This window comes from Abramis brama (assembly GCF_963993115.1).
Source record: "Abramis brama genome assembly, chromosome: 24".
In the NCBI taxonomy this organism is placed as follows: Eukaryota; Metazoa; Chordata; class Actinopteri; order Cypriniformes; family Leuciscidae; genus Abramis; species Abramis brama.
This window is the reverse complement of record NC_139986.1, coordinates 16,322,871-16,394,959: the sequence shown is the minus strand read 5'-3', so window position 1 is coordinate 16,394,959 and position 72,089 is coordinate 16,322,871. Positions and strand designations below refer to the sequence as shown.

General features: G+C 37.2%; 2 protein-coding genes across 5 annotated transcripts in view; both read left to right on the top strand.

Annotated features, from left to right (window-relative positions):
- Positions 1–11,335, top strand: part of cpa6 (carboxypeptidase A6) — a 21,920-nt gene extending 10,585 nt beyond the window's left edge. The window contains exons 3-11 of the mRNA XM_084102420.1: positions 936–1,060; positions 3,690–3,804; positions 5,237–5,338; positions 5,441–5,545; positions 7,200–7,310; positions 7,495–7,585; positions 8,704–8,906; positions 9,831–9,915; positions 10,092–11,335. Of these exons, the coding sequence (XP_083958546.1) occupies positions 936–1,060; positions 3,690–3,804; positions 5,237–5,338; positions 5,441–5,545; positions 7,200–7,310; positions 7,495–7,585; positions 8,704–8,906; positions 9,831–9,915; positions 10,092–10,282 (1,128 nt within the window). The 3' untranslated portion in view covers positions 10,283–11,335. The remainder of the gene's footprint in view (positions 1–935; positions 1,061–3,689; positions 3,805–5,236; positions 5,339–5,440; positions 5,546–7,199; positions 7,311–7,494; positions 7,586–8,703; positions 8,907–9,830; positions 9,916–10,091) is intronic.
- A 3,509-nt stretch (positions 11,336–14,844) lies between these two features.
- arfgef1 (ADP-ribosylation factor guanine nucleotide-exchange factor 1 (brefeldin A-inhibited)) lies at positions 14,845–71,729 on the top strand. Of its 4 annotated transcripts, none has more exons than XM_084102941.1 (40): positions 14,845–15,153; positions 34,913–34,943; positions 39,261–39,417; positions 39,503–39,649; positions 41,965–42,144; positions 42,261–42,314; positions 45,181–45,448; positions 46,362–46,478; positions 46,756–46,946; positions 47,470–47,603; positions 48,850–49,084; positions 49,448–49,547; positions 49,633–49,772; positions 50,188–50,296; positions 52,770–52,971; positions 54,633–54,744; positions 55,262–55,467; positions 55,574–55,658; positions 55,875–56,040; positions 57,075–57,226; positions 57,334–57,462; positions 57,886–58,044; positions 58,149–58,293; positions 59,100–59,187; positions 59,283–59,323; positions 59,584–59,753; positions 59,981–60,132; positions 61,902–62,074; positions 62,188–62,348; positions 62,796–62,926; positions 63,277–63,406; positions 63,596–63,731; positions 63,884–64,022; positions 64,976–65,045; positions 65,183–65,282; positions 65,630–65,769; positions 66,677–66,845; positions 67,091–67,229; positions 68,939–69,056; positions 70,470–71,729. In XM_084102941.1, the coding sequence occupies exons 1-40, from the start codon at positions 15,030–15,032 to the stop codon at positions 70,632–70,634; spliced, it is 5,565 nt and encodes a 1,854-aa protein (XP_083959067.1). In that variant the 5' UTR covers positions 14,845–15,029; the 3' UTR covers positions 70,635–71,729. The 4 variants fall into 4 exon arrangements, with proteins under 4 accessions (XP_083959067.1, XP_083959066.1, XP_083959065.1 ...); XM_084102940.1 differs by having other exon boundaries at positions 65,183–65,303; positions 65,633–65,769; XM_084102939.1 differs by having other exon boundaries at positions 65,183–65,303.
- Positions 71,730–72,089: the final 360 nt, after the last annotated feature.

Sequence of the window (72,089 nt, the reverse complement as noted above, 5' to 3'; positions counted from 1 at the left end):
AAATTGAGACGTCTCCAGCTTCTCAGGTGCAAAATCTCAGTATAATGTCAAATGTGTCTCCTAAAGTTTCACAAGCAATCTCAATAATGTCTCTGTGTTCACATTTGCCGAAACACCAAATTTGCAATCAAAACCCATGAGATAGGAAGTCATTTCTCAAACATTTCTCAAATTCTTACCAGATCAAATTCTCTGAGCTGTTATTTGCATTCATTTTACATCAATATTGTTATTTTAGCAGAAACACTGAAGACAGTTACTTAAACTTTAACTTGCCCTCCACCAAAACTCTTTCAGATTTAATTCGCATTTTCACATACTCAATGTTCGATGGTTCATGACCAGTTATGAAGCACATGAAAGCCAATGTTATTTGATATCAGTGCCATCCGATCTGGTCTGCCAAAAGTGAATATAAACAATTGGGATTGTCATTTGACAAAGACAGTGATGTTTGAGAAAGAAATTTCCACGGAAGAAAGAAGGTCATACAGGTTTGGAACAACATGAGGGTGAGTAAATGATAAAAGATTTTTCACTTAAGCAGCTAGGTGTCACGCATCAGTGTGTATGTTTGAACATGTTTATGTTTTGATTTGTTCCTGTTTGCCTTTGTTCTTTTCCCGCCACTCCTTTGTTTCTATGGTTACCGTCATTATCAGTTCAGTTCTATTTAGTTATCGTCGTTATCTGTCTCACCTGTGTTCTGTTAATCTGTGTAATCTGTGTTTGTATTTAAGTTCTGTCTGTTCTGTCAGTCCTTGTCCGATCTCTGTCTTATTTAGTGTGCGTGTTGCTATCTGTTCTGCCGTCCTGTGTTTAATTACTAATAAACCTTCGTTGTGGAATTATATCCTTGTTTCGGTCTGCCTTCCTGCAAGCCACCGTGACACTAGGCACATTCCTGCTTGATTGATCTCAGTGATGTTCTGCAGGTGGACCTTTGGCAGCCCAACAGCGCATCTCTGATTCGAGAGAACAGCCCAGTAGACGTTCATGTGGGACGGAACAAGACGCAATGGCTGAGAAGACATCTTCACCAAGCGCACATCTACTATGAGTGAGTTTCCTCCTTCTCCGTTAGATCATTAGTGAATTTCTCTCATATTCTCCTGTGGGACAAGTATCGGTTTCTGGGGGACATGCGTTAGAGTTATCTACTCGAATCCTTCTGACTTTGATTTCCATGTGCTGACGGACCCAGAAACCAAGGCATGATTCAAAGTACTCTTTCAACCACTCGCCCCATCAATCATCCGGATCAACAGTAACGATGAAGCTTATCTCATGCGCCACAGCCAGCAACACTTTCATTGCCATCCCTTTTCCCCAAGGAGGCCTTTTCTTTCATATCCTCTCTCCTTCTCATGGCTGATGTATTTGAGCATATTTACGGGCAGAAGTGATACCTCTGAGGATTCTGGGTGATGGGATAGGTTGCATCTAGGACTTTGTTTACTCTAGTTAAAAAAAATCTGCTTTGGTTTGACAGGTAATAAAGATAAATTGTTGCATTCCTATTCTAGCCAAAAAAAGATGGAGTTTAATTATTTTTTTCATGTTATGATGTTTTATTAAAAATGTTCAAGAGGAGCACGTTTAAATGATCTATCCAATCAGTACGATTGGAGGCCTATATATATATAGTCAACTCGCCTCCGTTCTTCAACAGTCTTTTCTGCATCCCTCCACCACCCCAACTCCTCACTCTCAGGTAGTTCCTATCCCAGCCAGGTATACAGGGGAGTACTCTAGTTTCGGGCCACATTCCGAGCTCCGAGCCCTCCCCGGGATAGCACGCCATCAAATTTGTGCTCTGTTTGTGACAAGATGATCAATGTTGGTGATATATAGAGTCTACCTTTAAACCTTAATTAGGAGGGAAATACTGTAACAATTTACTTAAAGATTTTATACAGTATATAATGCATTATAAAAGCATATATTAATTATGCCTTGTAATGTACCTGTCACAAGTATGTTAGTTTCATTGGCTGCGTCCGAAATTGCATACTTCCCTACTATATAGTAGGCAAAAAAGTCTACTACTTCCAGCAAGATTCTGAAGTATGCATGCGATGGACACTTTACTATCCCATGAGGCCACGGGAGAGGACTGGTGAATGGCAGTGAAGCGGCGTAACTGACACTGGTAGGTCACATGATAATGACGTTGTGGCAGATGTAGTACGTCCGGATCACATTCATACTACACAGTACACACATTCATAGAATGTACTTTTTTAGCAGTCATCAAGTAATTACTTAAAAATAAGTACTAACTAGAGCAGGGATGTCCAAAGTCGGTCCTGAAGGGCCACTGTCCTGCAAAGTTTAGCTCCAGCTTGCCTAAACATACATACCTGGAAGTTTAGTATGCCTAGCGAGACATTGATTAGCTGGTTCAGGTGTGTTTAATTGAGGTTGGAGCTAAACTTTGCAGGACAATGGCCCTCCAGGAGCAGGATTGGACACCCCTGTACTAGAGAGTATGCGATTTCGGATGCAGCCATTGTGTTTTGGTTTGGTTCTCTTCTTTTCCTGTTTGCCATGTGTTCCCAATCCTAGTTTGTTTCCATGGTTACTGATTATGTTAAGCACCTGTCTCTAATTCTGTTGATAAGCTATCCTGTGTAAATAAAGGTGAGCTCACGTTATGTCGTAATTACCGCAATTACATGATTTCAATATTTAAAAAGCGTTCATATCATCGTAGAGCTCGTAAATACATATTGTAAGATGGGAATTGTATGAGAGCTCCTACTCCTACTCCTACCACGTGACTGCTGCAGTTTCATTTAGGCGTTGATAGTGGTGCCATAGAAACGCTTATTTCCCAGTCCAAGGACGCGAACAGCTCCGAATATAACGTCACGTGTTGTCGTCATTACAACATGGCGTGAATGCAGCATAAGGCCCTAATTTTTTCCTGCCATGTGTTTTCTGCTGTTTGGCTTATTAATAAAGATAACTCCATTTAGATCCTTCTCGAGTTTGCCTGATCTATCATGACAGCATCTTATAATGCATTGTCTCATGAATAATTGTAACCACAGTTATAATACATTATAATTCTTATGTTAAACCTTTAGAAAGTGTAATGTATTAAAACACATGACAACCAATTTCATATGTAACAAGGAAAATTATAAACTACAAATTTCATGTTACCAAAAAATCTTGAATTATTCTCATGTTAGAGGCGTAAACATTTTAATTTTCATTAGTGTTAAAATCTTACATAAGTAATGGCCGTCAGCTGGTCATTATTGTAAAATAACAGCCAACAGGATGATCATGGCCTTGATGCGAAGAACTTTACATGACTACATTCCAAATAAACTACAGTAACTAAGTGCAAAACAATAAGAACAATGTATTAAAAAAATACATATTTTTATAATTTTCAAACAAATAAATAAAAAAAAACAAAAAAAAACTGCATAGCAAAAATCATTGAGAAAATCTAAATTCATCTAATGTTCTTTTTGTGACTGTCTGATTAATGTGCATATTATATCTTTTTAAACTGTGTTCATTGCTTCCTTAACTCTGGCGTTAGATGCAGAAATGATTGTGTGTAGTGTGTACATAAGTATCTGAGTAACCCTGAAAACTGCCATTAAACGGTTTGATACACAGCGATGTGCTTTCATCATCCCCTCCCTGACACCCCACTGTCTCCACAGGGTGCTCATTTCCAATCTCCAAACCCAAATTGAGAAACAGACCGGATACCGTTCCTCCAGAAAGCGCAGATCGGAATTGCAGTATGACTATGAAGTGTACCATCCTTTGGAAGAGGTGAGTGTGTGGAAGTTAATACACATGGTAATTTTTATGTAGTGAGATAAAGAAGACAGAGATTCTTTTCCCTGTCTGCCACTCCATCTTTCTCTCAAAAGAAGGTTGGTTTACACAGGCTAAGTGCATTTGCATTTGGTTGTGGCCCAAGAAAAACAGATGTCAGGAGGTTTTCTTCAGTGCCGCCCTTTACTCTCAGGTCTTCTCCTTCAGACCGAGTGGCAACTTTAACTGTACATTGTAAACTGTGATTTATTCTCATGACATGATGATGAATAGGACACCCTTCAGAGCAGACGAGGGCTGGATTACATTCACTTTTAAGGATATAACTCCTCTAGTGCTCTTGTAAAGGAAACATTTATAAAGAATTCATCAATGGACATTTGAGGTATTGAGTATAAATGACAAAAAAGTCAAGACACAACAAACCTTTTAATTCAAAAGAAAACACTGTAAAAAGAGCTCCTATTCAGACTTTACCACATTAATTTAATATTTAATTTAATATAATCTAATAATTTAAATGAATTCATTCACAAACGAACAAACTCATTCATTCATTCACAAACTAACTCATTCTTTCATAAACTCATTCATTAACTCATTCATTCACAAACAAACAAACTCATTCTTTCATTAATTAATTCATTCATGAACACATTCATTCATTCATTCATTCATTCATAAACAAATTCCTTCATTCATTCACATATGAACAAACTTGTTTATTCATTCATTAGCAAATGAATGATCTAATTAATTTATTCACAAACAAACTTAATCATTCATTCATTCATTCATTCATGTACGAAAGAACTCGTTCATTCATTCATTCATGAACAAACTCATTCATTCACTCACTCACTAATTTATTCATTCATTCACGTATGAAAGAACTCGTTCAGTCATACATTCATGAACAATCTCATTCACTCACTCACTCATTCATTCATTCATTCACTCACTCACTCATTCATTCATTCATTCATTCATTCACGTATGAACACACTTGTTTATTCATCCATTCATTCATTCATTCATTCATTCATTCATTCATTCATTCATTCATTCATTTATAAATGAACAAATTCATTCAATAAAGATTCTTTTGTGTTCTACAGGGGGGAAAACAGGTTTGGGGAACCATGAGTACACATTTTTCAATATGCTTTAAACATCAAATATAATACAACATATATTATTGCCTTAGCAATTAAAATAAGTGTCAACACCTTGATGAGCCACAAATTAGTTTGACTAATTAGTTTGAAATGATTGCAGACTAATAGAAATAGGCCAGACCTGCTAAATTAAATGTGTATAAAAATTCACAGAAACCCTAATGTTTGATTTGGACTTTCTGCTGCAAAATTTTACATGAATACAAGCTGCATGTTAATCTGGAGGATCTGTTCACCCTTTTCGACAGATCCAGAGTTGGATGTTTGAGATTAACCGGACCAACCCGCACCTGGTGGACCTGTTCTCTATTGGTCAGTCCTATGAGGGACGACCCCTCTATGTGCTCCAGGTAAAAGGTGAAGGGGAAGATGGCTAAATTTATGGCCATTCTGTTAAAAACACGCACACATTCTGACTTGCTAGACGGTGTTCTCTGCCTCTCTTCTGTCAGTTAGGAAAGAGAACACGTCCCTTTAAGAAGGCAGTGTGGATAGACTGTGGAGTGCATGCAAGAGAATGGATTGGTCCAGCTTTCTGCCAATGGTTTGTTAAAGAGGTATGTGTTTTCTGTTTGCCACTGTTCTCTTCATGCTGAGATTTCAATCACTGCCCAGCAAAAACAACAAAATGGTTATGCAAAGTATAGAATTAACAATTGTATTATTTGCATGAAGCATTAATTCATTTAAAGAATTAATATTTCAGGTTTAAATTCTGCTTTGAATTCCAAATTTCAATGGGGTCTCAGACTTTCGGTCAAGAATCAGATTATTCTGATTAAAAACGACACTCTTATAACATTCCTCTAACGTTCAAGATTTTTATTGTTCTGTTTATTTGTGAGCTGGTGTATTCTGGGACTGTTTCATTCAGTGGGTCTCTAATTCCTCCCAAATTAATCTGTATAATACATCAGAGCCTCCTCTGAGCTCATCTCATAAACTAATATCAAAGAGTGCCTCTGTGCCACACAAATAAACAGCTCTCAGATCAGTTAACACTGAGTGAGACAAATAGAATTAGATAGAGATCAAAAAAGAGAGAGTTGCTATACCTTCAGTACACCACTATGAGGCAGAACTACTGTATGACAGAGACCTTAAACTGACTGACCCTGAAGTGAACGTTATTAAACTTCTATAGTTCTCTTCAACCCTCCAGCATTTGTGATTTTTCTCTTTCTGCTGTAGGATTACACTTTACACACAGTAACACTGCAATGCATCACTGCTAAATTAAACCAGTGTAACATCATTCATATTTTAAAAGACCAAAGGGAGCTTTTAATTATGGAGTAAGTGAATCATCATTGTCAGTATAGTTTACACAGACACAGCAGCTACTGTATGTTCAAAACTGCATACTAACATACTAATTCTACCATTTCTTTTTACCATAATTTTCAATAGCCATTGCTCCAGTCTTCAGTGTCACATGATACTTCAGAAATCATTCTAATATGCTGATTTGGTGCTCAAGAAACATTTATTTTTTAGTATCAATATAGTAAATAGTTGTGCTGCATAACATTTTTGTGGAACCGTGATACATTTTTATTAAGGATTTTTTGATGAATAAAAAAAGTTCAAAAGAACAGCATTTATACTGTTACCTTTGATCAATATAATGCATGCTTGCTGAATAAAAGTGTTCATTTCGTAAAAAAAAATACTAACTCAAGCTTCTGAACGATAGTGTACATTTGATAAAATGCAGTATAAAGCAAACTTTTATACTGTATTTATTTACTGTACTATTATATAATATAAAATAGTATACTTAATTAAAATACTGTACCCAAGATGCAATGCGCTCCGTGTGACCTTCCATTTTCAGCGTGATGAATTAAACAGAAGAAGCATCATGACTTGATTGGACTACCAAAAGTTAAGACAATAATTTATGCAAAAAAAAAAAGCAAAATATTAATTATGGAACACTGAAAACAGTATGTATATACACACATACATACATGCATACATATACATATACAGTATATATATATATATATATATATATATATATATATATATATATATACACACAATATATTTAATGGAAGAATGGCCTATTTTAATGGGGTATGATTAGAGGAACTGCACACAAACTGCTGTGTTTTTGCTGTATTGAAGTTTATCTGTGGGGAAAACGAGACACACATTTCCTGCATCTATTGAAGTCTGTCACAATTCCATTCACTGTGAACGCAGGCACTGAACTCCTATCAACACGACTCCAGCATGAGACGACTGATGAATCAGCTCAATTTCTACATTATGCCTGTCTTCAACGTAGATGGTTACCATTACAGCTGGAAGACGGTAACTATCTGTTTGACATATGCCTAGATCTCAACATCTCTTCTGTGATGTATGCTGAGTTATTACTGAAAAGAACTGTTGGCAGCTCTGTGCTGTTAAACGTGCAGCATGTCTTGCCTTTCTATAAAGTGCCAGATATTATGGAGGAAAATATCTGTGGTTTCTCTCTGTCTCTCTCTCTTAGGATCGCTTTTGGCGGAAAACACGCTCAAAGATTCCAAAGTATCATTGTCGGGGAGTGGATGCCAACCGAAATTGGAAAGTCAAATGGTGTGGTGAGTTATTTTACCTAATTTTCAAGAATCAAAAGCTCCAAATTAAAGAGCCCTGGTGTTCATATAGAAAACAAATAGGCATTCCAGAGTATGTAGACAGACACCATGAAGAGGCCTGACACACAGATTAAAAATTTATCAACAGAATGACATATTTACATCAAACACTATCTTGTACTTGAAATTCCCTATGCAATACATAAGGAAATTAAGATGTTAGAGTATATGTTTGTGAGCATGGTTGCATGCAACTTTCTTAATCATGCTTTTTGACGTCTCCTAACGCTACAGATATGAGCTGAATGTGTTTATTAATATGGTAATACTAAGAATCTGGCCTAAGACATTCATCGACTGATGACTAGTTCAGTTGTAAAAGATGAAAAGATCAATATACTGTAGCTGGTTACTAAAATGTGTTGCGTTTGGACGCTGTATCCACCAGGCTTACCTATCTCAACTTCAGCTAAACTTATTTTTTAACACCATTTATTGATTTTTATTTAATTGGTATGTTTTTCACAGTTTTTTTTTTGTGTCTTTGGCAAAAAAATCCTTTAAATTTAGTGAATTTTTTGGTTCTATTTGTTAATTTTACTCTAATATGGCATCAAATTGTATCTAATGGGATAGAAAATAACATTTTAGTTGAAGAGAAAGTATTAAACCAAAAATTCGAACATTTGCTAGCACATCCTTGGTCTTCCAGATAAATCAGCACTAAACCAATACTAACTAGCATTTACCAGGTTTCCAAGTGGTATAAGTTTGGCAGGGTTGTTTTTTGTTGTTTTAGGGCAGATCTGAAAATGTACCTTGTGGTTCCGCTCATTCTCAAAATTTAAGTTGTTTTTACAGTGTAGTTCTAATATATTTCTGAAGGACAAAAGAAATGATGGTCACCCAAAAATATTCACTCTTGATTCACTGTTAGATAAATATAATACCTGACACCAAAATAGAGAATACATAAGTGTAGAATGATCATGAGCCAGCAAACTCCCAAGGGAGGGGACCTACGACTGCAACCTTGGGCCAGAAAAGGCAAAAATTAAATGATTACAAATAAAGTTACAATTTCTTGTACCTGTATACAGTATCTTTGCTGTCTCTGATAGATCAGGGTGCATCCCTGCACCCCTGCGATGACACATACTGCGGCCCCTTCCCTGAGTCAGAGCCTGAGGTCAAAGCTGTTGCCAAGTTTCTACGCAAACACAGGAAACAGGTCAAGGCCTACATCTCGATTCACGCCTATGCTCAGATGCTCCTCTATCCGTATTCCTACAAATATGCCACTATACCAAACTTCAACTGTGTGGTGAGTGATTTCTGTCTTCAGATAGTTCATCTCGAATTTGTCCATTTGGGTGCGGGACCATTCAGTAATTAAAATTTCAGAGCAACTCAAAAAACATTAGATACAGCAAAATAGCGTGAAAAGGCAACTTTTTGTTGGGACGTCCTCACAGGCTGCATGCATAAACAATAAGACAACTAATGCATGAGTATATTGACATAAGTGCAACTGCGAGCAAATAACTCCTACTGTATGAAGTTTTTTTTTTTTCTGAATCAAATCAAATATATATATATGTGTCCAATGATGAAGAAGAAGGTACAAATAATGACAGTCTTTATTAAACATAAGCCAACCTCTTGAAACATTGTGCCATGAACAAGCAATACCGGAAAGAAGAATGAGAGAAGGTGAGGAACTAAAATACACATGGTGATGAACTAAATGATGAACATCTGTGATTATTAAATTAATATCCATGGTAACTGATTATGGGGGGAAAGAAAACAAAGGAACACAGGCAGGTGATTAAACAGACTGATAAAAAACGAAACCAAAACTAAGCATAACTGTGACAGTTTTGGCCTAAAATTATGAAAGGCCACCAGAGGGTTAAGCCATGTCGGCCTCTACACTATATAATATCTCCACACTTCTCTATATAAGATTCTGTAGTAATCACAGCAAACATTAATTTGCACCCTGGAGTTGTTAAAGCGATTTAGCCTTTAACAAGATAGAACTCAATATCTTCTACCAGAGGGCAAAACATTAAACTCCTCATTAGAATGGCTGAGATATTATTTTTCGGCTTTGCCTCAGTGCAGTTTCCTCATAAATCGACTGGATGGCTGTTAGCCCACACAATATTTTGACTACACTTACCACCAAGCATCATTAATGATCGACTGGATGAATACTTGAACCTCTGCTCTTCCCCCTCAGGAATCAGCAGCCCAGAATGCAGTGAGCGCTCTGCACTCAGCTTATGGAGTGAGATACAGATACGGCCCTGCCTCCACCACGCTTTGTAAGTCAGGCATTGGGTCTTTTCTTCAATCAATGACATATAGCTACTGCATATATGAGTCATCAGCTCTCTGTAAGCCCTCTCGGTTAGACGCCAATCTGTTTTCTGACTCATGACTATTTCTATATCAACAATGGTCAAACGTCCAGATGTGATGTAATGTGTTTCTCTTTCAGATGTGAGTTCTGGAAGCTCAATAGACTGGGCCTATAAGAACGGGATCTCATATGCCTTTGCCTTTGAGTTGCGTGATACGGGCTACTACGGCTTCTTATTGCCGGAAGCCCTGATTAATCCCACCTGTACAGAGACAATGAGGGCAATAAAGACCATCGCCTCAGGACTTCTGAAGAAATGCACCAAATGAAACTTTGTACTTGACTTTCACTCTTTGTCTCATATCTTCTCTCCATCGATTTCACAGTTTAGCCCATAAGCCACAGCAATATCTACTAGCTATGTACAAAAGTGCCTGCATTTTACAAAACATTTTATAAACTACTTTTATAAGCTCTACAAAATGGAAGCTTGTTTCCGCCAATGGAATTAAAACAAGGTAATTGCGACTTTTGTCACAATTGTGAGTTTATATCTCGCAATTCAGAGTTTATTTCTCACAAATCCAAGTTTATAACTAACAATTCTGACTTTCAGTCAAGTCAAGTGACTTTCAGAAGTCAGAATTGTGCAATTTGGAGAAAAAAATTCAGAATTGTGAGATAAAAAGTCGCAATAACCTTTTTTTAATGCTGAAAACAAGCTTTCATACTATATTAAACAAAATGGTATAAATGTAAACAGTAAAGTAACGCAAGCACTTGAATTGTGAACTAAATAATTCCCTTGAAAGTGGGTTTTACCTAAGAGGCAAATATACAGTGAGCACTTGCTATACAGACAAGCTTCAAAATAACAGTAATGCCCAAAGAATGTAAATAATGCATACTGAACCTTACAATGGGCTTATTTTAGTGTAGATGCCGTGTGCAGCAGCGGCAGGCGTATATCACTGCAACTAAAAGACAGCTTTGATTTTGTTTTGAAATGAAACGGTAAAGGTCACATGGGAATTCAACCTCTCAAATGAGCCAGGCAAGAATACATTAAATTTGCTGTTTTTTTGGGGGGGGGGGGTTTTGCTTGTTTTTTGTTTGTTTTTTAAGAAAAACTTATCAAAGTAACCTTTACCTTGTATAATTAACTGTACTTGCAGAGGCAATGTTTACATTTGTATTATTAAGTACTATTAAGTTTTGGAGTTTTATTGTAAGCTAGTATTTATTTCAAATAAATATCCTTTGTTATATAAAGTGTCTTGCAAGTTGGCATTTGAGATTTGTTTTAATTGTACACAGGTTTTTGTATCGTATTGTTTATTTTACCAACAGGTAGATTATTAAAAGTGGTTTTATCATGATGTAATTTTGTAAAAACATTCCTGCTAAGTCCAACACAATCACCAACAGGCTGCAACCAACCTCCAAGAATGGATTATATTATTTGATATAAGGACTAAATTCCAAGTAATGATAAATTACTTTACCAATGTAAAAAATAACAGTGGGGTCGGCTCTTACCCCACTGGCCCAGTCTATAATCCATCCTTGAGTACATGGAATTTATAAGCAATATCACATGAGAAATATCAGATATTCAGTACCACAGTATGATTGGAACTGTGATACATAGGACTTTTATGCAGCTGTATAACTATGAACAAACAGTTGATATAGAGCAAATATATCAGATTCTTCTCCTGGAGGCCCACTGTCCTGCAGAGTGTATACAAGCTTCAAAACACCAGTATGGAAGTTTCTAGTAATCCTGAAGACCTTGATTAGCAGCAGATTTGTTTAATTAGAGTTGGAGCTAAACTTTGCTAGTGGCCCTCCAGGAACTGAGTTTGACATCCCTGAAATAGAGTAACTTATCTTTCTGACAAACATTGTCCAGTCATTTAGTAGATATTTCTACTCCACCAAATAAAGTAGTTCCAAATAATCTATAAATCTTTGCTTGTTGGCAAGCAAAATGTCTCAGGCTACGAATGTAACCATTTTTCCCTGAGAAGGGAACGAGACGCTGTGTTGATGACTTCACTTTGGGGAACGCCTCTGTGTGGCTGCTGTCTGAAGCATGTGTGCAACTAGTCCAATCTTGAGATGGTGAACCATGGAAGCTATAAAGGGAAGCCGGCACAAGGCAGTGTTAGCTTTTGAAAGGCTGAGGAACGTCACTAAGAGGCATGCAGGGAGTATGGCAAAGGGACGCAGCATCTCGTTCCCTTCTCAGGGAACAATGGTTACATTCTTAACCTGAGACGTTCTCTTTCAAGGGAACTCACATTGCATCGATGATGATACTTTGGGGAACGAAAGACCTACTGCGCCATACTGGAAAATGCCTGTCCAGGTGTGAAACTGTACGGCACATCTCAGGTTGATAGAAATTGAGCTCCAGGTGTGAAAGGCATGGTCTTAACTGTAAAGCCTTATAAATGTGCAGGAGGGCCTGCAGCCAGCATTACACACCTCTTGGAGTGAGGTCCCTACCAATAAGGCCTTGAAGGTCACCAAGGTCACCAGAGTGAGCTCTAATCAGCAGAGGTGAAGACAACCCATGCACCTCGTAAGCTGTAAAGATTGCCTCAACAATCCACCTACTGATCGCATGCTTGGAAGCTGAGGACCCCTTCTTGTGTGACCCCAAGCATACCAGTAGCTGCTCAGACTTCCTCCACTGGGAAGATCTGAGTACATACACCTTCAAAGCCCTCACAGGGTAAAGTAAGTGAAGCCTCTTTTGGTCCACCTACACATGTGGAGGAGGAAGGAAGGCCTGGAAAACTGTGGACCGAGCTACATTAGTTGGCACTTTAGGCACATACCCAGGAACTCCTGAAGGAACAATCGCACTGAAACAATTGGGCACTTAGTTCTAAATATTCCACCAATATTCAGCGCTGCGCTTGTTGTCTTTTGTCTTCCGGTTTGTATTTCCACAGCAATCTTACGTATTTATGAATGAACTGCCCGTTTTAAAATCTGCCCGGTCTACTGACATCTGCTTTAAACATTACAATGCTCGTGATAACTTTAGTTAACTCTACAATAAGTAAATCCATTTCATCAGCTAATTACTCTTCGACAATGATGCCATAGAAATATACAGAGCGATAGCTAAACCGGAAGTTCAAAGACAATATTCTAAAGATGGCTGCGCACTTGTTTCTCTGGTGCATAAGCTCTATACCCTTCAAATACCACATTCGGAGGATGCAACCTTCGCATTGGGACACAGCTTCTGACCCATCTATTTCTGGTCTTGGCTTCTCTACTAATGAGCTGATGAGTTGAATCAGGTGTGTTTGATTAGGTGTAGTATTGGTGTGCCTGCAGGTACAGGGTTGGGAAACATTTGGCCAATCAGACGACCTCTGGAACTGAATGTTTCATGTAACCCTCTAATGATGGCAATGGACTTGATCATTCAAATGAACCACAGAGCCAGAAGCAATGTAATCGGTTTATTATTTATTATAAAATGTATAAAACATCATTTTTACCCCTATATATTGGACCAAATGACCTCTTAAATAAGTATACTTATTCATTTTATGATCTAAATTTTGATATACAGTTGTAGGGAATAGACATGTATAGACATATAGCCTGGCCTTGACGCATCCTCCACATTTGATGTCAGCTTCTACAGTGCAAAAGCATTTACAGTCATCTTGTGAACAACCAGAGAATTACTCATCCTGGAGAGCCAAAAACAAACAGTGGCTTTGCTTGATGAAGAGCAGTGTTTCTCGTTACAGAGGGGGTTGACTCAGTAATCTCCCTTAAAACCAGTGTGGAGAGAAAAAAAAAGGATAAATAAAAAGCATGTAAGATATATTTATAGATATATATTGTTGTTGTTTTTTTACTGTTGAAGTATATGAAGGTCAGTTATTTTTTCATGTCCAAATTCAAACTTAATGAAGTAACACAGTTTTGAGGTTAATTGATGTATTTTGTGTCTCTAGAAAATAGCGATTTGACATTGTGTTATTTTGAATATCATTTGTGTGTGTGTGAGTGTTTGTTTTTTAATCCAGCATTTGTGGACACATTAATGTATTTATAGTGGAGGTAAAAAATATTGTTGTTGTTTTTTTTTAAGTGAAAAGACACAAATTATAACCTTGGGGTAAGATGTACCCGACAGAAGGACCTAAGTGGCATGTTGTCAATAGTGTTATATTTTGTAATTATAGCCTATTGTAATGTTATCATCATCGCAATGAAGTTTAGATCATTTAAAACTTAATGGACTGCAGTAGACTGCAATAAAAAAACACTGTAATGTAATCAATTACATTTTATTAATATGTGCAAAAACTTTAATTAGTTTTAGTATTATTCAATGTAAATGAAATAATGACTTTTTATTAGCTGAATCATGTGTGCAACAAACTCATCTGGGACACATGGAATTACAATAAAACTCACTTATCGATTAGGTTAAATTCTACAGAAATAAATGGTATAAATAGTAGTCTAAAAGTAGTCTTTTTAAAGTTTTTTTAAGTGGGTTTTGATTTATAAGTAGATACCTCAAACGTGAATGCTGAAGCTGTGTCAAAACATAAATTGCTAACAAGTTGCTTCATAACTAATAGACATCATAACCACAGGTATTTATGACTAGCCTATATCTTTGACCACAAGCACCACGAGGAAGTGAGTTTACTTGTATGACGTGTCGGACAACCAGTTCTAAACTGATTTTTACTTTTTTATTTAGTAATTTATTATTATTTATTTTTTATATTTTATTTTAAAAAGCTGTTTTAATCAATGTTAGTTATACTTTCTTTTTTTTACTCTCTCTCACTCTGCCTCACTGCGGCCGTTTCTACGTGCGTGACGTCATTTCCTTCCAACATGGCGCAGGCAGCAGGTCGCTGATGGAAAACTGAGGGATTTACCCCACCTTCTGGCTTTATTTATGTTTCTCTATTGAGGGCACCATCCGCCGGAGAAAAACTCAATCATACGGGAATCTAAAAATCGCGGATACAGCCTCCGTTGGGACAGGTCCTCCTCCACCCGTCGCAGCGCGTCATGTATGAAGGCAAAAAGACGAAAAACATGTTTTTAACCAGAGCTTTGGAAAAGATCTTGGCCGACAAGGAGGTGAAAAAGGCTCATCACTCGCAGCTGCGCAAAGCCTGTGAGGTGGCACTAGGTCAGTATGATTTCGATGCCTTCATTGCAGTGTTTTAGATGTTTTAGAAATGCATGTGTGGCTAAGTGGCTTTAATCCTGCCGGTAAAGAAACGGAGCAGCTTCGGAAGAGCTGCATGAATCCAGCAGCATTGCGGAAGTTATTCTCATTCTACCTGAAAAACGCCTCGATTCAAACCTGAATCTGTTCTTTTAGTATGAAATGTCGATGTTTATGCTCTCATTGCTTGAATAAATCATATTTAGTACATGCACGAATGAGGAAACAGGTGAAGGAAAGCAGGAACTGACAGGGCGAGTTATTCCTCTTTGACAGGAGGTTCAGAAAAGCCCCTTCATCATTCGGGCGGTGCACAGAATAACTATAATTATTAAATTACAGGATACTTCCATGTGCTTTAAAAGCATTCAACATGAGCCCTTCAAATTAATTTAAGTGCCATTGACGATGTTTTAATATTATTAAATATAAAGACCCACCTGTCATATTACAATAACATTCTAGGCTTTCGTACAGTCTAAGGTTCTTGTTCGACACTGCAAAATTCAAACTAAGATGTCATATCGTTTAAATTCGCGGAAATCTGTTTGCACTATCCTACATTCCCCCAATCACAACAATGACTGGGCAAGATGGAGAGAAACGCAGGTGGAGATTCTTGTTTGCATTTGTGTTGTCGCAAAATGACTTAATTTGCCTGTAAATAAGACAAGGATATATGCTTATGGAGGTTAAACTATATAAAAATGTGTAGAAACGATGCGCAATCATTGTGCCTTGCAGTCACAGCCTCCGCCGAATTGTTCATTTGAAACGGCTCTTTTGAATGAATCATCTGAACCGATTGGAAAGCGTTTGGAAATCACTCGGCTACAATCCAGCGCATTTGATTCAACCCTAATGCTTTATTCGACAGTCCATTGATAAGCGGCTGTATTTTGTGACTAAGTATCTATTTCGCAATACAAAAATAACTGGTTAAACTGGCGCGGTCGCTTTGTGAACACTTTTGTTTTGAGTGATGACTCAAACGAGTTGACGAATCGGTTCATTTGAACGAACTTTCTGAAATAACCGATTCGCTGAAATGAATCAGTCTAGTTAGCGATGGGCGTAACGGAAGTGCTGTGTGCGGGATAGGGGCTGTGCCAGTCTGCAAGGGTTTGTTTGGGATAAGGTGAATGTCTCTGCCTCTGTCATGCATTTCTCATTATCAGTGGTCAATAATGCATACACGGTGGAAGTTGAATTACAGTGCATTATTAAAGAGGGTAGAAAGCAATGGCTTCCAGGCTCCTGGAATCACATGCACTATGCATTGTGCATGCAGTGTTATCAGACGCTTCTTTTTTTACTCTGAAGTGTTAGTCTGGAAAACATTAGGCACAGTGATTTTAATTGGACTGGGATACTTTGATTTCTTTGAAACATCTTTCATATTCAGAGAAATTTAGGGTGTGATTCAATTCACGTACAAGGAGATATGAAGATCTAAAGGACAGCCACAGTCAAATGTAATGGTAGAAAGTTGAATCTATTTCATGCTGCTTGACAAACATAGGGAAAACTTTGAACCATTTCTCTCTGTGTTGGTTAGTGAATAATTTAGATCATATCTAGTGAACTGTGTTTTTACACCACTGACAAAGTTCCCAGCGCATGCTGTATCCTTGCAAATCTGGTCGCTGGCTACTTAAAAGATGAGACAGGCTTACACTGATTATGTATGACTGATACATGTATACAACATTGTAAGATGGGCATGTGAATAATAAATGTGGTAAATGGTTAAAAGAATATTAGCCTATTAGTTGTGTTTGTACCCCTTATGAAAAAGCATTAATCGTAATAGTGAGTCATTTTACAATATAGAGCTTTTCTGCTAAACGGCACAGGATTTGTGGTCCGTTTTGCATATCTAGGATTGCATTTGGCCTTTTTCTTTGATATCAGAGAGAGTTATGACAGCATCTGTCAGTGAACTTTGAGATATCCTGCCGAACCACATTTAATTTTTCACACGCCCCAGTTGAACCTGTGCACTCTGGTTTCATCTACAATTTTTAGCATTCCCTCACTTCCTAATGCTATGTGAACATAAATTGAGGAAGAAAGTTATATCTGTTTGATATTTCTGTAAAAGAAGTCTAGAGATAAGCGTTGCCGAGAAGTCTCAGAAAAAATGTGTCGCTAAAATAAGATGTTTGAAATATTATTCTTTGCATGACTTTTCTAAAGTAAATGTATGCTTTGGGGAAAGACGTTTTTCTGTGTCGCTAAAAAACATGTGATTACTTAAAGGGATAGTTCACCTAAAGATGAAAATTCGGTCATCATTTACTCACCCTCAAACTGTTTTGGTTACCATTGACTTCCATTGTGTGTGGAAAAAAAAAAGCTGTATATAGTGTTATTTTGTCATAATATTTCTCATAATATCTTTATTTCTCAATATCTTCCAGAAGTAAGAAAGTACAGTTTTAGAACAAATTGACGGTGAGTGAGTAATGACAGAATTTTCATATTTTTAATGAATCATCCCTTTAAATAAGCTATCTGCTTTGGATGCCAAAGAAGTCATGACATACGTGGATGTTTCCTTGTTGATATTTTTTGAATGTGTAGTTGGATTTCCTAATGACAGCCTAGATATAAGGGTAGTTTTTTTTTCCCTTAAGTGCAATAAATACTCGTGGAACATGTAAAACAAGTTCATCATTTTCTTTTTTCAGGCAAAACTGCTGTTCAGGCTGAATAGACAGGACCCCGGGGCTGAGTCTGATCCCTTTTTATCTAACCGCACATCAACCTTAACAAACCTCTAGTTTGTCATACAGATTTAGGTCTTGAATATTTTGATGGGCTTAGATTGAACTCTCGTCTGATGTGGATGTGGCATGACTGGCATCGTTAACACATGATTTCGTACAGATTTTTTGGATTTGCTTGGTGCATTAAGGATTTCAGTAATGCGTAATGGCGACGAGACCAAAACTCTTTTGCTCCCTACAGAGCCAAAATTAACAACTGCCAAGCTCCCGTGCAAATAAAAATTGTCTTGCAGGCTTTTTGTCAGGAATGTTGCGTAAATACATGGTTGTGTTGTAAAATAGTTTCAATTTCAATGCGGGAATAAATATTCTTTCCCAGGTTTTTATTTTATTATCTTTGAAAAAAATATCACTGTCCTGATCAGGATTATTATAGTCAACTAAAACTAAAAGTATTAAAAAAAACGTTTTCGTTATTTTAAAATAAAATAAAAGTTAATTGAAATAAAATACTTATTTCAGTTGCCAAGGAAAAATTTCTTATTTTCATTTAGTTTGACTAAAACTTAAGTAAAAATTAACTAAAACTATACAGACATATTTAAAAGACACCATAACGTTTAACTTTAAATAAAATGCAAAATAAAACATAAAAAAAAAAAAAAAGACTTCATTTTCCAGCAGGATTTGCACCTGCCCACACTGCCAAAAGAACCAAAACCTGGTTCAATGACCATGGTATTACTGTGTAATTAGTGTGATTTCATGTAATATTCTAATATTCTAATTTTTCATAAGCTGTAAGCCATAATCATCAAAATTATAACAAATAAAGGCTTGAAATATCTCACTTTGCACGTAATGATTCTATATAATATATTAGTTTCACCTGTTAAGTTGAATTCTTGAAATAAATCAACTTTTTGATGATATTCTAATTTTATGACCAGCACCTGTATATATTTGTGTGTGTGTGGATGGCCGTGTTCGTCCGCCACCACCAAAGAACATTTTTGACCCCTCCAGTGTATTAGCAAAATAACTCTGGTCCGAATGGCGACACATTCATGCGATTTTGTTCCTCAAATATTATTTTTGAACAGAATCTCAAAACTGAATCTTTTTGCAACAGGCTCATCCACTACTTTTAAAGCCTGCACTATCACAAATAGGCTAATTGTGATTCAGTAGACTTTGAATATTCTATGAACTCGCATTGTTTTCAAGAGACCTGTGAAGAAACTGAGAGTAACTAGTTGGATCAGGTGGCCACATTTATTATTTAGCTTTCAGACTGATCCTATATTGCTCACGCCTTCTAACACTTCAGGCAGTTTGGAGTCCTTTCGGCACTTGCTCTATTCATCATAAAAAGTATGGCCCAAAACAAAGAGCACACTTGTTAAAATGAAGTTCACAGCCCAGAACAAAGCTTTTTGTTTTCTGAGTTGCTTTTAGAAGCATAATATATACATTTAAGCCTAATGGTAATGCATTAAAAAAGCTGCCACATTGTGTTCTTGTGGATTTTTGGTGTGTTTTATGCTGTAAAACTATAAATACCCTCAGATTTTTATCCCTTTGGTTCCTTCAAAGAACATGGATGAAATAGTTTTCTTAGAATTAAATTAAATTACTTAGAATTGGAATTAAATGCACAAGGGCTGGCTCTGCTGGTGAGTATTGTTGCTTTGTGGACACATGGTGAAAGAGGTGAATGAATACAATTTTTGTGGCCCTGGGTTTACTGTTAAGATGGTGGGTGCGTCTTTGCACAGACAGGAAAGGCTCAAAAGATATAGAGCATTTCTGTTATTAAGATGCTATCTTAACAGGTTGAAGACTCTGCTAGAGTACATTGTTCTTCTCGTTCCTGAAACCACTAAGGCTGGGGATTGACACAAATTTCACAACGCGATTCTATTTTGATTCACAAGCTTGATATTCGGTTAAATTCTGATTAAATTTGACAGATTATTTTACAGTACACTGCAAATTTTCTCAAGGAAAAAACTATCTCAACTAATGCTGTTGGTACTACATTACTGTAATATTGATGGTTAAAATGAACTGGTTTGTATAAAAACACTACACACAATTACACACAAGGCAGTTTTTCTAATAAAAACATCTACCTAATTATGTTTCTACTCCAATTCGTTTTTTGAAATATAAACATTTGATTGGTGGCTATCATAAAAACTTGATGGATTTTTTTTTTTTTCAAATATAGGCCTATATTGAATATTGAAGAATATTCAAAAATATGTAATGCGTAGGCCTATATTTGCTAGCTCCTCTAGAGTTAATTAGCTGACTAATGAGTTTATGGTCACTGAATGGCTTTTTTGATGTAAATGTAACATTACTACACATAACAAGCTGTTTTATTGACGTCTTTCCGTGGTTGAAACGCTGATTGATCGATTACATGAGACATGATACGGACATCTGTATTTTGTACTGTATCTTTTAACATACCTTCTGATGTTCATTCGTGTTTATGTACTGCTGAAACTAGTAGTAAAGAAGAAGAGATGATCAGTTCATGTGCGCTCCGCGCTGCTGCCAGAGATTGTCTTATATTGGGGAGATGAGAGGGTCTGGGGTTTTAACATTGGGGAAAATGTAATGGCTAACTTGGATCACCAATGTGAGGCACCTCAGCCTATCGTGTAATGGCAGTGAAGTCAGTGTCCGCTGGTCAAGTTTTATGACAGCCAACTATTACATTTAATAGTACACTAAAAACTTAATTGTAATTTAATACATATTTAATTCATTAGAATTTCATGTATTTTTTACCTTCATTCGTTAAAAAGCCTTATATCATCATCATTAGGCACACAGCAGTCATAAATCATTACAATACAAGTCTAACCTGGAAGTGATACAAAGAAAACTTTTTTATTTTCATTAAACAACACAATATTTATAATTAAATGATTCATTTTCTCTTTATTCGTTAAAATGCATAATATCAGCGTCATATGCATACATGCAGTTATAATAGTCATTACAATTCAAGTCTTATCATTACTGGTAAAATCTGAAAGACAAATTTTTACTTTCTTTAGACAATATACGATATCTCTCAATATTACTAATAATATACTACGATAATGCCATAAATGAGTCTTGCCTGTCGCGACATTCCCTTCTCTGCCTTTTCTTATGAAATAACCTTCTTATCATAGTAAAATCTGCATAGTTCCCAACAAAAGTATTGTTTAGTGTAAAACATGTTGAGGATTCGCGGACTGGCAATCGATTCATTAAATGATGCTTTTTCCTCACAAAAGCAGTTTATTCAGTATAGTGAAGCCTCTTCTCCATTGACATCCATTAAAAAAAAAACACACCCGCCGCGTTAGCATTAGCCGTTACGCATTTTTGGCTAAAAGTTGCAGGCTTGCTTTCCAGTGGTTTTGCCGCTGCTTCACTGAGGCGCTATGGTCACACGATCTGTCATGCCACATTAAAGAGCGCCAAAATGGTATTGTTATTGTTCGAATTTCATGATAAAATGGATAGTTTAAAATCGGAGGCTTTGTTTCATATCAAAAGTAACAAAGCACAAAGCTTATTATTGTGATTTATTGGATGCACTACAATGTTCCATTCATTCATCAACTGATAACAGGATAGACTAAAAGATTGATTTTTAAGATTTAAGAATCAATATCGGTTTATAAAAATGAGAATCAATTAAAATCAAGAAATCAATATTTTTTTACCCAGCCCATAAAAAGCCCTGGTTGATGCAGTGCATTCAAATGAAATTAGACGTTTATATAAAAGATCAGGTTTTGGGATGATAGTTCAGCGTCTTTTAGATCTCTTACCAGACACTTTGTTTCATTACTGGGCTTTGTAAATAATGCATCATCTTTCAGTAGCAGTATCTCATTCAGCCTCTGACAGGTGCTGAATTAATCATAATTCTCCCTCAAGCTAATAAGAGACAATACCATTTGACCCCTTATTTCTGTCCAGAATCTTTTAGTGTGTTTGAGATCATTCTGCAGTTACATTGAGGAGTAGGTAGTTATAGTCACTCTAGGTTAATATATCACCCTAGAGTAAGGATGTGGGTCCTTTTGATGACTTGAGTTTTTAATTGTTGGCTTTTGTGACAGATAGACGGCCTCATATTGCAAGGTACCACCCAAAATGCCACTGTAACAAATCACGTTTAGTAGAAAGAAAATAATTTATGTGTTTTGGGTGTAGGATCAATTCTGGCCAACACGTTAACTTGGTAATTAGTCAAAGCACGGAAACCAAAATGAAAGTTTTCATAAAGTTTTGTTCGATAATTGGGTAATATAACTATTTATGCTGTTCAGGGTGTCGTGTTGTCAGGTAATACATTTATTCATTTGATAAGTGAATTCAAGGGATAAGTTAATTTAGTCAGCAGCGAGCGGCCTCTTAATATTTGAGCTGAACATTTTTGGTCATGGTGAAGTGTCTCCACACTGCTGACATGCTTACCTGTTGTAGCCTATTCAGGTTGTGTGCATGAAATAGATGCTGTAGAGCTGCGCGATTCTTGATAAATTGAGAATCACATTTTTTTTGTTTAAAAAATAGAGATCATGATTCTCCCACAATTCTGAACAGACAACTAAATGAAATAACATTTTTCTCACATGTTAATAGTTGCAGTCTATTTTAAAATATTTAATTAATTTGAATGAATTAAAACAAAATTGGAATTAATAATTCAATGACTTACTGATAAAGACTTTACTTGTCTATTCAGCATTTTAAATCAGTCGATTTGTGTGGAATACGTAGATTTGTCACGCTGTTAATGTTCCCCAATGATGGCGGCTCCTGGGCATGCTGAAAATCACGCACGCTCTGTAAAACTGAAATGGCATATGTGACATTTATAAGACCCTTCATGTCAGATTTTGTTGCTGATTTTGATTTGAAATATGTTACTCAGTTGTGAGCTCGGCAAGCAGTTTTTGAGATTTTCGGATTTCCCCATTCAAATAGTTCAGACTTGGTCTTGGATGCCCGAAATATTGTCACTATTTATTATATATTGCTACTCTATTGTATCACTATTGTTAATTATTTACATGTGTTGGCCGATAACTTTAAAATTCGAAAATTCGATTTCTGTCTCAATCATCATTTTAAATGTGGCAAATGCAAGAGCGCATCTTATCTAAACGGCAACTAAAAATGTGTTGGGTGAATGAATTTCATTGTTTTGTTGCAGGAACCACATTCACAGTGCTCTTTTTGTCTCTGGTCAACCTGTGGAATGAATCCATGTGGTTACACACACGCATGCACTTGTTGTCACAGTGTTGGTGTGATTAGTTGGCAGGGCTACACCAGGTCTACCCTCACACCCCATAAATTGCGTTGTCCGGACAACCTCCCTCGGCATTTACTGTGCAGAGCTTAAATTTAATTACAGCTGGGTATTTTCTCTTTCTCCTATACAATGCAACTGTCAATGGCTCAGTGCTCCCTCCTCAAGCACAGAGGACCTGAGCCGGGTGTTTATCTCTGCGGGTGAAAGGAGCGTACTGCCTCCCCTTCCATTGGGGCTCTGCTTTTTGGAAGAGTTTGTGTTCATGTGTGAGAGATGATTTGTGTGTGTTTGGTGGGCAGATGCTTGATACTTCAACTGCGGGCTAAATAGATACATTATGCAAATTTATCTCTGATGTAGTTTACCATCCATATACTGACAGAAGGCCTTCATGATACTTTTATCAAGGAACCAGTGCCAAATTAAACAGTTGAAGGCTACCTGGTCTTGTTGTGAGTATATGCCTTCTAAAAAAAATTTCAGTCAGGTTCAAGTGACCGATTTCATTGGTTTGGAAGCAGAAACTGATAACCATTTTCTCTTTTTATCTCAGAAACCATGGCTGGTTAACTAGCTGTTTATTTTTAAAACTACAGCGTTTTGGCTACAATAATCTACTCAAGTACACAGACATAAATGGCAATGCATTGTAAGAATGCAGTCCAATAGGCATACTGGAGAAAGACTGATATTTAATATAATTACATTCATGTACTTGTATAGCTTTTGTTTCATGTTTAAACAGCATTATTCTAGTGACAAAGTCGATCTAATCTTTAAATGCTCACACTCAAATAGTTCTCAGGCATTCCATTTAGCAGGCTCAGTACCTTTTATGGTTAATACTTACAACTTTACTGACAGGTGGAGGGCAGCCCAGGTGAGAAAATATTTAGGCTTGTTACTGTTCAGGCCTTATTTTAAGATGCAGAATCACTCAACAAAAACAAGTTTGTCTACATGGTTGTGTTCGCACAAAACCTCACCTAATAATGAACCTTACTTAGCCCTAAAGGGCACATACTGTTACCTTAAAATTCACCTTCTTGTTCCCATCCATCCATCCATCCATCCATCCATCCATCCATCCATCCATCCATCCATCCATCCATCCATCCATCCATCCATCCATCCATCCATCCATCCATCCATCCATCCATCCATCCATCCATCCATCCATCCATCCATCCATCCATCCATCCATCCATCCATCCATTCTGTCAGGTGACATATGCACAGGACCAATCACTTAATTTGCGTAAATCCGTCCAGACAAACTAGTGTTCATCATGTTCCTCCATTCTTGACTGCAATGCCCACATCTCAAAATCCAATCAACAACCAATGCATAGAACAAAGTCCTCACCCTACATTTTTTCTTTTTTGATTGCCTAATCTGTTAGACTAGATAAGGTACAGATGCGTACACTCTAAAGGTTTTTAATTAATGACCATTTAAAAAAAAAAGCTTCATTTTACTGAACAAACACAGAGCCCTGCAATTTGCCATGCTGTTAGTTATGCAACACATTCAGGTGTTGTAAATGCAGACCTGCCAATAAGAAGTGGTGCATTCTGATTGCTAAACTTCTCTGCCACGTCCCCATGCACAGAAGCATCCCAATCCCAACCAGGGGGATGCAACAAAAATACTAGGTTTGTAAGGCAAGAGTTCGTTTAAATATTTTCTCTGGTTGTCAAGTGTGCCATCGCGGCTTGAATGTGTGTGCTTTGAAATGGTAATTCATCTGTAGGAGTAAAGGAAAAAACACATTACTGCTCTCGGGTATCAGCAGTCACCGTTGAGAATGGGATTGGGGTTGGTTGCGAAGCTTGGTTTTGGTAAATGTCACCTCTTTTAAACACATTTATGACTGACTATTTGTGCTCCTAATCGGGCACAAAAACTAGGTAAGGATCAGTCCCGGCAAGCCTCTCTTTCAGAACTGAATCTGGGAATGTGTCAAATCTACCCTGCTCTTTAACTGGAGGAGATCAAGTAGGCAAAGTTTTCTAAAAGCCAGAGGGACATGAAAGTCCCAGACATCTTGTGAAGAAGCTCTGTTTGGATGTATCCAGAATGATTCCACTTGAGAAAGAATGAAGGAGGAGAACAACGCTTCAATGAGACCCCAACTTGGTCTCCATTCACAGAGACACCCTCTGGCTATCCAAACGGCTTCTGATTGATTTGTCTTGTAGACTGCAGTTGTTGCATTAGTGTGCACGTGTTGCCTTGGTGTTGATCACATGGTGTGCTGCAGAACTCCCGAAGGACCCCTACTGTTTATCTTTCCTCAGCGATGGAGCTGCAGTGTGTGTGTGTTCAGCAAAACACAACACCATCCTTTCTGCTTTTTGCTTAATTGATGGAACAAACCTCTCCCGGCAGCTGGAGACGGAATTATCTCAGTAAGTTGTTTGCCCAGGTGAGGGTGTCTCAGAGCAATCATCTCATTCCCACCATGCTGTTGTCTAAAACACCAAAGCAGGATACCATTAAGCAAGTATATACATATTTGACGTTTGCTATCGAGATTGAGAGCGAAATAGATGTATGCAATTACAGAGCTCCACTGCAATTATTGCCAGTGTGAAGGAGAGATACTGTCAACGTTTGGGGCTTTCTGCCGTCCTGCTGAGTGAAGTTCCCCATGGTGTAGCTGTACGGAGTGACATGTCACGGCATGCTTTCAGCCCACCATTTGCACCATGAGTGAAAGTAAAGCAATGTCTGCTTCATTAGAGTTGCGACTCCTCCGGAGTTGATCGCCTATATTCTCAGGTAGAACAAGGACTTCTTTTGAGAATTTGTTCCCAACATTCCTGACCAAACAGTCTGTCCCTCAGTTTCTGTTTTCTGTTTAAAGGGTAACTCTCGCCAAAATTGAACCTAGGCTCTTTTTGTTAATCTACTCCCGAGGCGAACTTTGGTGTAAAAGCATAATTAGAATGGAAACGCCACTTTTAAGATTGACCGTATTTTTGTTTTAGGTCAAAATGCCTTTTGAATGGAAGTGCATGGGGCACTTCTGTGATAGCATCAAAATCGCTATTTTTAAAACACTAAGAAGGCTCGACACAACATAAAACTGTGCTCGAAGTATCACCAGGGGCTCTACACATGAACTTGAGCATTGACTACATTGTTTGTTTACACAAAGTTTACTAAAAAGAAAGGTTTTGTTCGACTTACTTTATCAGTTAGTGTTTCCGATGGCTGGAATTTTGTCAGTCCGACAAATCTCCGAAATGCAACTTAATGACCTGACTCCATATGAGGAAATGTCATGAACTTGTAATTTCAATGAAAAGCATGATAACTTGGATAAAAAATGATCTGTGAATTTATATGGAAACAAGCTTTAGGAGCTTTCCATCTTTACTCTCCTCATGTTACGTTGCATTCGGAGATCGACAAAACCTTTCTTTTTAGTAAACTTTGTGTACACAAACAATGTAGTCAATGCTCAAGTTCACGTGTAGAGTCCCTGGTGATACTTCGAGCACAGTTTCATGTAGTGTCGAGCCTCCTTAGTGTTTTAAAAATAGCGATTTTTATGCTATCATAGAAGTGCCCCAAGCACTCCCATTCAAAAGGCATTTTGACCTAAAACGAAAATATGGTCAATCTTAAAAGTTTCCATTCTAATTATGCTTTTACACGAAAGTTTGACTCGGGTAGATTAACAAAAAGAGCCTAGGTTCAATTTTGTCGAGAGTTACCCTTTAGGCAAAGATTTCCTTTAATGTTAGATCCATAGCCTAACGGTTGACACACGTGCCCCAACAAGTTGAGCCTAATAAAATACTTGGGATGATATATTGCTACTAGGGCTGTAATTGTAAACTAAAACTAAAAGTAGTTTTCTGTAATTCAAATAAAGCTGAAATAAAATAAATGATGAAATAGATGAAAAACGTTATGAAAATTAGAAATAAGTTTAAGTATTAAAATTACTTAAAACAAAATAAAGCTATATAGAATGACAAGCACATAAAATTAAAACTTCAACTAAAAATTTAAATGAAAATGGAAAATATAAAAATAAAAGCTAATACAAAATATTAATACATTTTAAAATATTACATAATAAATACTAAAATAGCACTGACTGTACCATAATGGTTTTCAGCAGAGATTTTTTATCGGTATTTATAGCATACCTGTCAACACTCCCGTTTTTTTAGCCCTATCTCCCGGACCCCTCCCGGTTTGTTATTTCTCCCGGGAAACTCCCGTAATTTGCATGGCCCAAACTCCTTTATGAATAATCGGACCAATATGTTTGTCTAATGTTGACCAGTTGCCAGATCTTGTATTAAATGCATTATATTCACACAATCCACACACCATATACAATTTCAATCCGTTTGTCACCTCAACCTGGCAACAAATAACCCAGTTGCGCAGTCGCGGAAAGTTAAAACCCGAAAGCGAGCAAGAAATAAGGTAAAATGGCGGACTTGGCGAGTATTCATGTAACAGTCAGTTATGTTGAACATAAACAATTGAGATGTGTAATAGTGTGTAATATTATAATGGATCTGTGCGTCAGGTCTTAAAGTGACAGCAACGTAATATACCTGCTGCCAAATTATGAGATGCTATTAAAAAAATCTATATGGCACTTTTTTCCCCATGGTATCGGTGTCAAAATTATGACCAATGAAAATGCTGAGTGGCTAGTAACTTTTGAAAACCACGTTACTGGTGAGCAAAAAGGTAATGTCAAGCCCTGTTTATAGGATGTTAAATATTTAATTCTTCATGCTCATTTCCTCTATTTTTATATTTAGATTACCTTTGCCATCATTTAATGATCACTTATTTAATAACACTGTTAAATGTAATTTTGATCAAATCTTAAATTGAATATGTATTTTTCATACTGTGCATTATAATGTTGTGATGCCTAAATTCACTTGTAGCATTTAAAATGATTGGTTTTAGTTTTTTCAGTGTTTTATTTTTCATTTATTTGGATGAAACAGTAAGGAGATTGTAATCGTACCATCAGCGACTCAATCACTTGGTAATCACCCAGAGTGAACGAACGCAGTCATCCTAGAGCCCTGCTGCATCAATTATTTTGTTACAGGTTTGGTTTAGATTGATTATGTTAGTGTCATTGCTTGGACTGGAGTGAATCATGGCTCTGTGCAGTTTAGGTGATTGTAGTATCATAGTTTGACAATATAAAAAAAAAAAGTGTTTGTCCTTAGAGCAAGATTATCGCCGAGCTGCCATCAAGTGCATCCCGAGCTAATACATAATTCATACTGGTGGTTATGAGTGTTTATTTTATCGTAAATCACAACTGTTTCTGTAACATTCTCTCACAGATGCTTTACACCTGCATGTGACCATGAGAAAAAGGTAATTTGGTAAATTTTGTGTTTAAAGCACCACTACAGCCATGCACATCCAAAAAGATGTCTTCAGCCATTTTGTCACATCTCACACTTTTTTCAATCATTGCCTAATGTGAGACTAATTAGTTGACTAGTCATTCAGGGGACTAGTTAATTTTGAAAAATATGTAGTTTTACACATCCCCAATATATGACATTCAGCGTAATCTTATTGTCTGTTGTGTTACACATTCTCGTTCTCATTCTTTGGCAGCTGAATACAGTAGGCCTGCTTGAGTCTATTTATTTTCCCATGGCTATGTGGAATGCCGTGTGTCCCAGTCCAGGGATTCACAGAAGGTCTGGAGGCCCTGCTAAAGTCGACGGGTACAGAACTGCATTGAAATCCTCAAGACCCAGAACTGTATGAACTCTATGGAGTTAACAGAAGGTTTATTTATCACACTTTTTCTTTTGGAAATTGTGAGTGCTGTGTGGCACAGTCAGATTTCATCAGTTCTTTAAAGCTGATTGTAACCGAAAGAAACTTAATTATGCAGTGTCATAATATGTTGTCCCAACTGTCGGCTCAGAAAGCGTGGGTGCTGGCGTCGTTTCAAGGGCATAATGGTGCCAACTGTTTGAATGCACCAGTATGGCGTACAGTAAGGCCGTGTTTTGTGCTACTCATCATATTTTAAAGATGTATAGGATGTTTGTAGCCTGATGATTAAGCAGGAGGCATGGCTGCAAGCCGAATTCCTGTTTACTTATTTTTAGTCCATTATCGAACATTTAATAATGATCACAAATGCATGTTGAATAGGCATATATGTAAAATACAGTAGGATAGTGTTAAGTTCTATGCAGTTAGTCTCATTATTTACTGTATGAATATATGCTCTAACATTCAGTTTGGGGTCAGTAAGATTTTTTTTATTATTATTATTTGGAAAGAAATTAATACTTTTATTCTGGTGGATTAAATTGATCATAAGTGACAGTAAAGACTTTTAAAATGTTACAAAATATTTCTGTTTCAGATAAATGCTGTTCTATTGAACTATATTCATCAAAGTATCCTGAAAAAGAAATGCATCACTGTTTCCACCATAAAATATTAATTGTATTATTTGTATTATTCCACAATCAAAGGAAAACAATGTTTTCAACACTGATAATAATACGAAATGTTTCTCGAGCAGCAAATCAGCATATTATAATGATTTCTGAAGGATCATGTGACTCTGGAGTAATGATGTTTAAAATTCAGCTTTGTCATCACATGACACAATATTTTGAAATGTATTAAAATTAGGGATGGGGCCGATCCGATCCAGTATCGGTATCGGGACCCGATACCAGCGTAATTCACGTATCGGATTTTCCCGATCCAACCTGCGGAGATATCCGATATCCATGAGTCATGTCTGCGCTTTAATGTTGTCTGCTGAAATGACTCCTAAAGTCATTCCCGCCGGCGAGTCTGCTAGCTGGCAGCAAACTGCGGAATGGATTTCCTGAACGGAGGCGCGGCTCAATGAGACACAGAGTCATGAGAGAAATCCGTTCCGCAGTTTGCGGCTAGCCACATGTCCGCTTTGTGTAAATACTTCACACTGGAAACGCCGCAGAGCAAGACAGCTAACGTTAAATGCAATGTTTGCAAAGCCGTGATTCAGAGCTCTTTAAAGCTCCCTCGCGTCGTACAACACAGCGAACGCAATCAAACATTTAAAAAAGCACCACGTTACTGTGCGTTCACACCAAACGCGAATAGCGCGTCAAATTCGCGTCTAGTTGGACGCTTGAATATTTTGAATCCATTCGCGCATCCAGTGCGAAATTGACGCGCGTCTGAGGTGAAATCCGTCTGTTCGCAAGATGCTGATGTTGATCGAGCATTCATCGAGAGAGTTACTGCATCGGAGCGAGGATCACCCTTCAGATAGTGTGTGTGTGTGTGTGTGTAAGCTGTTTACACTTGCACTTTTCTTATATTTCAAGACTCTAGTATTTGACATTTTGTGAATGTAATAAATATTGACATTACAATCAATTTGAAACCCTTAAAGTTGCATATTTGTTTTCAGAATGGGATTTTTCCTGTTAACAGTATTTTCAGTTTTTTTTACTTCCTTTTCTGACCTTATAATTTACCTCAAGTTGCCTTTTGGGACATACATGCATACATACATACATACATAGCCTACATACATATCATACTTGCATGTTGAGAGAAGTTTATTTCAGCATCATATAAAATAAACAATAATGATAACAAAAATATTAAAGCAAACACAGCTCTGGTATCGGAATAGTATCGGTATCGGCCGATATCTAAATTCAGGTATCGGGATCGGATCGGAAGTGAAAAAATGTGGATCGGTGCATCCCTAATTAAAATAGAAACCAGTTATTTTAAATTGTAACAATATTGTTACAGCTTTTACTGTATTTTTGATCAAATAAATTGGTGAACATAAGAGACTGCCAAACTATCAAGACTTTGGCATTTGGTTGACTAAATTCCTGTTTATTCAATGACACACAAGATTTCAATTTTTTTTATTAATACTGTTTAATTAATGCATAATGAGTGACTGCATTCCCGTATATGCAGTGTCACAATACAACACATTTCTGAAATGTGATTAATAAAATTATTTGATTACATAATTAAAATTATGTTCATAAAGCAGTTCATACTTTTGCTACAAAGCCAAAAAAGCCTTTAATTTTGGTGGGATCTCTAGATGGGATGCTTTTCTGTAAGGTTTTCCTTTACAATTCAGCTGTGATGTGGAGATCGTGATTTGTTTTCCTGGATTTGTTTGCTCAAGCTCAAAGCCTTTCTCAAGGTCAGTTTACTGCTTTCTCTGAAGATTAGAAAAATAAGTGCATTGAATGGACCTAATGCAATAGATTGATAGGATAAATTTAGACCAAGGGTGTTTTGAGTATTGAAATTTCAGGTAACACAATACATGTTGTGGCTCTCTGCGAAATTATCATGTTGCTATGGTTTCCATGTTTCACCAGGGACAATCTACCACTAAAACTGATTAAACGATCTACATCCTGCACTGCAGTGAACCCATTGACTACAGCTACTTTAGTTTAATCAATCCAGTCAGAGACCTAAACTACACAGTAAACCAAGCTCGTAGAAGAAAAGGTTCTACATAGAACCTTAAAGGGTTCTGTCAGGCGCTTCATATATATACAACCTTTTAGGCCCCATCATGGGGCCGTACCCACCATTGAGGTCCCTGAGGTCAGTATTTTTTCCGCAGTGTAAATAATAAAAGTTGTGAAATAATTGCATAATATTAACTCTACTTTGGTGCCGCATGAATATTGCACAACGCCAGGATAACCGACCTTCTCATCTGAGCTCCCTCAGCTGTCTAACACTGCTCGTCAATGTAAAAATGTTCGAGATGACCAATCAAATTAAAGTAGGTGGGCTTTATGTTCAGTAAACGGCCATAAAATGCGAAATAAGATGTAGCTGAACAAAACGTTTAATATTGGCAGCTGCCTACGATAGAAATGTCCCACATAAACTGTTGTCTCATTATGCCATTTTTAATTGAAATTATAGCTATGATTTACGTGAAACATTTAATTTAATTCGTAACGGTCAATGCGACGAGACAAGGAAACCGTTTTCATCATATTAGGCATAGGATTAATAATGAATGTGTACATATTGTGAATTACTTTAAAGGGGTCCTACTATGCCCTTTTATGAAGTGTTGATTTTGTCTTATGAAGTGTTGATGTTGATATTGTGGTGGGCGGACACAAATAAATCAATGTATGGGAAACACTGTCTCCCTTTGGAGTGGACTTTGAGCTTTGTAACCTTGCAGATCTTTTTTATGCTCAAACGGCAACATTACACACTAACTAAAGTTGAAAAAGTGAAAAAGAATAGTAGGACCCCTTTAGTAAACTTATTTACCTAGCTTTCCTGGTATAGCCTAGCCTTCTGTAAATTAACTTAATTGTCTAAGAAAATGATTTATAAAACATAAATATCAGTTGACCCTATGTTTACTTTCTTCACTGACACTGACGAACACGTATCAATCAAAGCTCAGCATTGGGAAGGAAAGAGATACAGGGCAAGATAAGGAGACTGAGAGAAAAAGAAAGGGAGAAGGTGGAGATGAGAGGGGAAGAACAGATATTGGCATAAATTGTGCTACTGCCTACTGACAGGGTTTTAAAGCTATGTTATCCATTTTATTTGGCCTTCAGTTCAAACATCTTAAAAAGCACACAAGGAAATAAACATTTTCTTAAGGAAGCACATCCGAAAATCCGAAAAAGCAAGATCAATTTTGGGACCTTGGTAATTTTAAAACCCTGCGTACGGCCTTGGTAAAACTATCAAAATAAGAAATAAGTAATGCATTTATAAACTAGCCGACGTCAATATTCAGCTAGTTGGACAAACTTCAACTAGTCGTCCAATGTGAGCAATCTCGATTTTAAACCTGGATGTCACTGTGTGTAAATTGGGAAAAGTTACTAATGTTAGCTCTTTGCTTTCAAAGTTTAATTAGACCACTACTGTTAAATTTATATAAAATGCTAAATATAGCTAATATTGCAGTATGGTTCCAGCTACTGTATATCCCTAATATTTTTGGAAACACTTGCAGAGTGATGGAGAATGATCTGAGTGTAAGCAGACACCAGCGCTCAATATTCTGTCCATGTTTGTAGGCAGTTTAGTGTGTTGGAGGGCTGTCTGTCAGCAGAGCGTGTAGATGTCATTATGCTGCCATACTCGTCATTGTTTACTGCCGAGAGGAGGAAGGAGAGTGCTCTTTCTACAGTATTACATTGTTCCCGTGCCGAGCACTTAGTCATTCATGACTGCAGCTGCTTGCTGAGACCAGAGGGGCTTGTTCAAAATAAACAAATTCAATCCAAACTACTTTCTAGACACCAGCACAGATTGTAGTCAGATTTTCTGACCTGTGAGTAGCGGCACGACTGACGCGTGTCGGCGCAAAGTGCTTGTATGCTAATGAATCCAGGTGTTAAAACTGATTTAAAGCTTAATTTGTGTAATGTTGAACCTTTCAGAAGTTTGCAGGGAGAACCTCCGACTCTGGGCCTCTCGTTAGTACATTTTTGCAACACTCTGAATGCATTTCTGATGCAGTTAATGACTGGTTTCAGAGGAAGAGGTGTTAAAGGGTCCACACGTAATTAAATTCTTTAGTGTTAGCAGTGAAAATGGCTCTCGACAGAAGGTTGTTCTGGTAGTCATGTAAATGAAGGAGCTGTCTTTGTGTTTGGTGTCATTGATTGAGCCCTTGCGTTTTTTGGATTATTACATTTTTGGGTTGATTTTATTATGCCTTCAACTACCAATAATAGGATGGATGGATGGATATTAGATAGATAGATGAAAGAAAGAGAGAGAGAGAGATGGATGGATGGATGGATGGATGGATGGATGGATAGATCTTAGATAGATAGATCTTAGATAGATAGATCTTAGATAGATAGATCTTAGATAGATAGATCTTAGATAGATAGATCTTGGATGGATGCATAGATAGATAGATATTAGATAGATTATTAGATATTAGATAGATCTTAGATATTAGATCTTAGATATTAGATAGATCTTAGATAGATCTTAGATATTGGATGGATGGATGGATGGATGGATGGATGGATGGATCGATGGATGGATGGATGGATCGATCGATGGATCGATAGATAGATATTAGATAGATAGATCTTAGATATTAGATAGATATTAGATAGATGGATCGATACATAGATATTAGATATATATATATATATATAGATATTAGAAGATAGATAGATAGATAGATAGATAGATAGATAGATAGATAGATTAAATATTAAATTAAAATAACTAAAATAAACTCAAGGAATGTCAGATTTAAAACAATTACATTGTAACATTTTCAGAAAAAAAGAAATATATAATTATATAAAATACTGTATAATTAAATATAAAATCCTATACAAATATTTTTCTTAATATCTTTATTTAATTATTCTTTTTAAGACCATGCATATTTGCATAATGCTATATTGTATCTTAAGCTTCTCTTGAACTTGTGTTTAACTGGCAGTAGACAGTAAACAAGTCAACCGTCTGATTAAGTCTGTGTTTAAAGCTGCTTTCAATTCAACCGCATTAGTCCCTATGGGGTGCTAGTTTATTTGTTTATTTATTTATTTATTGTTTACTACACTCCTGTGACTGTTTTCTTTTTTTCTTTTGCAGAGGAAATCAAGGCGGAATCTGAGAAATTAAGGTAAGTCGATATCTTACGCCACACTCCAGCTGTTGAGATATTGAACGTGTTTCAAATCTTCCTCCATTGTTGTCAGGTTCAATGCTTGTAATGCAGCGTTGACATTTTCCAGAGAGTAACCACACGCGACACCTTTGTGTTTTGGCTGCTGCCCTGCCCTCATTGTGATTTGTGAGTGTGTGCTCAGTGCCAGTGAAAAACAACCTCGCAGCCTGTGTTGTTGCAGTGTGCTTGGAGACCTTGCTGTGTGACTAGGAAACGGGAATGAGACGTTCTGTGCTCAGGGCTCTCTGCAGGAACAGGGTAGCCCGTTCCGAGGTCGTACCTCACCTCCCTCAGCCCTTGATCTCAGACAGATCTTAGGACGGACAGCATGCATTTACCTTGCATTTCACTTCCATGTCCTTGTCTTTTGGTATTTCTCCCCTTTGTTGCTTACGGATTTCTGTTGGAAGCAAGGGGCACTCCTTCCAAACAGTGCTTCTATTTTTAGTACTATTTAAAAAAATTATAATTGAAATACCATTTATTACAGCAAAACTCTTTTGTGAATATGAATCTTTAATTACACTTTGTCTTAGACACTTAAACTTAGTGTGTCAGATGTTGGTTCAATAACCGAACTGATGGATTCATCGAGTTATTTGTACTGATTCGTACTGATTCAATGTGCTTTTGCATAATTCATAAAAAACAGGCCATTAAAAGTGTATATTTAATAATATTAATATTTGAGTTAATATTGAAATAATAATGTAATATATGTTGAAATATTACAATTCATAATACTTGTTTTCAGCTGCCATTACTTCCGAATCGGAAACTTCAGGAATCGGTTTAAATGAAAACTTATTGATCGCCTAACTTATTGATTCTGTGAGCGCGTTTTAATGTGATTTAAAAACCTTTTCAATCGCAAGAAGATGCGAAAGAGAACCCAATTCTTTAATAATGTTTGACATTTTTATTAGTTAGTCAAGTTGTTTTTTTGTGTGGTATTTTTGTTAAAACCATATAAAATGTTAGTGCTCTTTAGGATGTTTTTTTCATGGAAATCGAAACGTTTTGCCAAAAGACACATTATAAATATGTTTGATTAAATGTTTTTTACCTTGCTGGAATTGAAATGGGAATTGATAAGCAGAATCGGAATCAGAGTTGATGATACCCAACCCTTGTCTTTAGTGTCGCCTTCAGAAATCATTCTAATTGGCTGATTTGGTGCTCACTGCGCAATAAACATTTATTTATTTTTGCTGAGTACAATGTTAGCACACATTTGTCGATTTTGTACAATACAGTGTCATTCAGCAGGTTTTATTTTGGGGAAATTCTTCCTTTTGGTGATATTTATCAGGAACATTACTGTTCAATGCAGGTTAAGCTCTATCGACTGCATTTGTGGCATAATGTCGATTAACACAGAAAATACATTTCTCTGGGCCCCTGAAATTCAAGGCTTTGAAAGTTAAGGAACCAACATTTAAAGGGTTAGTTCACCCGAAAATGAAAATTGTGTCAATTACTCACCCACATGTCGTCCCAAGACTTTTCGTTCATCCTCGGAACACAAATGAAGATGTTTTTGGTGAAATTTGAGAGATTTCTGTCCCTCTGTTGACAGCTGTGCAACTACCACTTTGACGCTTCAAAAAGTTCATGAAGAGATCGTAAAACGAATCAAAATGAATTGGGCGGTTTAGTCCAAATTTTCTGAAGAGACTTGACCACTTTATATAATGAACAGATTTAATTTAGGCTTTTATTCACATATAAACATGAATTAGCGAACATAAACAGAAGCTCAGCCGAACCTGCTTGACGTTCGAGAACAAATTTCTTGCGGAAAGCTCAAACATGATGCGTAACACACACGAGAATGAATCTCACTGGTTCTCGCACATCAAGCAAACGTGCTTGAGCTTCCGTTTACCACAACTGATGTGTGAGTTGATGAATGTTTATATGTGAATAAAAGCCTAAATTAAATCTGTTCATCAGAAAATTTGGACTAAACCGCTCAAGTCATATGAATTAGTTTTACGATCTCTTTATGAACTTTTGAAAGTTGCTATAATTGAGTAACTAATTTTTGGGTGAACAAACCCTTTAAATACACACTGTTAGACTTTTACATATTAACATATAAGCTATATAATACAATAATAATACAATACAATCACCATGCATCATTAAACCGTAAAAAGAATGAGCTGGAAAATTCTGATTTTTCTCTTACCTCATAGTCTTCCTTTGTCAAATGCATTACGTTTTTTACAAATTGAAGCACATAAAAAAAAAAAAAAAAAATCAGGGGAAATCAGTATGCCACAAATGCTCTCATAAGATCTTAACTTGTTATCTTTTAAAAGAGCACTAGATGATTCTCTCTTCCCCAGATGTCCCGCCGTTGCACGATGCTTTCGGGCTATTTGTGCTCAGCCTGATTACCAACTTGGTTTAACTCTATAGCAATAAGAATCCTCTAGAGGGTTTGTTTCGGCGAGGGCAGAGAGAGAAACAGGCTAAATGAGAGATGTGTGAGGTAATCTCTGGACCCGGTGGATCTCTAGTCTTTTCCCTTGTAGCCTTGCTACAGCTCAATTTATGTCAATTATAAATATGAGCTGGCTAATCCCTCCACAGACAGATTAATGAGATTGAATGAAGGAGAAGGGAAGAGAGGAGAGGAGGGGAATAGAGCCGAGCCGATGGGAAGAGGTTTATTATACTGTAGCAGCCTCCCGCTGACTCAGCCTGAGATGGGCCAGCTAACTACGACCTCATAGCCACAGCAACACAGCGCGGATAAAGGGAATGTGTGTACTTTTTGAGTTAGGTCTTAAAAATAAAGGTTCTTTATTGGCATCATTGGTTCCATGAAGAGCCTTTAAAGGGATAGTTCACCCAAAAATGAAAGTTCTGTCATCATTTACTCACCCACAAATTGTTCCAAACCTGAATGAATTTCTGTCTTCTGCTCAACACAAAAGAAAATATTTTGAAGAATGTCAGTAACCAAACTGTTGTGGGGCACCATTGACTTCCTTAGTATTGGAAAGAATATTCCTACGACTTTTTTTTTTTTAGTTTCGAATTCTTTTTTTTAAATGTAAGAAGTTTTCAAATATTTTCTCAAGAACATATTTTTCTTCTTCTAGAATATTTTTTGTTGGTATAAATATTTATGGCGGTTCTTGACGAAAACTCACTGATCCCTAGTAGTATTAATATGTATTATATGTAGTTAGTGTTAGGTTTAAGTGCTTAATATTTGTAATAACCCAATAAATGAATTAAACATCTAACTTGTCTGGATTTAAGACAAGTTGGGGGTTTTCCTAATTGTTTATTTACAGGAAATCAAATTCGTCATAAGTTTTGTCTTAAGAACAGCCTAAAAAGAAAGAAAGACAAGAACATTAAGAAATTTTTCCAAGAGTACATTTTCTTACATTTATTCTTAAGTTATTATCTTGTAAATCCTTTTTAATGAGTCAAAAAGAGCCCTGAACTTGTTTGTGAGTTAGTGGTTTTAATCACTCACTTAGTCAATGAATCATTCAAATTCGTTATTGAGGTCACAACTGACTTTCTAAACCACAAATTATTTTTGGGTTATATCCGATCCTGCACTCTTTTCTGTTATTTATACTTTAAGTTTGTGAAACTTAAATCGGTCTATTTCAGTCTATTTTAAGAGTTATATGACCACTTGTAATTAAAGATACATAATAAATTACATGTTGGATTCAGCCTTAATCAACCATGCAAAACACTCTAATCTCGTACATAGCACATAGTACACATAGCACATAGTACACATAGCATGCAAATGCATCCCTTCCACTCCTTTGCTCTCTGTCACTCTCTCTTTTATCATGTCCCTTTAGTGCTCCATTTTCCTCTTCATCACTCGCTGTCTCTCTACTCAACTCCATTCTTTTATCTCCCCCTTCCTCCTCCCTGTGTCCCACTGCTCTCATCAACTCGTCTTACTGAAGGAAATCGTAATGCTCCGTCCTAGCTAAAACACAGCAGTCCCAGCTTAGCCTGGCGCCTCTCCAGCTCCAATGCTCAAGTTGATACAGTGGCTGAACATAAAGCTAGAGTTTGCAGTCTATACAGTACCTGCCTTAATAGAATGTAATATCTTAAATGATCTTAACTTGAGAGCTTTTGTCAGCTTACATTGATGTGCAGTTAATTGCAATATATTCAATGATTTAATCAGCATATCACATAGTTAATTTGGTTAAAATGATTGTCAGCCTCTGTTCAGTTAAACTGATTAACGTCTTTATTTTTGTTTTGTAGCCCACCGGCTGGGGACAACAAGTCAAGTTCCAGTACTCTGCCGCCAATCAAATCCAAGACCAACTTCATTGAAGCAGATAAATACTTCCTGCCGTTTGAGTTGGCCTGTCAGTCAAAATGTCCGCGCATCGTCATCACCTCTCTAGACTGTTTACAGGTCAGCGCCTTACAACAAACTCATGACAGGATGCTTCTTATGATGGGGATGTTTCATCTCATACGCTGTGTTCATGATTTTTCAGAAACTCATAGCATATGGTCACCTGACGGGGAGCGCTCCAGACAACACAACCCCAGGAAAAAAGCTCATCGACAGGATCATAGAGACTATATGTGGCTGTTTCCAAGGGCCACAGACGGATGAAGGCGTCCAGTTGCAAATTATAAAGGTCAAATATTTTTATGGGTGATTGCTCATAAACATGTGGAGCAAATAATGCCATGTTTTGTTTTTTTTAAATTCAGAAATGCTCAGGGAAACAATGCTAGCTGTAGGGAATTTGGGTGATGTTCATACAGAAAAATCAATATTGTACATCTAGAAGGTATATAGGAAGTAGCTTTAGTAAGATAATTATTAAACATGTATTATTATTATTATTATTGTAGAATAATAATTGATAAATTTTTTAAAAATAAAATTAACCAGGAGTAGTATGATGAAAATAAAAATACTGCAACCAATGCACTAGAACACTTTCACATTTCACATCTCATCCTAAGGTGAACATTAAAATTATACAGAAAAACAGGAAAGTTTCAGCAGAAAGTAAATGATTGAAATACAAAGGATCAAAACATTAAAAATAAACTTGTATTTAGAGCAAATAAGCATGTCTTTTGTATTCGAGTATGTAGTAGAGCTGCACGATTCTGGATAAATTGAGAATCAATGGTTTTGTTTCAAACAGAGATTCAAATTCTCCTATGACTCTGAACAGACAACTAAACAAAACAACATGTATTTTACTAGGTTCTGACAACATGTTAAAGGGTTAGTTCACCCAAAAATGAAAATTCTGTCAGTAATTACTCACCCTCATGTTGTTCCAACCCCGTAAGACCTTCGTTCATCTTCGGAACACAAATTAAGATATTTTTGTTTAAATCTGAGAGCTGGATCACTCCTCCATAGGCTTCTAAGACATTATAACTTGCTGGCCCAGAAAATGTATTAAAGACATCGGTAATATAGTCCAAGTGACTACAGTGGCTCAATCTTAAGTTTATAAAGCGACGAGAATACTTTTTGTGCGCAAAACCCCCCCAAAAATAACGACTTTATTCCACTTTTCATTTCCTTCTCTCTGGGCCTCGAGTTATTTCACGTAGTATAACTGCGCAGCGCATCTGTGTTGTACGTCACACGTAGGCTCACTATTGGCCGACGCTGGTCATGTGTGTGATGCGTGTGACGTGCAACACAGACGTGCTGCGCTATTACACTACGTGAAATAACTCGAGGCCCAGAGAGAAGGAAATGAATAGTGGAATAAAGTCGTTATTTTTGTTGTTTTTTTGCGCATAAAAAGTATTCTCGTCGCTTTATAAACTTAAGATTGAGCCACCGTAGTCACTTGGACTATATTAACGATGTCTTGAATACATTTTCTGGGCCAGCAAGTTTTAATGTCTTAGAAGCCTATGGAGGAGTGATCCAGCTCTCAGATTTAAACAAAAATATCTTAATTTGTGTTTCGAAGATGAACGAAGGTCTTACGGGGTTGGAACAACATGAGGGTGAGTAATTACTGACAGAATTTTCATTTTTGGGTGAACTAACCCTTTAAAGTCTATTTATAATTTGAATGAATGAATAAATGATTCAATAACTCATTCATAAATACTTCACTTGTTTCATTACTAGATTAGAGTTGTCAAAAAGTACTGACTTTGGTACCAAGTACTCTATACTGGATGAATCAGTGTTTTTTGAACAAATGTCTTAAATGAATAATTCAATGACAAATACATTTTTTAACAGTCACTTGTCGCTGGTGTACAAATGTAATCGATACATTCGTTATTCGAAGAGCCATGTTACGTTCTAAACGTGATTTACTTTATGTTACTCTTCTGTAGACATCAGTGTTTATATCCAAATTATATCTTCTGTGATAGTATGAACACAGAAATAATGATACAGTGTGGCTGAAAAGACTGTTTGTGAAGCGATTTCATAGCTATACATGACATCTGCTCTCTCTGGCTCAGTGGCGGCACAAAGCGCAGATTTGAATGATCGGGTGTGATTTTGTCAAAGGTTTAATAGACACAGGCGAATCGTTATTGTTCAGAAATGAGATTACGTGAGTGTTTGAATCCAGATCGTGATCTTTTAATGGTTAATCGTGCAGCTCTAGTATGTAGGTACATCTCTCTGATTCTTTGTGTAGAACTGCCCTAACCTGTAGTGCTCACATTTCCCTAGCGTCATTTGCCTAAGCTATTGTTTAACAAATCTCATTGTGGAATGTAGAGTGGCAGGACAAGCACGGCTCCTGAAAGCTGCTGAATTCCTTCATACGGCCGCATGTCAAGCCTAATCTGTTTGAACTTTACCGAGATTCCTGCAGCTAAAGTAATAAATAATAACGCTCCCCATATCGTCTGGATACATTCCTAGGATTACACAACTACAGTCGTGGCTTAATTTTCTCTGCGGTGACATTTGTGTTTCTTTGTTTGTTTGGCCCCCCGACAGGCCTTGCTTACAGCCGTGACCTCCCAGCAAATAGAGATCCATGAAGGTACGGTGCTGCAGGCCGTGAGAACGTGCTACAACATCTATCTGGCCAGTAAGAACCTCATCAACCAGACCACGGCCAAAGCCACCCTCACGCAGATGCTGAATGTGATATTCGCCCGCATGGAGAACCAAGCAGTGAGTGCATTTGACACTTCTCCTGTGGTAATACGGGGAAATGACATCCTGATCTAACATCTCTTCTTTCTTTTTGGTTGATGCCTCTCCTCCTCCTCCTTCCCCTCAAAATATAGCTTACAAATCACAAGATCAATTGGTCTTTGGCATCAAGAAAGCGAGATCGTCAGGTAAAGAGTGACAGGACTGCCTTGAAATTTGCTTGATCTGAAGTTTTTTCTGGTTTGTGTACATCAGCTTCATCTGTCACTCTCGCACTCTGTTTCTTTCTCTCCGATCTCTCTCAGACGTCTAGCTCCAGTCTGCTTGCCTTGGCTTCATTGCGTTTTTTTGCCTGCTGTCGTCCCCTCCATGACAAAATGAGTTCCTTTCACCTGTCTTACCATGTTTATGTGTTGTGTAAGAGCTTTCTCTCGTATGTTAGGCCCCATTTACGCCTGGTTGTAACATCCGTCTCGGATGGTTTGTTTACAAGTGGTCAGTGAAGACAGCTGGTAGTAACATACGTCTTTGTGAACACGTTCTGCTTTTGAGGACAGATCTCTAATTTGTGATGGCGTGCTCTTTAGGATTGGGTTGTTTTTCTTGAAATGATGTAGATATTGTTTAGCCTTTTTGACAATATTCAGTATACACTACCATTTAAAAGTTTGGGATCATTAAGATTTGTCCAAATGTTTTTTAAAATAAGTATTTTATGTTCACCAAGGCTGCATTTATTTGATCAAAAATAAAGTTAAAATAGTACAATTGTGGAATATTATTACAATTTCAAATGACTATAAGTTTCCTGTTGTATATTGCAAAGCAATCATTCTAATTTACTGATTTGGTGCTCAAGAAATTGTTCTTATTATTATCAATGTTGAAAACAGTTCTGCAGCTTAATATGTTTGTGAACATTCTCAGGATTCTTTGAGGAATTTATTTGAAATAGAATATTTTTGTAAAATTATAAATACTGCCACTTTTTGTCAATTTAATGCATCCTTGCTGAATTTAATTGTTAATTTCTTTTTTTTTAAATGTACCGACCCCAAACCTTTAAACAGAAGTGTATATCTTGAAAATTTAAGCTCTGAAATGGATTAAAGCGGAACAGAGGAACCATCATTTTAATCAAACGTTTGTTGTAGGTTCTGAATGTTTTATCTGTATAATTGAAGAAAAAGAAAAGAAAAAGCACATCTAATTGAAATTTTACCCTTTTTTACTATATGAATAATTTTTTTTAATGATTTTACTTATTTTAATTTGAATGCACAATCCATTTTCATAAACCACATAAACATTTTTATTGTAATACATAAATAATATTTCTCAGTTGAGAATTGTTTGGAATATTTTCAGAAGTGTTTAGGGAACTTGATGGCTAAAAAAAAAAGCATTTTAAAATGGGTGTGTCACATGATTGGTGTGTTCGAGGATGTGTTTTAGTGATCAGATAAAAACGTTTTAGGCCTTGTTTACAAGCGTATTTAGGTCTGTCTTTTGTGATTAGATCATCCGAGATGGATGTTGAGACCTGGAGCAAACGCGATCTGTCTCTATCTTTGTGGTTTAGATGGCTGCATGTGGATGAGGACAGCGAGGTGCAGTTTAGATGTTTCACGGTCACTGCGCTGATCAAAAGGATGCCTCTTTGAAAGTGAGGCTTGCGGTTTTGGCACAAGCAAAACACACTGTCACACAGTTTTAGCAGTCCGGACAGAGCGTGACACATTGTGACACAGTCAGACACATCATGCATAACTAATCAGCTATACGATATTGAAGATGCATTTGTTTTGCCAACACAGACTAGACCATATCAGACCACCTAAATTCAACTGAAAGCTCTGGAGAAGGGACATCTTTGTCCCCTCATATTTTATTAATAAACATGTTACATTGAAGGTCCTTCTGGGTTTATGGATGCATCTGGGTTTATGGATGTTTATGGAACTAGGGTTCCATGGTATATTGGTACATGAAAAGTAAAAAATATAACATTTCATTCTGGCAATTATTTATAAAAACAAATCCAGGTGGTATGTTTAACAAAAGTATTTTCACTCTTTGTAATGCATAATTTAATAACTATGTTGAGATTTATTTATGTAGTTGTTATTTTTAGAACTGTTTTATGTATTATAACTGTAATTTATAAAATGTTAAAGTATATTATGTAAATTGAAAATAATTACTGAATCTGTTAAAACTATTAGTTTTATTTGATCAATTGCTAAGGTATTTATTTATTTGCACATTATTTCAATTGATTTACTAAACCTTTTAACAGTCTAGTTTTTTTTTATGTGTTGCTAAGCCCTAAGATATTGATTTACTATCAATACCAAGGTATCGCAGGGTGGTATTGTACCAAAGCCAAAATAATTGTTAATGATCCAGCTTTATTGATATTTATACTCTATTTATACTCTAATATGTCAGTCAGTTGGTCTGAAGTTGTATTAACTACCAGCTCCATTCAAATTCAGTTGTTGACTATTTGCACCCTGTGCAATTCTGAATATTAATTTTTTTTATTAATGATATTTGTCTTCTGAGATGGACTGTGAAATGTTTTTTTCAACCCATGGTAAAATCATGGTTTTAGATTGCATAATGGCATGCTTTACGTCACTGATGGCTGGTTTATTTTGTTCCACGAAAGAAAGTCATACAGGTTTGAAACCACATGAGGGTGTGTAAATGATGGCAGAATTTTCATTTTACACGTATCGCATGTGCGTACCTCAGATTGTCATTCCAGGTGCATGTAATCAAACCACCATCTGTCTCTATGAACACAGACATTGTCTTCACATACAGTAAGATGCTATAAAGATCCTGGTCTTGTGTTTTTTTTTTTGTTTTTTTTTAAATGATGGGAACAATCTGTATTCCTAAACACAATTATTTGCCTCCTGTTCAGAGAAATGGATGTACATCAGCGTGGCTTTGGGCTCCTGGTCGCCCAGGAGGGAACATGAGTCTATAAACTCCCTGATACATGTTAAAAATGACTTGACCTTTCGTGTATGTGTGTTCCAGCTGCAGGAAGCCAAGCAGATGGAGCGAGAGAGGCACAGGCAGCATTCGCCAGTCAGCCAGCAAGAACCAGAGTCTCCTGGACAGCGGCACACCGATACCCCTGGCAAAAGCCTCCCCGCCGAGGCCAACGGTGGACCGGGACACCAGGGCAGCAAGGTCGAGCAGGGATCCCCACCGTACGAGAGTCCCGAGCCAGAGAACGGAACCGACTTCTGCCCTGCGGAGAATGAGCAGACGGAGGCAGACCAGGCCACAGCAGCTGCGCAAAGTAAAGAGATGCATGCGAACGTTTTAATTTTCTGTTTGAAGATTTTTTGTTCTATGTTTTTGTATTTGGTTATTGATTCCACTTACTGATGTGCCGTTAAAACCATAGTTTGTTCAAAAATGAAAATTCTGTCATCAGTCGTTTCGTACCCTCATGTCATCCAAACCCATTAGACTTTGGTTAATCTTCGAAGCATAAATTAATTTATATTTAACATGTGAATTAGAGCCTAAATTAAATCTGTTCGTCATGTAAAGCGATTGTACCTCTTCACAAGACTTGGATTAAACCACTCAATTCATATTATGGATTTGATTTACGACACCTTTATGACTATTTTGGATTTTCTAAATTTTGGTTACCTGGACTTTTCAACCTCTCAGGTGTCGTTAAAAGTATCTTCATTTGTGTTTCCAAGGTTAACTAAAGTCTTATTGATTTGAAATGATATGAGGGTACGGCATGAGTAAATGATGGCAGAATTTTCATTCCTCTGTGTACTATCCCATTAAGTTAGTAGCATTACTATTTTTAGTTTGTTTCTTTCCTCCTCCTCAACACTTCTAGACGCACAAGAGCATCTCTGATTCCTAGTCATTATAAGTTAATTATGTATTCAGGCTTGACATCAGAACAGATGAGACCCCCTCTAATGATGTGACACTGTTGGAAAACTGTGTCAGTGTCTCTCAGTCTTACGTAAGATTAAATGCACCGCTTTCCATCCGAAGATCACCCATTTACAGGCAGTATGGAGTTCCCTCTTAACAGCACTTATAAAAGTTAAATCTGGAAATGCTAACGTGGATTTAATGTGACTACAGTGTGTGCTTGGAGGGAAAGTCCTCCAGTGCACAATGAACGACTGACTAGACAGAATTAGAAGCTTAACCGTACTCTGCTGTCTTTTTAGGTGCGGCAGAGCATGGGACGGAAGCCACCGTGGACGAAGAAAACCAGAACTATGAAGAGAAGGCACAGGAGATTGTACAGAGCATATTGCAAGAAGTCATAAACACAGTTGCTGGAGGCGAGTTGTAATCTTGCTGTGAGAAGCTTAAAGGGACAATTGGACAGTTCACCCAAAAATTTGTGGTCGCACATTACCGATGATAAATATGAACCGTGCACAGCATAGAACGCCTGACCAATGAAAACATGTCTGGTTCATTTCTGGGTGAACTGCCTGTAAGGGAAGCACATCTTATGTTGTTGGATAGCTAGGCTAGTGGCTGTTTGATTTTAGTAGTGATACACTTTTAACCGTCTCATTGAACCCAGCCTGAAATCTGTTTTACCCTGTTCAGATCTTAAGGAAAGCCGTGAGGCTGAGGCTGAGCCAGCTGAGGGCATTCCAAACTCTCTGGAAGAGGAGGGAGGCTTGGGCAGCGACAACGAAAATGTTCACGCCAACGGCATCCCTGGCACACCCATTTCTGCGAGCTTCACTCCGTCCCTGCCCGACGACAGACTGTCTGTCTCCTCCAATGACACTCAGGTACCAATTTCCACTTCTGCCATGAAAGGTACAAAAGAGAAAATTCTCTTGCTTTGCAGCTTGTTTACACAATGTAATTGTTTTTGACTGGATTGTGTGTCCAGGACTGTAACTACATTGATTTAACAGTTGAATTATTCAAAATTCAATTTTAGAGTTTGTTTGCAATGTCACAAACCATGATACCCTCTATAATGACCTAATCTTTTTGTCAAGTGTTGTCAACTGCTTATTGTGAAATGTTTTGTTAAAAATGCAGCATCTTTTTGAATGAGCAGCTGGTGGTAAAGCATAGACACTTTTGGAAATAAGGGTTCTCTGGTGTATTTCGGCTTTGCTTCTAATTAAAAGTCCCACGTTATACAGAAAATCTGGATATTATTGGTATTTTGTTTACACAAACTGTATCTGACAATTATTCAACATAAACTCTTGTATCTTCTCTCGCTATAGATGATGATTGATTTTCCCAGCAGTTAAATGTGATTGCCGTGAGAGGCTAACATGAGCATTTCTCCCACAGGATTCTGTAGCTACCACTGGTCCAGCACCAGGTGCAAAGTTTTCCCACATTCTCCAGAAGGATGCATTCTTGGTATTCCGTTCTCTCTGCAAGCTCTCCATGAAGCCCCTTTCAGACGGTCCTCCTGATCCGAAGTAAGCCTGGCTTTCTAAATAAAACATCTGACTGTATACAAATGGAATTGTTTGTTTGTTGTACCAAAAATTAAATCTCCAGTCTGGGTTCAACTGAGTTGTGGTTTTGTGGTCTCTTTTCAGATTCTAATTTTAGATCTGTAATTGGTTGGAGCTCTAAAATCATTTTAGAGGCAAGAGTGTTGGTAGCAGCCATTGTCCTTTAACAGGAGAATAGGGCTGTCAGAGGGCAAGAGAGATATTCCTCCCCATCAGTTGAAAAGAAAGGGAGCCATTCATCCTGGTGTGTCTTCAGAGGCAGTGAGGCAGGAAGCTTGTTTCAGTGCTATTGATCACTCTTTGTCAAATGGACTGAGACCTGTTGACCCGTCTTGATTTACATCAGAGCAGGACTTAGACTTTATTTATAGTGGTGCAAACTGAGGCAAACATCACTATTATTATTGTAGATACTTTATGTTAGGGACAGTTTTTGACTAGAGGACAATAAAAGGGGCTTGAAAAGGACCTTAGCAATGCCCTGACAACCACCCAGAACACACTAGAATTGACTAGAATTGAGGCACCACTTTTAATTCACCACTGTTAAAACAATTTAATTCATGAAAAAGTAGGTTTAGTTTGTTCATTACTAGACAGCATGACATATTTTGTAGCATTGTTTTGGTAGCTATTACTGTAGAGTGCTTTTGAATTCTGTTGCTGCATTGTTTTGAGATTTCCTGAAATTAATATATTAGTTTCATTTAATATTTATTAATTCAATTCAAAATTACTTATTTCAACTTTTGCCTTAACTTTTGCCTTCTCGATGCCTTAAAGTAGCTTGAATACTCTACACCCTTGCCTCATTTAGTATGTATATGAATATGCAAATTAGCCCCATCTCCACTCACTCACACCAGCTCAGAGATCCACTCGTTGACGATCACACGTTGACGTGATTGGTTACAAGGTAGTTTGTGACGTCATAAACACCAGCGATTTCAAACCGCAATTTTGAGTCTTTGGTTCACTGCAGTTTTAAGGAGAAAATACTCAGCAATGGTGCTGACTTATGAATTTGCTCATGGTTTGTCTTAAAGCATAATTAAAAACACCACATAGACATATAAAGAACATTTAAAAGCTTGATTTTCACCACAGGGGGACTTTAAGATTTTTCTTTATTAAGTTAAGTTTGGCCTTGGCACAAGTATTTTAAATGGAATGCAGAATGAATACATAATTTATTAACTTCCTGCAGATCCCACGAGCTGCGGTCCAAGGTCCTCTCGCTGCAACTCCTCCTGTCCATCCTGCAGAACGCTGGGCCCATCTTCAAAACCAATGAGATGTTCATCAACGCCATCAAGCAGTACCTGTGCGTAGCGCTGTCTAAAAACGGCGTCTCCTCCGTCCCCGAAGTGTTCGAGCTGTCGCTGTCCATCTTCCTCACCCTTCTGTCCAACTTCAAGACACATCTCAAGATGCAAATCGAGGTGCCTGAACTCAGTTCCCCCTGAATTGTAATGTGTTTGTCCATCTTGCCCTGATGGCGTCAGACTGTGGAGCGTCTGTCTAACTGACAGTGTGGATTTATTTGAGCTGTGGTTTAGGATGAAAGCTTGTAATTCTGCCTCAGTCTCTCTCTCTGTGTGTGTGTGTGTGTGTGTCTCATTCCTGACAAGTGTGTTGGGATTTATTGTTTGCAGTGTCGTGTAGTAATATTTCTCTCTTCGATCAAGTTACGCAAGAGTCTTGACAACACCATCTGTTATTGACTTAGTTATGAATTTTTGAGGTTTTTAAGTGAAAAACTGTATTTTATGACCAATTTTAAAAACAATTTTTTTTCTCCTTAGGTGTTTTTCAAAGAGATTTTCCTTTATATTCTGGAAACGTCCACAAGCTCATATGACCACAAGTGGATGGTCATTCAAACCCTTACCAGAATATGTGCAGGTATGAAAGGCTTTTCTTAATCTCACTTTAAAAGATATTTGAGAGATTTTCTATGAGTAATTATATGCTATTTCTTCCCTCACAGATGCCCAGAGTGTAGTAGATATCTATGTTAATTATGATTGTGACCTGAATGCTGCTAATATTTTCGAGAGGCTGGTGAATGACCTCTCAAAGATTGCACAAGGACGAGGAGGCCATGAACTGGGTACAAACCCACTTCAGGTAAACACACGGATTGGTTCACCCAAAAAATCTTTACTTCACTCACCCTCGTTCCCTCATTTAGTTAATGAGCTCACAAAAAGACATTTGAAGTGCAGACAAAATTGTTTTTATATTTAAATTTTACTGTTTTTTTTGCTCAGACTTTTGAAAAAGATTAAAAATTAAAACACAAAAACATTCAACCTTATTTTTGCACATTTAAATATTTTGAAATATTCAAAAGTCTGTTTGTTACTAAACTAAAGTACAGCTTTAGAAAACGTTATATATAAGACATGTATCATGACTACTTTTATTATTTTTTTAAGTTGAATTGTCCCTGTTAAAATTTTATTTATTTTTTAACAAAAAAAAAAAAAAAATCATGCTGATTTGGAAAGGGTAAATTACTAGAACTGTTAATTTCCCTCAGGAGCTGACTCTAAGGAAGAAAGGACTGGAGTGTTTGGTGTCCATTCTCAAGTGTATGGTGGAGTGGAGCAAAGACCAATATGTCAACCCCAATTCCCAGACAAGTCTCGGTAAGGCAAACCATCAGCCTCTGTGGAACAAAACATCAATACTGGCTCATCAACCAGTATAATACCTGCAGAACCTTGTTTAGCCCCTCTATATCCTGATATGCTTTGGAACCAAGCGGTTGCATCAGATATTCCAGGTTACGGCTCTGGCTCTTCTAAATTACTCTCCTCGGAGTGCATTTATGCTGCTTTCCAGAGGCTTCAGGCTTGTGCAGAACCAAATGGATAAACAGTTGCTTTTGAGGACAGTGCACTAGAAGTCCTGTGCCTCAAAGAGAGGCAGGAAATGCTATTTGCCGTGATGGCTACACAGGCCTTTCATCTTAATCAAACAGGCTTGAGGCTGTTATTCCTCACCGAGGCATGCCCTGACATCAGGGAGGTACTCCCTGAACACTGCAAAGCAGAGCTTCTCGGATGAGCTGGGAACATGCGCTAAAGACCCTACCTCTTCGGAGCAAAGGGAATTTAGGTTTAATCAAGCTTGGCTTTATTGGGTTTGAGGAGGAGAGGCTCTGATGTACCTAAAGGAAATTTCCCTGTGGCCTCAAGCCCACCTTAGGCTTTCAGATATCAGCCAATCAGAAACCAGAGAGTCTTACTTCTTTTTAAATTACAAAATGACCACTGAAAATCTACTTGAAAATCCACCCTTGGAACCACTAACAACCACTCAGAACACCTTAGTAACCACTTAGCAACGCCCTAGAAACTACACAAAAAAACTCTTGGAACCACATAGCAATACGCTAACAGCCACTCAATACACCTTAACAACCACCTGGCAACGCCCTAGAAACCACACAAAACACTTTTGGAACCCCACAGCAATGCCAACTACTTAGAACACCTTAGTAACCACTTAGCAACGCCCTAGAAACTACACAAAAAAACTCATGGAACCACATAGCAATACGCTAACAACCACTCAATACGCCTTAGCAACCACCTAGCAATGCCCTAGAAACCACCCGAAACATCCTTGGAACCACATAGCAATGTGCTAACAACCACTCAGAACACCTTAGTAACCACTTAGCAATGCCCTAGAAACTACACAAAGAACTCTTGGAACCACATAGCAATGCATTAACAGCCACTCAATACGCCTTAGCAACCACCTAGCAATGCCCTAGAAACCACCCAAAACAGCCTTAGAACCACATAACAATGTGCTAACAACCACTCAGACCACCTTAGCAACCACTTAGCAATGTCCTAGAAACTACACAAAAAACTCATGGAACCACTTGTCAACAACCACTCAATATGCCTTAGCAACAACCTGGCAACGCCCTAGAAACCACCCAAAACACTTTTGGAACTTCACAGCAATGCCTTACAACTACTTAGAACACATTAGCAAACACTAGCAACACCCAGGAAAACACTGGAAAAAAAAACAGACTTGCAACCACATTAAATTGCAAACAATTAGTCAGAACACATTAGCAACCACCTAAAATATAAAATGTTTTTGTTTATTTCATGACAGTGGTTACCATGGATTTTGTGTTTTATAAATGTAGTAGCCATGGTATTTTAGTGGAAACAATGTTAACAATGGCAAATCAAATAAAAAATTGTCTGTAACCTTTCATCTTGAACAAATTGCCAATCTTACATATGCAGGCCTTATGTCCTAATCGGCCAGTCCGATTGTAGCATACTTATCTGAGTAACTCTTCAGGTGCATTATGTTTGTTTTGGATCCCTAATCAAGACTTTCAGGTTCTTGTATTCTCATCATGCTGGACAATCAATCTTTGTTCTTTTCTCTTAATGGACGCACATCAAAAGGGAGAGCAGGTAACGGCAGTTTGTAGTGACATTTAGAATTGATTGCATTAGCTTTTGTTGCGTAAACTAGACAGTCTAAACTAATAGTTCTTTGTGTTGTGGCCGTATTAGCTTTTGTATATCATTGTATGTTATTGTTTGAAACTTAAGACGATCAGGCAAGTATTTCCCAGCTGCTACTGGCTCCTCTCATCTCTTAAAGAGAGGAAACTATGAGAAATGAGGAAGTGACCTGACAGCTCATGTTACAGCGATAGCCACCCGCTAAATCTTTTACAGTGTTTCCAGTGTGTAATTAGACCCTGCAAACTGCAACCATGGCTTCCACATACTCAAACCGTCTGTTTATCTTGCTTGCACAAACTTCAGATCTGTTACTTTGTGTATTCAGGTCACGCTGCTCTTCCTCCAGTCCCCATCGTGCTCTTTTTGTGATACGAGTCAGCCGAGGCCAAAGACTTTATTAGAGAAGTGTTGTGTTGGGAAACTCATATAGGGAGCTGAGTCAGAAAAAAGACTCTACACCAACACACATTTCAGCCAACCAGGACTCCAATGAATCATGTTGTCTCTAGGCTGCAGGGGCTCATGGTGTTTCACAAACCGGGCTCATCATTTTTTCAGCTTTCTCTGAAATTGCATCTGAATTTCATTTCTCTTCTCTCTCGATCAGGCCAAGAAAAGCCTTTAGAACAGGAAACCAATGAGACAAAGCATCCAGAAACGATTAACCGCTACGGCAGCATAAACTCATTGGACTCCACCGCCTCGTCAGGCATCGGGAGCTACAGCACACAGATGTCTGGGACGGACAACCCTGAGCAGTTTGAGGTCCTCAAACAACAGAAGGAGATCATAGAGCAAGGCATTGACCTGTAAGCCATTAAGTTGGATTCAAAAGCATGAAATCAATTTATGCACTATCAATAGAAATTTGAATGGAAATTGCTTAGTTTACCTATCTATGTCCAGTCCTGCTCCTGGAGGGCCACTGTCATGCAATTTTTCCATAGTATGAAAAACATGCAGCTGTCTTGCAGAGTTTAGGTCCAACCCCAATTAAACTCACCTGAACCAGCTGATTAAGGTCTTCAGGCATACTAGAAACTTCCAGGCAGGTGAACTAATCTCTGCAGCATGTCGGCCCTCCAAGAGCAAGTTCGGACACCTTAAAGGTGAAGTGTATAAGTTCTGTAGCACTATCAGAGCCGGTTGGAATTGTAAAAATAATTGCTTGCAAACAGGTTTCATAAACACTTCCCCATCTACCAGACAAATGGTACCTCGAACAGTTGAGCCAGTAGTTGAAATGTTGGGCTCAAACAAACAGCAATCTTAAAGGGTTCATATGGATTCCTGATCTTTTGAGATAAAAGGTCTACTATGAAATTCTTATGTATCTTTCTGGACTTTTTCCACTGTGAAAAAAGAGACTGCGAAAACTTCTCGTTCTGAACTTCTGCAATTTTCACATGTCAGATGGATGAAAATGTAAATTTAAACACAACACATTTACACGTCAATGACACCTATTCAGTGTTTAGAAACTAAAGATGTATGAAAGTGTCAGGGTTTTTGTTGTTCCTGAAAGTGTGTAGCACCTACTGCTCTGTACTTTCTTCTGAAGAAACTGTTTCAGTCCATCTATACCATTTTGTTTTATAAATCTGTCATAATGCATTTCAATGTTTGAGTCACAGCAGCAAAAACCGCCCATTTAACAGTAGCTATGTTTCCATTCAAAGATGCGAGTTTAACTTGTGCGTAAAATTTGAATATCGCATAAAACATGTGCCAATAAAGCACCGTTTCCATCCAGTGAGCCGAAGAGAACAAAATCATCACTTCCTGATAAACTGCCGTTAAATATTATTTAGAAAAATAGAAGTTACTGCAGTAGGAGAAGCCACTGTATATAATAATTTAATATATAATAAATTACTTGTGCCGCAGAGTGTGCAGACAAAACGGAATAAAGTTATCTTGTTTTCGGAGGCGGGAGTCATGTACGACAGTTCTGGAAGGAATTATTATTAAACCACTTTGACGACTTTGCTCAGGCATTTCAGAATTACCAAAACAGCATTTTAGATGCTGTGCAATGAGTTTGGTCCGCTGGTTAGTCCAATTATGTCGTCCCATCGCAAAGTCACGAGGAATTTATTCGGATGTTTCCATCGTAGTTTATGCGCATGTTTTCTTACCGGAAGAAATGTTTATCCGACTCAATTGAGCACATACGGTTTTTATGCACATTTTTTAGAATTTATGCGCATCTTGGCGTTTCCATCCAGTGTGGGGTTTTTTATGCGATATTCTAAAATGTGCATAAAAATAGGTGGATGGAAACAACAAAACTAAACTCTTTTTAGTGCAAATACCTTTACTAACATCATACCATCAGGGGAAAAAATGCACCATGAACCCTTTCATAAACAAAAACACACTGCACACTTTGCCTTCAGAACATCCTTAGAAAATGCCAAATGTGAATCTGTTGATCATATCTTAATGTTCTATTTATCACAATGCACAGGTTCAACAAAAAACCAAAGAGGGGCATTCAGTACCTGCAAGAACAAGGCATGCTGGGAACCACGCCTGAAGATATCGCCCAGTTTTTACACCAAGAGGAAAGACTTGACTCTGTAAGACATTGTTTATCTACAATATTTTCCCTTACCTTGTTTCTTCCATGTATTGCGGCCTAGGTCCAATACATTTTTTACATTACAGCAGTATACTGTAATAAAACATGGCTTTTCTGAAACGTTTCTGAAAAAATTATTAAGATGCTTAATATTGATGAAAAAAATATTAAGTGTTGCCAAACTCCCACTTAGAGATGATTTGATCATTCAGTGTGATGAATCGGCAACTCATTTGCCCGTTCATCCGGCCTCAAATGGGCACTTCAGCCCGAACATCCCTCAGCCTCCTGAATGACTTGAGATATGTGTGGAATACTTTAATAGAAATTAAAGTATTCTATTTCAATGATGCACACTGAATAGATGCTCAATGATTTCTCCAGTCTGCAGTGTCTGTTAGTGTGGCTTTAGAATATAGCATTGAGCATGTGTTTTTGAGTTATAAAACATGATTTTTCTGCTCTACCTACACAATCAATATGACTCATTGGCCCTTCTGTTTCCAACCTGACAGATCCAGGTAGGAGAGTTTCTCGGAGACAACGATCGCATCAATAAAGAGGTTATGTATGCCTATGTCGACCAAATGGACTTCCAGGGCAAAGATTTCGTGCCAGCGCTGCGCACGTTCCTCGAGGGTTTCCGTCTGCCCGGAGAGGCCCAGAAAATTGATCGACTGATGGAGAAATTTGCTGCTAGATATTTAGAATGCAACCAAGGGTGAGTGCAGCGGTCTCCTTCTGTTTCAACAGATTAACCTATATTGCTAATTATGTCGCAAACACTGCACTCAGTCGCTGTTTGTCTCTTTTGTCTCTCTCCTTAGGCAAACACTGTTCGCCAGCGCAGACACCGCATACGTCCTCGCGTATTCAATCATCATGTTGACTACAGATCTACACAGTCCGCAGGTTAGTGCACCCAGTGCTGATTGTTCACTGAAATCTTCAGCGAATGCAGAATGCATTTTCTTTTCATTCCCCGAGTCTATGAATGTTAATATGAACGTCGGAGCTGGAAACGGCTGTTTGGCATTCAATCTTGATATGTGAGCAGAATAGTTAAATCTAGGGTGATGGATGTTTCTGAAACGCAACTGATCTGTTTTTTCCTTTATCTTGGCACAGGTGAAGAATAAAATGACAAAAGAGCAATACATCAAGATGAACCGAGGTATCAATGACAGTAAAGATTTACCGGAGGAGTATCTCTCAGCCATTTATGATGAAATCGCAGGGAAAAAAATATCTATGAAGGAGACGAAGGAAATACATATCAAGTCAAATAAGCAAAGTGAGTATTTGACACACCGATTTGAATCCTGTGCATAAAAAAGCTATGATTGGTCAAATGCCTTTTTGCTTGATGTGGTCATGGCAGTCCTTTTAATTATTGTACGATAATGAGTTTGAGACTGTACATAAGTGGTTTTCAACCAGGGGACCAGGGCCCACTAGGGGTCCTCAACTAAATTGGGGGCATCGATATGACTTTAAATTATTTAAAGCAAGCTAAAACAACAAAAAATCTGGATATTTCTTAGTTTCTGGCTATTTTTTTTTATAATGAGTATAGATATTTTTTTAATAATTATTCAATTAGTAATCATTATAGTTATTATTCATTTTTATTATATGTTTCATTTTAATTTTTTATAATTATTAACCATAATAATAATAAAACAAAACAATTAAATAAATAACATGAAATATTAGGGATGCGAGATATATCGGCCACCTTATCAGTATAGGCCGATATATGCTCATTTTTAATGTTATCGTTATCGGCCTGATAACAAAATTTTACCAATATATTAAAGCTGATAAATAATGGATTTTTCCTTCAGCTGAGACACTTCAGATGCGCTCTGTTCGCCATGATGGTTTTGAATTGCTTTAAATATGATTGGAATCACTTCAAAAAAGGAAAATACAGTTAAGTGCAACATGTGCAGCGCAAGTCTGTCATGTCGGCTACATAAAATTATAATGAGAAAATTATAATTGTGTGCTTGGGACGTGGCTTTCAATGGCTTTTGTTTTTGTAATCAGGCTCTCAAAAATGATCTTAAGGTTTGGATTTAGATTAATCGGCCATTAATCGGTTATCGGCTTTCAAATATAAATAATTATCGGTTATCGTATCGGTCAAAATTTTCATATCGGTGCATCCCTGGAATTATTATTATTATTAAAATTCAAGCTGTTGGACTTCCGAGAGAGCAAATAAACTTTTATGTTCTGCTGTCTCTGTAGAGGCATAAGGAGTATTCTGATATTTTGAGGTGAGGTTTGTGTTAACTGATGGTGCTTTTGCCTCTGGATCAGGTGTGGCCAGTGAGAAGCAGAGGAGGCTTCTGTATAATGTTGAGATGGAGCAAATGGCAAAGACAGCCAAGGCTCTGATGGAGGCTGTGAGCCACGTTCAGGCGCCCTTCACCAGCGCCACCCACCTCGAACACGTCAGACCAATGTTTAAGGTATTCTGTCCATGCGCATACATGTTTAAGGTATTCTGTGCATGTACTTCCACGTACATTCTGTCTGGATGCAAATAACCATCCCATATTATCTTGATCTCTCATAGCTGGCCTGGACACCCTTTCTGGCTGCGTTCAGTGTGGGTCTGCAAGACTGTGATGACACTGAGGTGGCTTCTTTGTGTCTTGAGGGAATCCGCTGTGCTATCAGGATAGCTTGCATCTTCAGCATTCAGGTAATTTCACACATTGCATTAACCGTAGAGAGGTCATTTACCGAAGCCGAGAAAGGCCTAGCGTTTGCTTGCATTGCTGTTCAAGTCTCTGTCTGAATAAGACTTTAAAAACTTCAGTCATCTTTGGCTGGAATGATCGACTGCTTAAAGGAATAGTTGACCCAAAAATGAAAACTGAAATAATTTATTAGTCTTTGTGTCGTTCCAAACATGTGGAACACAAAAAAAAAATATTTTGAGGAATGCGCATGTTGCTCTTTTCCATACAATTACAATGAATGAGGATTAGAGCTGTAAAGCTTCAAAAAGGATGCAAAAACTTTATAAAAGTGGTTCATATGACTACATTCGGTAGCTTTCAGTAAGAAACAGACCAAACAGAAACCCTCCGAAAGGTTTTTGTTCTCTGTTGATTTTTTCCAGTTGGAGCGAGACGCATACGTTCAGGCTCTGGCTCGCTTCACGTTGCTGACGGCCAGCTCGGGCATCACTGAGATGAAGCAGAAGAACATCGACACCATCAAGACCCTCATTACAGTGGCACACACGGATGGAAATTACCTAGGAAACTCCTGGCATGAGGTGGGCACTGCCAAACCCAGCTCTTTGATTGGCCTGCATGTTTCCTATGTGATGTGATTGGCAGATTTTGTCAGGTATCATCATATTCTGTATGTGCGCTGCAGATCCTGAAGTGCATTAGTCAGCTGGAGTTGGCCCAGCTCATCGGGACAGGAGTGAAGGCTCGATACATATCAGGAACCGTACGGGGGAAGGAAGGCTTCATCACCAGCACCAAGGAACAGACGTCTGACGAGTACCTGGGCTTAGGTCAGTCAATCACACTTCACACAAGCAGCAAACATATCATTATTATAAATGTTTGTTGACAAAGACTTTTTGACATAAATTACATATTTAAAAGTTTTTTCTTTGAAACAAAATCTTCATGCCTTAAAATAGCTTGAATGCAACTCTACACCCTTGCCTCATTTAGTATATGTGGTTCAATGAATATGCAAATTAGCCCCGCCTCCACTCACTCACACCAGCTTAGAGATCCACTCGTTGACGATCACACGTTTACGTGATTGGTTACAAGGTAGTTTGTGACGTCAGAAACACCAGCGATTTCAAACCGTGATTTTTGGTTCACTGCAGTTTTAAGGAGAAAATACTCAGCAATGGTGTTGACTTATGAATTTACACATGGTTAGTCTTAAAGCATATTAAAAACACCACATAGACATAAACAACATTAAAAACTTGATTTTCACCACAGGGCGACTTTAATGTTTCAATTAATAGCTAAATGTTTTGTCATTGTCAGATTTTTTAAAATTTAGTTAATATTTAGTCTGTAAAATAAAGCGAGTGTGATATTAAATATGATTTGACAAAATATTGACTGAAATTAAAGGGCATTTTTGTCAAAACACACAAACTGTGACATTGAAAACAAGCACCATCTGCATTGCAGCTTTTCCATTTGCAATTGCATCATCAAAAACGTTTTATCTAAAGATAAAATGTGATCCATTAAGATTGCTTTATTATAATCCAGCATATTTATCCAGCAGTGTGAAATTAAGTTGGTACTTGTATAAATAATCCAACTGTGGTTTTTCTCACAATAGGAGGGAACGTTGATCGCAAACAGATCGCAAGCATTCAGGAGTCTATCGGGGAGACCAGCTCGCAAAGTGTGGTGGTCGCTGTGGACCGGTATGATGGTTATCGTTAATTCTAATGAACCTCATAATGTTACAAACACTAATATGTTCCTGGAATGTTGTTAACGCTCATATTCTTCTCTGCAGGATATTCACAGGCTCTACCAGACTTGATGGAAATGCCATCGGTAAGTACAAGACTTCACATTTACAGTTGACGTTTATTTAAATCTTACACTACCGTTCAAAAGTTTGTGATCGGTAAGATTTTTTAAATGTTTTTGAAAGAAGTCTCTTATGCTCATCAAGACTGCAATTTATTGTGTATATTGCATTCAAGCTGTATTTTATTAGTATTTGTTTCTGGGATTTGAACCCACGACCTTGGCGTTGCAAGCGCCACACTACCTTCAGTTCTGAGAAGATTAAAGTGTTGTGTATCTTGCAGTGGACTTTGTCCGATGGCTGTGTGCTGTATCGATGGACGAATTGGCCTCCCCTACACACCCTCGAATGTTCAGTCTGCAGAAGATCGTGGAGATTTCGTACTACAACATGGGTCGTATCAGGCTGCAGTGGTCCAGGATATGGGAGGTTATAGGGGATCATTTCAATAAGGTGAGTTCAAAGCAGCCACCAAATCAACGCTGGAAGGAAATCGGTCCATGAAGAGTGTGTGTCTCGGTGGCTTTGTACGATATCAGAGAAATCTAATGACGCTTTTAAATTTCACTCTGCCTGTGGGAGGGCATATCTAATAGATTGAAAAAGAGCCTAAAATGAAAACACAGCACTCTCGTTGCTTTAACGTTCCCCTGTCTCTTTCGCTCTCTGTTTTGACACAGGTCGGCTGTAATCCCAATGAGGATGTTGCTATTTTCGCTGTGGACTCTTTGAGGCAGCTATCCATGAAATTTTTGGAGAAGGGAGAGTTGGCCAATTTCAGATTCCAGAAGGATTTCCTCAGGCCGTTTGAGCACATAATGAAAAAGAACAGGTGAGCGTTTCAATTTACACTGCAGTTAAAGTGAAATATCACTTAACGCTTCATATATAGAGAGTGTCAGTTGAATAACCAAACAAATTGTAATGAATTAATTGCATGGTTTGTCGAACAACTGTGCAAGTCTTGCCTTAAGACGGGTTAGAGGCTCAAGGCTTGTTTTGAGTGTAGCTGTTTTTTCTCTCCGGCGGATGTACTGCTTCTAAATGTCATCTTCTGAAGGGCTCTGTTCTGGATTCAGGAGACTGGAGTGCCTGATCTTCATGATGTCATTTTCAGTGCCTTGTTTACATATATAAAATGTTCTCCTTTTAAGGAAAACATTTTTGATCTTTCAGGAAATGTATTGTAGACATCAACAAAAGGTTTTGTTTATTAACCCTGTTACATTACATAGTTCTTTCTTTAACATCCGTGGTGTATTGAACCATTGAGAATAACTAAAAGGTAAAATGCCCACATTTTTCAATCAAGTGACTTTAGCTCCATAGTGTAACATTTTCAAAGACAAACTATTTTTCTGAAAACTTGGCACTGCCTTAAAAGTCATGGAAAATATTTGTTTTTATTATTTATAAAAAATCAAAAAAAACATTTTTTTAATACATTTAATATAAAAATGTTATAAAAATATAATTTTAGTTATGCTCAAGTCTAAAATATTCAGAAATATTAGAAAATACTTCAAACATTAAAAATAAAATAGTAGAAAATGGCGAAATGTCTATAAAAGATTTTTATATTCAGCAATACTCACTCTATTAAAGTGTCTTTTAAGCATTGGCAACTCATTTTGTTAATCAGTTTGTTATGATCTATTCATTAAAAATAATTGTTATTTTAGGAATATTTTGATTAGCTTTTTTATTTTCAATTTTAATTTTAGTATTTTGTTATTTGATTTTGTAATTTGTATTAGTTTTCAGCTTTATTTTTTGTCAGTTTTAGTACTTCAACTAGAAATGTTGCATTAGAAAATAACTGAAATAAAAGTTTTGTAAATTTGTTCATCTAATTATTATATATTTATTATATATAGATTATTTTATTTCAGATGTATTTCAATACATATTTTACTTTTAGTTAACAATAACAACACTGGTTATGAACAATAAATTTCAATGAATTCACTTTGTCATCACTCAGTATTTGAATTTTAAAAAAACTGAAAATTTAAATTAAATTAAATTGAATTTTGTAGTGAAAAATATTTAGTTAAATACTGCTGTTTTTTAAATTCAGTTATGCAAAGTATTTCATTTGTTTTATATTGTGTACATTTATATTTCCAAAGTAGTGTAACCAACTATTTGAAAATGTAGCTAGACGGCAGCCTGACTACTTTTAAAGGAACATGCCGACTTTTTGGGACTTTAGCTTATTCACCGTATCCCCCAGAGTTAGATAAGTCCATAAATACCCTTTTCATCTCCGTGCGTGACGTAACTCTGTCTGACGCACCCACCGCTAGCCTAGCTTAGCACAAAAACTGGAGGTAAACGGCTCCAGCTAGCTCTGGAGAGAAGCGAAGAAGAGAAAGATATATTAGCTCATATGGACTCTGCATCAAGCATGGATCAAGCTTTGTAAGTGAACACACACAAACACACACACACAGTGTCAGAATCCATCATGACTAAACTCCATGACCGATGGAGATAAATGAACTTGTCTACACACGTTTGTCCCTGCAGAATGAGATGAAGAGAGCGAGTGTGTGCATGTTTTCCTGCTTTATTTACATGCTTCTTCTCCATCTACAGATCTCCTACCATTAGAGACATGGTGGTCCGCTGCATAGCCCAGATGGTCAACTCTCAGGCTGGGAATATTAGATCAGGGTGGAAGAACATCTTCTCCGTGTTTCATCTCGCTGCCTCCGATCAGGATGAGAGCATAGTGGAGCTGGCCTTCCAGACAACTGGACACATCGTCAGTAAGTGCCTCCATGGAGATCAAGGATGCTCTCATTTAGGATACAAGATAGGAATAAATAATTAAGAGCCTTTTTAATACACTGGGGTTCAATAGTCTCTTTTCACCTCGCAGCGAATGTATTTGAGAAGCATTTCCCAGCAACCATTGACTCCTTCCAGGACGCTGTCAAATGTCTGTCTGAGTTCGCCTGCAACGCTTCTTTCCCCGACACCAGCATGGAGGCCATCCGTCTCATCCGCCACTGCGCTAAATACGTCTCCGACCGACCTCAGGTCAGTGATAACGAGTGCGCGCTCCATAACTCTGAATTATAATCTGACCCCGGGTCCACAGACATCCTCTAAATGGATTATACTTAAGGAGGCACTTTTAATGAGGAAACTCTCATTACCAGATGCCTTAATGAGCAAAACCTAAGGCCTTTAGTAAGTGGATGGAAAATGTAAGCAATCAGTTTTCTGCTCTTCATGAAGGGTGATTGCGTTATGAGCTGTGTTTGTGCCTGTTAAGTGCATTAGTCCTGTGGTGTTTCTAAAGTGAAGATTAGTGAAGGCAACCCACAAGGAGACCTCCACTTCATCTAACCAAGGGTTGCCAGATTGGGGAAAAAATCTTTTGATCTGTAAATGCAGCTTATAGTCAAGCAGCATGTGTGTTCAGGCGTGTGCCATGTGATAATGTGGCACTGCGAGTAAACTGCTTATGTTTTGTGTCGGCAGGCATTTAAAGACTGCACCAGTGACGATATGAACGTCGCTCCGGAGGACCGTGTCTGGGTGAGAGGCTGGTTCCCCATCCTCTTTGAGCTGTCATGCATCATCAACAGGTGTAAGCTGGACGTCCGGACCAGGTCAGTGCCAGACCCACAATACAGCCAACAGATTTATTCAGGATTCTTTGATGAAAATAAAGTTCAGAAGAATATCAGTTTCCACAAAAATATTAAGCAGCACTGTTTTTTTTAACATAGATTATAATAAGAAATATTTATTGAGAAGCAAATTAACAGATTAGAATGATTTTTGAAGGATCATGTGACACTAAAGACTGGAGTAATGATGCTGGAAATATTAATATTTTAATATTAAATTTGAAAAGAGTTATAATAATGTTTTCAGTTTCTGTTTTTGTTATGATTATGCACAGTATTGTCAATCTTTTTCCCCCCTCCTGACAGTATATTTTTGTTTTGTTTGTCAGGGGTCTGACAGTGATGTTTGAGGTGATGAAGACGTACGGTCACACCTACGAGAAACACTGGTGGCAGGATCTGTTCCGCATTGTGTTCAGGATCTTTGACAACATGAAGCTTCCTGAGCAACAGACTGAGGCAAGTCAACGTCAGCAATAAAATCTGTCCTAGAAGAAAATACGATTTTAGGACGCGTCACCAGCACAGATATTGCTTGGACAGGGACTATCTCTGGCATTAATATACTAATATGGTACCACTGCATTATCTTCATATCAGCATGGAAAACCAGCATGGCTAATGTTCTGTTTTGTGTTCTGTTTTTAGAAAGCGGAGTGGATGACCACCACCTGTAATCATGCACTTTATGCTATCTGTGACGTTTTCACACAGTACTTTGAATCTCTGAGTGATGTTCTGTTAGATGATATCCTCTCTCAGCTCTACTGGTGTGTGCAACAAGGTCAGTGTACAGTACCAGCAATAGATAAGATACAATTGCAGTACATTTACAGTGACACTGCTGAGAAAACAACACGCATTGCGCAAAATACTGAAGACTAGGAGATATGGACAATTCAGGTCATGATTTCACTTGCATATCTCTCCTCACAGATAATGAGCAATTAGCGAGATCAGGCACTAATTGCCTTGAAAACGTGGTCATCCTCAACGGTGAGAAGTTTAACCCTGAGACCTGGGACAAGACGTGCAACTGTATGCTAGACATCTTCAAAACCACCATCCCACACATGTGAGTGTTTCAGAAATTCGAATGGGTCATTTTACAAAACGAATGCTATTTATGTCCCTAGTATAAATGTGTAAAGACTTTTAACAAGGAATTTCTTTTTTCTAATATCAATTTTTTCATTCTCCTTAAATATACATCCTGTTACCATCATATTTTTAAGTAATGAATTGAAGTATCAGTAACAATTAGCTTGAAACATCAACCTGTTACCATGATTTTGTACAGTAATCAACTGATTTTTAAATACTCAATATTTGTACAAATATCTACATTAAATTATCTTTATAATAAACATCTTAAAGCTAAATTAATTGTAAAACTTTCAACCCTGTTTGATTTACAACTATGAATTTGGACAGTAAACAACTGATTATTAAACACTAATTAAATTATATTTCTAATAAACATCGTGTAGCTAAAATAACTGTAAAACAGTCACCCCTGTTACTATGATTTTGTATAGTAAACTACTGATTATTAAATACTTGATATTTGTACAAATATCTGCATTAAAGTCTCTCTGTAATAAACATATTGTAGCTACATTTACTGTAAAACAGTCAACTTTGTTAGTATGATTTTGAATAGTAAACTACTGATTATTAAATAATGAATATGTTTTAGAAATATCTGCAATAAATTCTAATAAACATATTTTACTACCTTACATGCACAGCATTTAATGTCAAATGAAACCCTAAAACTTTCAGCCCTGTTACCATCAAACCCTGTTCCCTTAAGTATATAAAAAATATTTTAGCTTGACATGGCAAACCTAGGCATTATTATATCCTAACATAAATTAAAATGTACTCATTTAGCTTGAGATGGCACAGTGCAATTTTTTAGCACTTTAAAACACTACATTTGTCTGACAGAATGTTATCAAACAGAAAAACTGATTACCTGCTGTATAGCATGACCCTTTTAACTCATCTATTTGTTGTTTACAGGCTGTTGACGTGGAGACCGGCTGGTACAGAGGGAGATCACGTGACTCAGCTGGACTCTGATAAACAGCTGGTATGCAAATGGATTTCCAGACTGTGCTAAATGTGGAAGTGTTTAAGGGTCATCACAACCAGATGCTCTTCTAGCACTGTGCTGTATGAGTTCCTTTAATGTTATAATATTAATAAGCACTTATCTGGTTTTTACAGGACTCCATTTCCCAGAAGTCAGTGGATATTCAGACTCGGGCAGATGACCAGCAGTCTGTGAACAGTATGGAGAAGGCTTTGGCTGACAACCGCAGACAGAGTCAGTTCAGTGTTGCTTTAGGCACGTATCATGGTGGCCAACCATATTGATTTTTTTTTTTTTTTTGCTTCACATTATTTCATAAGTAAAAGATTTGAAACTCAACCATGAAATTGTTGTATATTGATAATTGTAAATTTTAGCACTCATTATACAACAGTAAAGCCACAAATGACCAGTTAGAATCAAGTAATCCAGAGATCCATGTAATAATTTTTTCATGAATTGAATTTAACAGTGTTGTTTTAGTAATGGTTTTAGCCTGATTTCATAATAGACCCAAAGCACATTGAAACATATCAGCTGGTCAGCTATTAATTTTGTGCTTCTATATGTGACCTCCCCAGAAGCCCAGGAACAGAGGCTGTTTGCGGCTCTGCTCATAAAGTGTGTGGTCCAGCTGGAGCTCATTCAGACCATAGACAACATTGTGTTCTTTCCTGCAACCAGTAAGAAGGAGGATGCTGAAAACTTGGCAGCAGCACAGGTATCAGCTCAGGATCTTTACAAACTCTTATTATGAACAAATCTGCCTTTATATATATATATATATATACATACATATACATATATACATATATACACACACACTTTTGGCTACTTTTTTTTGAGAGTTTAGAAAAGGAAATGGGAATGCAGTCAAATTGCCAGATTGCATCACCCACATCAGTAATATTTTTATAATATTATAGTATTAATTAGTCTAGTATAGTATTTAGTCATTTATAATATATTAAATATATTTCTATGCAGCTTTCATTTATATATATATATATATATATATATATATATATATATATATATATATATATATATATATATATATATATATATATATTTTTTGTTTTAGTTTTAGTTTTAGTCATTTTAGTACTTCTACTTATTTCAGTTAGTTGCCAAAGCAACATTTCTAATTTTCATTTATAGTGTTAAAAAAATTCCAGCTCTATTTTAATGACCAAAAAGATTTTTAATAGCTTTAGTTAACAATACCAACACTGGCCCATGAGCACAGCTAATTAAAAATAATTGTGTGTGTGTGTATATTTATTTATTTGTTTGTTTGTGAGATATGATCTAGAATTTTTTTGTGCAAAATTTGTTTTTTATTTATTTTATTTATTTGTTTTACTTTATTATCAGAAAAGTTCTGGGGGAAAAAAGTGGAAATAAAAATTTTCCAGTTTAATTTGCTATATTAGTAATAATATGTTACTTAAAAGTATTATTTTATTAATAATAAAAGAATAATTGTTTGAAAACCCCTATGCAAGGCCACAACTGTTCATTGACTTGAATTTATTATCTGATTTATGAAGATTTTGTCTTCTGAACATGATGTGTATGAAGTTCTAGTCAGTTCTACAGTCTAAATGAAGTGTGTTTTCCTGCAGAGAGATGCTTTGGATGCCGATGTACATGTAGATACTCAGGACCAGGGAATGTATCGCTACCTGACCTCAGAACAGCTCTTTAAACTGCTCGACTGTCTGCTGGAGTCTCATCGCTTTGCCAAGGCCTTTAACTCCAATAATGAACAGAGAACCGCACTGTGGAAGGCTGGTCAGTACTACTGATTTCCTTGTTGTTAGAATCTTGAAATGCAATAAATATATTTATTGTTATGAGTTGATTTCTCTACATCTACAAAAGCCGCCACATCGCTTACAGGCCACGTCGTATCAAGTCCTCTGTTATCAGATAGAGCTACCCGTGTGGCCTAATGGAAAGTCTTTGTCACGTCTGGCTTGATTTCTTCTCCCGTCCCACATTAAAAGAGCTCATTGTGTCTCCGTGTGTGTGATCAGGTTTCAAAGGGAAGTCGAAGCCCAATCTGCTGAAACAGGAGACCAGCAGCCTGGCGTGTGGCTTGCGTATCCTCTTCCGCATGTACACGGACGAGAGCAGGCAGGACGCCTGGGAGGAGGTGCAGAGGAGACTGCTCAAGTAAGACATCACTGTCACGATCGTGACTGGAACCGCTGTGCTCTCAGGCCCTGTGGCCATGGAAATATTATTCGACTAATTATATGCTCATAGCTTCAACTGTCTTTTTGTACACGGTACAGTTCACATCTTCCCTGTCTCTATTTTAGCTTAGGGACGGTTAGCTTTTGATATTTTAATAATAGACTGCCACTATAACAGAGATGTTGAAATGTTATCAGTGTGTGTATCAGTTATTTGTTCTCTTTGAACATTTTCATCACAAAACCGTGATAATATTGATAATCGTAAAAATTTTGGTCACTATAATCGTGATATGAAATTGTCATACCGTTTCATCTCTAATGAAATGCAACCATTATTTACTTCCATTATTCTGAGTGAAACAAGATATTCAAGACTATTCCAATACAAGTAGAATAATATCCAATAGGATCCTACTGGATAAACTGAAAGGCCTGATGATATGATCCAGAGATTGTCCTGCATGAACCCAGCATATATAAGACTTTAAAGGTGCAGTAATTGATTTCTGAAAAATGCTGTTGTTAGTGGATTGGACCGAGCACCACAACAAACGTGTAGCCAATCAGAAATCTAAAAAAGACTGTAGAAAGAGAGATGGCTGAGAGACATTACAATCTCACTGGAAAAAGAAGGGTTATGATCTGGCAAGAGCTTTAGGACCCGCGTTAATATTAGAAAAGCTTGAAAACAGATGTTGAGATTGAGTTGTTTCATGGTTTTGAGAGTGTGCTGCTGGCGACTAACAATGAACTCTTGCTTGTATACATGTGTACTGCATGTTAATTCTTTTGTGCATCCTTGTCGTTCGTTTGTCATCTTTGCTTTATTTTTCTCGAAGCATTATTTTGCTTTGCTTCTGCTTTGATAAAAGAGACACTCTTGCATTGCGTGTTCGTGCATTTTGGGAGCGGAGCAATGAAAGGGAGGGGTGTGTTTGTTTGGGCTGATATCAAATATCAACAATCTTCAACAACGATTTTGAGAAATCACTTACTGCACCTTTAATTGTTGAGTCCTCTAATGTTCAATCTAAAAAATCTCAAATTAATCTAAAAACACTTGGAGTTCAGAGGGTCAGTGCATTAAAAGCCATTCTTTGTTCTAATTTGTTCATTTTTATGATGGACAAAGGTCATTCTGCCTTATATTCCCTGAAGTGAGTGTGTGGGATGGCTTCATTGAATTGGCATTGGTTCTCTGGCTTGAATCCAGCAGAGAGAAACCATTTCATGCACCATTAGGGCAGTGTTTTGTTAGATTAGTTGGGTAAGAAACATTAGTGGTAGCAAATTTAGTTTCACTGAGCTCTAATTTGACTGAGTCTCAGACCTGTGTCCTTCCATTCAGCATGACTCTCAGACTACACTGCTAATAGGGTTCAGTCATGAGAAAGAGGACAGGTCAGACTCTGACTTCCATGTCTGCAGGAAGACTCTAATCATTCGCGGTGTTCACCGAACCCAGCGGCCCAGTGAGAGAGCGTGAAGACGCGCTTAACCAGGCCAAAGGGGGTTTAGGTGAGATTAGGTCATGATGACTGAAGGAAGCTGCAGGGCTGATGAGGGGTTATATAAGACAATGAAGGGGAGGAGCCTATCAGAGGTCACCAAGCCTACATTCAAGACGTTTTTGGTTTACGTGGAATATTTCTTTATTTATAAATCTCTCTTTGTGTTTGTCAGCGTGTGCAGTGACGCTGTGGCTTACTTCCTGACACTGACGTCTGAGAGCCACCGCGAGGCCTGGACTAACCTACTGCTGCTCTTCCTTACCAAAGTGCTCAAGATCAGCGACGACAGGGTGAGCGTCAGATTCACAGAATCCTGCAGTCCACCTTTTCCCAACTGGGGGTTTACGATCCTCTAGTGGGGCATGATGGAACCGCAGTCCATGATATTTAAAATGATAATGTATACATTTTTAAAACAAATGCAACATTTAAACTTTTATATTTTAACATGAATAATTCCGGTCCTAGTTTCTGGTCAATTAAGCATTCGAGTATACGTAATAGCATTAAATAGAAAGTTTTGGTTACAGTTTTATATTAGTGATGTTGTTACAGTGTAATTACACAAATAAGTAGCAAGTAATATTAATCAACTACATGTATTTACTATAGGGTTAGGGTTTGGTTTAGAGTTAGCGTTTTGTAATTATGCATAATTTACTATAAATCACTATAGTAAAGTACGTGTTTTTAATAAATATTGTGATTTATTTATATATATATATATATATATATATATATATATATAATGTAAGCTATATAAAATATTTAAATGTTTTTTTTTATATATATATATATATATATATATATATATATATATATATATATAGTATGTAAGCTATATAAAATATTTAAATGTTTATATATATATATATATATATATATATATATATATATATATATATATATATATATATATATATTAGTATGTAAGCTATATAAAATATTTAAAAAAAATTATATTATATATACTAGCGTTCAAAGATTTGTAAGATTTTTTTTTTTAAAGAAATTAATACTTTTATTCAGCAAGGGGCTCATTAAATTGATCAAACATGACAGTTAAGACTTTTATAATGTTACAAAAAATTATATTTTGAGAAAAACGCTGTTCTTTTGAACTTTCTATTCTGAAAAAAAGTATTAATGTTTCCACAAAAAGCAATGTTGTCTGCGTTGATGAGCAATATTTTTTTGAGCCTCACATGATCTTTCAGAAATCATTTGAATATGCTGATCATATTCAAATGATTTCTGAAAGATCATGTGACACTGAAGACTGGAGCAATGATGCTGAAAATTCAGCTTTGACATCACAGGAATAAATTACATTTTAAAATATATTAGTAAAATACAAAACAGTTATTTTTAATAATTGTAATATTATTTCACAATATTGCAGTTTTTTACTGTATTTTTGATTAAATAAATGCAGCCTTGGTGAGCATAAGAAACTTACCAACTTATTTCAATTATTTAGTGAATATAAAATGGTAGTCCATATAGCAGGAGCTGGAGCTGGTTTAATTCATATCATTCACATCATTAATGCTCAGTCATTTTTAATCTCGCTCAATTAGAGTACTAATGTCAATACCGCAGGTTTGTGTTGATGTATAACCAATTATAAGAGAACACCTGGCGCTAATCATCAACGATTAAGAAAAAGTAATGTAATTAAAGTATTCTCGTTCTCTTTTCAGTTCAAGGCCCACGTGTCCCGATACTACCCTCTGCTTTGTGAGATCATGCAGTTTGACCTGATCCCGGAGCTGAGGGCCGTCCTGCGCAAGTTCTTCCTGCGCATCGGATTGGTGTTCCAGATCACCCAGAGTTTGGAAACAGATCAGCCTCCCAACGACGCCTAGAAGCAGCAGCAGCAGCAGTGCCTGTCCCTGAACGCCACAGACGTCTGAAACGCTGCAGGACACGATCATCTGATCTCCTCTAACCAATGAAAAGATGGACTATGTCAGATACGATGGTACTAAAATCAACCCCCCGCCGACCCTTTCAGGATCTGCTCTGGACAAACAGCCAATAGCAGAACAGGAACAGTCTCCCACCCACCGGACAAATGACCGGGCCTTGTACAATAGGATCAAATTATGTAGAACATCATGAAGATGCTGAATATCACTACTACTATATAAATTGCTTGACCTTTGAGATCCTCAAAAGGTCCAGATATATTTCAAAACAGTGTCTTGGCATTATATTAAAAGCTGTTCGAAGAATGATGGAAGGGTTGCATATCAAGCAATGTGATGTGATGTTTCTCAAGTAATTAAGATTTTTTTTTTTTGTTGCATTTGCACCGCTAATGGCTAACATTAGCATAAATAACTCCGAAGAAACTAGTTGTACAGAATTCCAGCTTTGTAATATAATCTCACAACACTAGATTTTGTTTTCTGTATCTTTTGTTTGTTCGTTGGTTTGTTTCTCGGAAATTTTGCTGCACTTGTTTTCTTGATCAAAATGCACTGGAGATTTTTACTTTTGTGATAAATTATTGAACTATGCCATCTTTCCCTCCATAACTGTCCAGCTAGAGATTTCTAATACGATACAAAATGATTAGTTCGATTTACTCCATTTTATATACGCTGACACTTTTTTAATTAAACACGGAGGGCAACTGAGATCCTTTAAAAGGAAAAAAACTGGAACTTGAAAATTGAGGGTGACTTGTGTGTGAGCTGCATCTGAATCACTGGTTTGTATCCCTATTTGAAGTTTGGCTTCACTCTACGTGTACAAATTTTTAAAAAAGTTAATATATTTAAAATCTTCTCTTCGGTTTTGGGGGTGGGATGTATTGTATAGAAATTAATGATAGCTTCGCTTTAAAACTGTTGATGGAATAAGGATCTGAAGCATTCCTGACTAGTGGGGGTAAACTGTAATGGTACAGCCCTGTAAAGTTTTCTATATGGAATAAAATGATCTGTACAACTCTATACGACACTGGTCTTCACGCATTCTAATCAGGTCATAGGTCAAGAGAGATTTGGAACTTGGTGCATTTGCCTTGATGAATTTGGAATAATTTTAGGGCGGGATTTATTTACCTTTACATGCCCACCAGGGACTACCAATATAAAAAGTCAGAGCTTTTCATACACTTTAAATTGAGTTCTATGCACTGAATGTAATCATCCCCGTTTTTTTTTTGTTTTTTTTTTAAATAAATATACACACTATCATTCAAAATATGGTCACAGTAGAAAAAAAGAAGAAGAAATTGCTACTTCTATTCAGGATCAAACCCCATTGTTGAAAACAACCTTTTTCTACATTGATTTTTTTTCTTGAGTAAT

Coding starts and splice junctions, on each gene's coding strand:
- arfgef1 (XM_084102939.1), top strand. CDS start 15,030: ATGTATGAAGGCAAAAAGACGAAAAACATGTTTTTAACCAGAGCTTTG. Junction 49,085..49,447: donor ATCTCAAGATGCAAATCGAG/GTGCCTGAACTC, acceptor TTTTCTCCTTAG/GTGTTTTTCAAAGAGATTTT. Junction 66,846..67,090: donor AACCGCACTGTGGAAGGCTG/GTCAGTACTACT, acceptor GTGTGTGATCAG/GTTTCAAAGGGAAGTCGAAG.